The 72,089-nt window shown below is 37.8% G+C and overlaps 4 protein-coding genes across 8 annotated transcripts in view; 3 read left to right on the top strand and 1 right to left on the bottom strand.

The window, feature by feature from the left end:
- The window catches only part of LOC110686785 (16.9 kDa class I heat shock protein 1-like), a 976-nt gene extending 326 nt beyond the window's left edge, over positions 1-650 (top strand). The window contains exon 1 of the mRNA XM_021863381.1: positions 1-650. This exon is cut by the window's left edge and continues 326 nt beyond it. Within this exon, the coding sequence (XP_021719073.1) occupies positions 1-467 (467 nt within the window). The 3' untranslated portion in view covers positions 468-650.
- A 1,039-nt stretch (positions 651-1,689) lies between these two features.
- On the bottom strand, positions 1,690-14,227 carry LOC110686834. Of its 4 annotated transcripts, XM_021863423.1 has the most exons (11): positions 13,924-14,227; positions 13,656-13,798; positions 13,479-13,573; positions 9,724-9,865; positions 9,330-9,647; positions 9,084-9,231; positions 6,105-7,046; positions 5,756-5,997; positions 5,589-5,662; positions 3,262-3,397; positions 1,690-1,836 (listed from the first exon to the last, which is right to left on the bottom strand). In XM_021863423.1, exons 3-11 carry the CDS (start codon positions 13,532-13,534, stop codon positions 1,786-1,788), a joined length of 2,109 nt encoding a protein of 702 aa, XP_021719115.1. In that variant the 5' UTR covers positions 13,535-13,573; positions 13,656-13,798; positions 13,924-14,227; the 3' UTR covers positions 1,690-1,785. The 4 variants fall into 4 exon arrangements, with proteins under 4 accessions (XP_021719115.1, XP_021719114.1, XP_021719116.1 ...); XM_021863422.1 differs by having other exon boundaries at positions 13,656-14,227; XM_021863424.1 differs by having other exon boundaries at positions 1,690-2,035; positions 13,656-14,225.
- Positions 14,228-36,972: 22,745 nt separating this feature from the next.
- LOC110686832 lies at positions 36,973-61,164 on the top strand. Of its 2 annotated transcripts, XM_021863419.1 has the most exons (6): positions 36,973-37,356; positions 57,067-57,315; positions 57,404-57,527; positions 59,354-59,650; positions 59,832-59,948; positions 60,562-61,164. In XM_021863419.1, the coding sequence occupies exons 2-6, from the start codon at positions 57,077-57,079 to the stop codon at positions 60,826-60,828; spliced, it is 1,044 nt and encodes a 347-aa protein (XP_021719111.1). In that variant the 5' UTR covers positions 36,973-37,356; positions 57,067-57,076; the 3' UTR covers positions 60,829-61,164. The 2 variants fall into 2 exon arrangements, with proteins under 2 accessions (XP_021719111.1, XP_021719112.1); XM_021863420.1 differs by lacking the exons at positions 36,973-37,356; positions 57,067-57,315; positions 57,404-57,527 and adding an exon at positions 53,219-53,607 and having other exon boundaries at positions 59,399-59,650.
- LOC110686833 lies at positions 55,157-56,550 on the top strand. The gene is made up of 4 exons (XM_021863421.1): positions 55,157-55,461; positions 55,560-55,871; positions 55,941-56,040; positions 56,133-56,550. Exons 1-4 carry the CDS (start codon positions 55,157-55,159, stop codon positions 56,439-56,441), a joined length of 1,026 nt encoding a protein of 341 aa, XP_021719113.1. The 3' UTR covers positions 56,442-56,550.
- Positions 61,165-72,089: the final 10,925 nt, after the last annotated feature.

Raw genomic sequence — 72,089 nt, 5'->3', positions numbered from 1 at the left:
ATGAGCTCGACGATCCATTACGAGTTCTTGAGCAAACTCCGCTTCCACTACCTAAAACCAGAAATTTCGAATCCTTACGCCTTACCTTATTAGCTAAGGCGGATTGGAAAGAAACTAAAAATGCTCACATTATTAGCCTTGACATTCCGGGCATGAAAAAAGAGGATGTCAAGATTGAGGTGGAAGAAAGCAGGGTGCTTAAGGTAAGTGGGGAGAGGAAGGCAGAAGAGGAACACGAAGGCGATAAGTGGCACCGAGCTGAGCGTACAACTGGTAAGTTTTGGAGGCAGTTTCGGTTACCGGCTAACGCGGATTTGGATCATATTAAGGCTCATCTTGAAGATGGAGTGTTGAAAATTTCAGTGCCTAAGCTCGCTGAGGAGAAGAGGAGGCAGAGTAACGTTATTGACATTGGTGTTGATAAGTCTAATGGTGAACATCTTAAGGCTACCAAGGCTGATATGTAACATGATTTTCTAATTGAATGTCAAATGTTTTGATTGAGGAATTTTGTTTTGCTAATATTATGTAAGTAATTATGGTTTTATTACATACATTATAAGTTTGTTTGGTGCATGCCTTTTAAGGGTGTGATCTTCATCTGTTTTTCCCAAACGTATACAACTATATAATAAAAGTTTTCATTTTACTAATGTACTAATGTATGGTGTTGATCATTATTAATGAAAATATGTAATTTGTGAATGATTGAGCAGAATTCACCATTTATGTCCCACACCTATTCTTTATCTACTACCTAAAAGAATAAAAAGAATTTAGAGAAACAGGTGTGGCAAATTGGCAATCACTATTCTAAGCTTATGAACATTATAGCAATTTCAATGGTTGTAGGTAGGGATTTACTTGCAATATAATATAATCTCTAGTTACTAGCTTAACTATTAGAGCTAGAAAATACAATTAGTTTGACCAAGCAAATTACCTTGACAATAAAACAAATTTGAATAAATAAAATGAAATTTATCAACATAAATTAAAGTGTGGTCCATTTAAATAGTAAGCTATTAGTCAGACATTGGAACTAAAATAACAATTAACTTAAAGCTCGTCATTAGGGTTGCTCTAAATACTACAACCTTTGATCCATGAAGTTAGCGTTACCTTTCTAGGGTTATGTGTTGATTACATAATTTTCATGTAAGTATCCATATTTATCAAAAACTTTACGTACTCCTAATACAACTTTCTATTTACAAAAAATTCATCTACTCTCAATATAAATATTCTTATTTTCGAAGTTAATTTGATGCTTGATTTTCAGTATCTCATTTGTCATCATTAACCATGAAAAACCCACTAAACAAAACCTTCTTTTAATTGGGAACGGAGAGAGGACTCGTAAAGAGTTAAATGGAGATACAAAGAAGATAAAGAAATGTAAACGGGACAAAAAAAAAATAATAAAAAAAAAAACAATATTGCCGGCAAATAATAATTAGGTTTGGTCATGTGAACATAAATAATAGACTTGAAGCATTTTTTCAACATTTATTATAATATGAAACACAAATCCAACCTAAATAAACAGTTAATACTTAATTGAGATAATGTAATATAGAGTTTCCCATGAGAGAGTATTTCCTTTGCAATAAAAAAAGACCAAAATTTACAAAGTATAAGATACTATCAGACTACCAGCTCACTGATAAATATGATAATTCTAATTGGTGAACAGGCGAAAATGTTGCTCTATACATATAAACTTTCTATTTGCTGCTAAATACATTATTGCAGAAGCGGGTCACATATTTACATTTCAATAAATTACACATATCTACACCTAACTGGAAAATATTGGTCTATAATAGAGGAGACCTGGAAAAGAAAGAATGAAATAATTAAAAAAAAAATCAATTTTGAGTACCAATAGAGAAAAATTGATCAGATTGCACCAAGATATGTATGCTGATGAATATGTTCAACTCTTTAGTTTCTACTTGAGTAAACAATTGACAAATATCAGCCATCAGATATTTCACTCTATATGTCGAAGCTCTCCATTGGCATCCTCTGCCTGCATATGTAAAGATTTAAATTTAGACACGTCTCTAAAGCAAATATGCTTGTTTTGCCAGAGCAGATGTGAAGAAGTCTATTGGGGATATCATCAAACTTAGTAGCTAGATAGCCTGTATTGCATGAGTTAACTCATTAAAAAGCCTGAAGATTTTTTAAAAGAGAACAAGTATAGCCTCCTCCTTTATTCTTGTGTAGCCTTCTTCTTTATTCTTGTAGATATCACATCAATCTCGATATATACAAGTATATATTTCGTACATGGTAACACTAACAGAGAAGCAAGTAAAACCCAATGCCAATCTGACCAGCAGCAGTCCCTTAAAGAACATACCCCTATTCAATTGAAAGTGATATAGAGGTATAGTATACCCAAAGGGTCCCAAACACCAACATGGTAAATGTTAACGAGAAATGTAGTAGTGTGAATAGAGGAAGTAATACAAAGTGATATGAGGAATATTTTTACTAGAGGAAAAAAAAAAGAAAAAAAAAAACAGAACACTGTTTAAGAAGTCTAAAAAAGACAGATTTTAAAGAGAAAAACTAAACTAAAACAGATGTCGGATGTTCCTTTATTATTAATGATAGGGGTGGGCTCGTGAGAGTTGAGGGAGGGAGAAGCTGAATAGATAAAGTAAACATGAGGGCCAAAGAGAATCACAGGTGCAGTATGTAGGATGGTAATGATGGAACCTCCTACTTGCCAGTACCCACAACATATTTAAAATCCTATTAAGTAAAGATCTGGATGGGAGAAATTTACCATATAACATCTCTTCAGTTATTTTCTTCCAACAACAATTCTGTTAAATTCATCAAATCACATACCAAGAGAATATAAGTGATTTGCACTCAGTTCTCAAGAATCTCACCCATTTTATGGCCCCAAAACCCCCAACCAAACAGGCTTGCAAATACCATCAGTTCTTAGTTAATCATACTGCAGGATACTGACAATTGAGCAAGTAGGAGGGTGCCATGAAAAGAGGAGAAGAATAACAGTTAAATCTTATCACTTTTTACAAGAACATATTATCTGTAATCTACATAGCTGAATTGCTCAGGAACAATCTCATGATAGACCTAGCAAAATTTCAGTGCACAAGATGTTTATGCTAAAATGATAAACTGACTTGCATAGTTGCATATTATTCGTTCAACATTTATATAAAAATAAAAAAAAATAAAAAAATAAAAACACAAATGAAATTAGAGACTCACCGACTTTCGGGTTCTATGTAATTGGGCCTGCCGATGCAGATGTACATGCCTTTTTGTGTGATGAAGATTTATATGCTGTGATCGGCAACGTTGGCGAGATGGTTTCTGGATGAACTCCTTTAAGTGGTTATAAATACTACACATCACAGAAGCCTAGTTAAATTATGCCAACAAAATAAGAATGATAAGAGCCAAGTGTACAATTCTTCCAGGAAAACCTACTCAGCATTTTATTTCAGGCTTAACCTGAATAAGAGATTAATATGCCCATCTATAGAATAAATCCCAGAAAGTCAATAATAGCACTAAAACACAAAGACAAACCAGCAGTAACATTAGTTATAGCCTATAACATTGTATTGCAGTATCATGTCAGCTACCCAGGCAAACTTCTCCAGCAGCACAAAGTAAAAGAGACGCGAGCTTTGTTATACACTTTATATTTTATCATATAATAATTACAGATATCCAAAATGAAATACTTGAATAATTCACAAGATGGAGGAGAGTAAACCTAGGGGCACAAGTATCAAGGTGTCTACAATACATATTTTTTAAATCCCTCAGACTAGATTTTGTCGGTCAGTTGCTGAGTAGTGAAAGCAAAAATGAGATCCAATTGGATAGAGAGGTCCCACAGGCTGGTAAAAGAGTTGCAGTATATTAGCATAGAATTCTGCAACAATGATGATGTATTTTTACCCCAGAGGTACATTTATTGCTTATTTTGGGGGGAAATATTAAAGGCCTTAATAATTCGAAGGAGATATACCAGTAGAAGAATACGAGAACTTACTATATAGCATCAGAAAGGTAACAGTCAAAGAAAATGCAGCAGCATGATGGCAGATCTGATTATATTCCAGGATACAATATAAAGTCTACTGTTTCTGAGGCTTATCATCTTTAATATTAAAATAATCAAAACCATAAAGAGTTGATTTTGATCTGATAGACTTATACACAAAGGGCTTGTGTTTGGTACTGATTTGCAAATGGCTATGACTTGTTAAAGAGGAAGAGCAACTCAGACAATTACATAGGTTTACTGTTAAAAAGGAAAAGCAACTCGGACAACTACATAGGTTTACTGTTAAAAAGGAAAATGATATATTTAAGGAAAAATACACTTTATTAATCCCAATTTTGCCCAATTTACTTTGAATAATCCCAACTATCGACTATTCTACAATAATCCCAACTTTCACCTTCGTTTTCTTCTAACAGTCCCAAAAACCGGTTACCTGTTAAAAAGGTTTTTTTTTTCAGTAATTAAGATGCCACGTGTCAGACTTTGATTGGTCCAAAAAAATAAAAACAAAAAATAAAAATAGATAAAAAAAAAAACAAATAAAAAAACCAGTCATCTCTCTTTCCCAACTCCGGCCACTGGAAAATTATCACCACATCCCCTCCTCCTTAGCCCCACCGAGAACCACCCCCTTCCATCATCCACCACCATAACCGCCTCCAACAGCCACCTATCAGCCCCAACCTGCTGCCGCACATAACACAACACAACCCGCTGCCGCCGCACAGCACAACCCTCACCAAAATAGCTGCTGCACATCCACAATAGAACCCGCTGCCGCCGCACAGCTCAATCCCCACCGAAAATGACCCTCCCTCCCTAGCCCCACCACCGAAACAGGCCAAAACCCCAAATCGCTACCCTTAAAACCATCACCCCCCCCCCCCACAAAACCGCCATCACACCTACTTCGTTAACCAAAATTGAATAATGGGCAGTTTTGAGGGGTGGGGGTGGTTTCGAAGGCAAGGGTTTGGGTTTTGGCCGGTTTCGGGGGTGAGGCTGGGGAAGGGCGATCGTTTCCGGTAGGGTGGATATTGAAGGCCGAGAAGGTGGCTGACTTTTTTTTTCTTTTTTTTTTTTAAACTTTTTTTTGGTTTTTTTTTTTGGACCACTTATATGGTTACACGTGTCCAGCAACCTACAATAAAAGGTTCTTGACTTGTGTTGACCGGTTTGGGATTGTTAGAAGAAAACCGAGATGAAAGTTGGGATTATTGCAGAATAATCGATAGTTGGGATTATTAAAAGTAAATTGAACAAAGTTGGGATTAATAAAGTGTATTTTTCCTACATTTAAACCTTGTAGGGGTCACGCAAAAATAAACCAAAGTAATCCTTCACTCTGAGAATTATTAGGATAAGGGGAGCAGCATTTTAGTTATATTTAGACACTGAAATATTATTATACTCTCTAGAAGCTATAAAGATATAAATACTACATTTATACAATCACTCAAAATTTGACTGTGTATATATAGCTATGGTTTAATTGGAGAGGTTTTGCATTACATACCTAAGTCGATGCCTGTTGCAAGCTGTGAAGAAAGCAACAAAACCATTCAAAATGCTCCTAACAGCACGAAAAACCTACAAGATAAAATATATAGCTGTTATCAAACCAGGAAGAAGAGGATCAGAAAATTCAAGCTATGCTATGAAAAATTTTTGCCATGTCAAAACCTTTGAGAATAAGTCATTCCAAAGTGAGCGCCACATTGAGACCTCATATGTTGTTTTTACAGTTGTCTCGGTAGTTGATGCAATATTGATTATGCTACAAGCAGATGACCACAATTCTCCAAACATTTCATATACAATGGTACAGACATAGGCTATGAAACTGAACAGTGCAAGGACCAAGCGAACTGGTGCATTAAAAATTTCCCAGCAGGCCCAAAAAATCGGCAATATGATAGAGATTGCTGCAACAATTCCAAAACAGATCATCGTTACTTTTATCAAATCAATGCTCCACATAAACTATTACTATATTATCAACAACAGAAAAACCTTTTATAGGATAAATTACCAGTGGTGTAGACGAATGAAATGAGCAACCAGATTGGCAATAATACTATCTCGACTACACCGACAACAAAATAGTACGAAGTTCCGAGAACAATGCAGATGAATGAAAATAAGCTCTCTGACATTTCAATACACACACTCCATAAGGGATGAAAGAATTTGGAAAATTCTATAAGCGGCTCAACAATTGGCTGAGCAAAAACAGAAAAAAATGATCTCATAGTGCGTGTTATCATTAGAAGCCATTTAACAGCCTTCTCAAAATTATGCAAGAATAACATTGTCCCCAAATACTTGACCCTTGATGCCATCTCCCAAGTCTCTATCCAATCAAAGATAGGTCCAAGCAAACGAGATGCTGTTGCCTTAAGAAGTGGCACATTCTTGTATAAGTCGTAAAATCCGATCATAACAGTGGTAATTGAAATGATCACGTATAAAGCTCTGGCTAGAGGACACATCCACGGACGATAAAGATTGCAAAAGACAGGGTATGATTGAAGAAATATCACCCAAGATGGAAGCCCAGATTCTAAGAGAGTAAGCAAGCGCAGGTCACCCATAATTATGTCCTTTAATTTGAAAGGAAGATCTTTGTCATTGAATCTATAAATAAGCAAGATATCTTTGTATTCAGTCGCTTCAATGGTATTCTCAAAATTCTCAAATGGGTCAAAAGTCCTCTTTGGAGTCTTACGAGTTTCCTCAGAGTAGGTATCGGCTTCAATTCCAGAGCTGCTAGATCGAATGACTTTTCTTCTTTTATAAGGTACGTTAGAAGGTGGTGGTGTATGCAAGATACTAATGTCATTTTCAGATCCTGTGTGACATGCATCAAACCCAACTGAAATACCATAGGATGATTCATTCTCCACTACAGCATCATAAAAGCAAGGAGTCTCTTCATCAGAGAAATCCTCCTTGGCATCATGGAACACTTCATCTGTAAAAGATAAAAAAGGAATCAATGAAGATTAAACAAGAAAAAAATTGAAAGTTTCTAGAAATACAAAACTAGATCTTCTGCTTGTTAAACCAACCATAAGGAACAACTAGACACTAAAAGTGAATTCAAAATAAAGGTTGGCCATTGAGTATTTCAATTTTATAGGGAAATTTTATTTACTACCTGAACAGGAACCATTCATTAACAAAATATGCAGCAAAAAGCTCTTTGCAGGCACCAACAACCCAATAGAAATCTTGAAGAAGCAGAGTTTTATTTTTTTTATTTTTTTATGATAGGGAAGAAGCAGATGTTTAAAGGTCAAGATGTAAGAAACCTTAAACCTATATAGTCAATGATTGTAGAGAAGATATTTCACAAAAAAAAAAAAAAAAAAAAAAAAAGCCTTGCAATTTTATTTGAAATCAAAATCAAAATACGGAGCGGTTAAAATTTAATACTAATATGAGATATTTCTCTCCTTCATTCATGCCTTTTCTCTATCACATGCATATCTGTGTGTGAGTGCGCGCGCGCACGTGCGAAAGAGAGAGAGGTTATCAATGGAGATTGAATAAGGAGGAAGAGAGATGAGGAAAACAAATAATGCAAAGGGATAAATTTATAGAAGGGAAAGAGAGAGTAAAGTGGCAATTGAGATATATGGTGGATAGAAAGTTGAGTGAGATGCAAGTTTAAATATGCCAAACTAAAGGAGATAAAAATAGGTGGCGTTTCAAATGATCAATCAATCAATCAAAGCCTTAATCCCATAAGTGCAATCGGCTACATGAACCAAAAGTGATTATTCCATATAGTCATTCACAATAATCTTCTTCCTACATCACTTGCAATCAAATACATCATTCTTATGCAAATTCATATGTCTCATATCCTTCCTAACTCCTTCTTATCAAGTCATTTTCTATCTCCCTCTAACTCATTTAACCTCTCCATGATCTCACTCTTCCACTCTTTGTACCAGGGCACCCTAGGATCATTGTCTTACATGCCCGAACCAACGCAAACTTAATCATGTGGGCCACGTTTTGATCAACCTCACCATTTTTTTTATGATCGACCCAATATATTTAAAACACTCACTCATGGTCAATTCTTTTCTGTCCAAACTCACTACATCATTGCTCGTCCCCCTTTATGTACAAAATCGACATATCAAATATTCGATCTTATTCCAACTTAGCTTAAACCCTCTAGATTCCAACCTTTGCCTTCACTGCTCCAATTTGACATTATTTAACAATTAAAACAAAAAAGGTACTAACTCTCATATTGACAACAGACACACATTACAAACCAAATGAAGTGCACCAATAGCAACAACGACAATAAAGCCTTAGTCCCAAGATCAATATATGGGGCATGCCATTGATGCCAAGATCACATAAAAATAAAAACCCATAGCACTCTTCCACTTCAACCAACCTGCTTTGATTGTATGAGCAACATCTCCATCCAATTCTTCATCCTTTTATATGATGTATCCTAGATATCAGAATATTAACTTAATTAACAACCTTACAAACATTTTTCCATCTTAACAGCAAGGCAGAAGCTAAGGTTTCCCAGCAATAGGTTTAGGCAAATCACTAGATTTATAGATCAAATTTGGATTCTACAGTTCTACACAATCAATTTTCTAGCACTATTATCCTCTCTTTACCCCTCCATGTAGCATATCAGTAGTAAATTAGTAATTGTCAAAGATGTCAAAATAAATGAGGCACATAGCTAAAATCACAAACTTAGGAATCAGAAACATGTATCTTATGTCAGCACAGCACCCTGATTCATCATTAAAAGACAACAATCTCAATGAAGATTGAAAAAACTAAGCTACTATCTAGAGACTTAACATAGCATGTAGGCAACATGATTTCCTACTGTTCTGCTCACTAACTCCCTCCACCTCACCCAAAAAAAAAATAAAAAATAAAAAATAAAAAAATAAAAAAAATAAGTAAAAGAAAAGGAGAAGATATCGGGAAATGAAGTGTTGTTTGAAAAGGTTACCAGCAGTAGATAGAAGATAATCTTTCAAAAAGTTCTGCTCATGCTCTGTCCCTGAGAACCAAGAAGAAATGCAGCCTACAGCTTGCATTATACTGTTGAATTCCCATCTTCTCATAAATTTGGTTTCTATTGCCAAAGATGTGTCAGTCTGCAAGCAGATGTAATATATCAACGAATCAAATAAACGTAATTATATTACATAGATACGAATAGCTAATCTAACAAAAGGAAACAGAGAGGAAAAACCTGTAGTTCATTTAGATAATTGATACCACGAACATCATCCCAAGAGACTTCAAATATAATCAACCCAAACAAGGTCCTGTGGAGCTCCCGATTTAACTGCAAGGAGTATTTAAGCTTCTTTACAGGTAACAGAGCCCTCTTTTGTGATAACGAGGCAGCATCAATCAGCGAAAACCATCTCTCTGAAATCTTTGAATTAGTAGACTTGGTGCATTGGTTAGAATTAGTTGCTTTGTTGCTAGCCTTTTTCTCTAATTTCTCTTTACCAGGATTCCTCTTTTTACGAGCACTACTATTAGCAAATGGGGACAACCTGGACTGTGCCAAATCAAAGACAACTCAGTCAGGTCTAATTTGATTAGCACGAGAGAACAAGGCCATGCGTTTATACTACCTTAGTAACCATCAATTGCCACAAGTGTGCACGACGTGATCCAAGACCTTCAAGCCATGGTCTATTGTCCACTAAAATATAAGATGTGTTGCTCTCAGTAGCCAGGAAAATGTTGAGATGGGAAAGATAAGACTGCAAATCCCTGCAATATATAGCAAAGCAAACGTAGCAAAAAGAAAACGATGTCTTAGTTCTTATAATAAATAAATCAGTAAATTTCATATTGCTGGATGAATCTAATACGAGAAATTGGCATGGCTTAAAGGAAAGAAAAGAGTTGACTGACTGACTCAATTCTAATGAGCTCATAGAATAAATAAAAAACGAGAGAACAAGGCCATGAGCTTATAGTACCTTAGAGCATTCACAATGGTTGTACATAAGGACCTGCTAGCAATTTCTACATAATTGCTAGCTACATGCTAGCCATTATGGAGCTGCCATTATGGAGCTACAACCTTTTGTAGCTGAGCCAAACTACATAGAGCTATGTAGTTTCACTCCACCCAATGCTTTACATTTATTTGTTTAATAATTCTTCCGTTTTGTAATAGTTGCAACACACACTTTTTCACGGTATTTAAGAAAAGTGGGGTTCACATGTTATAATACAGTTTAAAATGGGTGAGAGGTTATTAGGAGTATACTTTAGTGGGCCATGTGTTTTAAATAAAGGAAAATAGTGAAACTTTTCCCAAAAATATCTTTCCAATTATAGTGTGTTGCAAATATTGTGACATTTCCATTTTACAGAAGTGTTGCAACTATTAAATAACGGAGGAAGTATATTTTATGTATTTGTTTGTTTATTTATCTATTATTTTATTTTTTATAGTTTATTTATTATAAAAGAATGTAGCTTACCATTGTAGAGGTTGTAGCTTATATCACATAGCTTAGAGATTTATTATGTGGCAACCAAAACTACATGTATATGTAGCTAGCCATTGTGGATGCTCTTCGTAGCCAATGTTAAAGTTATTTTAATTAATTTGCTCATATACACCCTCAAATCTCTCCTTAAAATGCATGTCAAAGCATGGAAAAAAAAAAACTCGGTTGTTCCGTTATGTAACGCCCGCTTTATAACGGGTTTTAGACTTGCCGATCCGAAAAAGGCAGTTATATAACGCCGAACTGAAATTCAGACCCAAATCGCCGAGTTGGCCGTTACGTAACGGTAGAACGCCATTCTAAAACCATTCAATTCGTGACTAATCGTTTTGGGCATGCTGAACTAGTGTCGCCATTGCTATGGAGAAGTAAGAAATTCGAGGGAGTGGGAGCCTGGGAGGTTAAAGAAAAAAGGAAGTACAAAAGAAATCTGAAAGTCAAAAGAGTAGTGCTTTCCAACTGTATTCCCCCTTACTGGTTTTTTTATTAAAAACCCTTTTACTGTTATGACAGCTGTGTCCCACCATTTTTTTACCCCTTCATTTATTTCTCCTTTGTGGCCATCTTTCATCTTTTTTACCCCTCCCATCCCTGAGTTACGTATTAAATAGTCATCTTTACCCTTCTTTTGTTTTTTAACCAAAAAATATATATTAATAAGAAACCAAATTAATACTACTTAAGTGTCATTGTCATAGTTTTAGCATAATATGGTACAAATGATAAGACAATGAGTCAATGAGTAAAGATGCTCAAATTCTACTTATGTGAATTATTTTTTGAAAAATCACACCGTGAAATCCGCAATCTGTTATATTTCACCGTTATAAGCGTTTTTGTGACAACGCGATCGTTATCGCAAACGCGACCGCGACCGAATTTTTTTTCCATGTGTCAAAGTTCTACATTGCAAGTTGAAACAGAGGAAGCATTTAACTTGTACTTCCTCCGATCCTATATGTTTTCTCATTAGGAATCTAGTCAATATAACTTAAGAGTATCTTCTAAATTTTTCCAATATACTACCTCCGTTGTTTTTTAGTTGACACTTTTCTATTATCACGTTTGCCAACGCATGTTTTTAACCCTTAATATCTCTAATTATCAATATTATAAAATTATAAAAAGTGGATATTAATAAAATATATATCGAGACGATTCAAACAAGATGTCACATGAATATATTTAATCGTATGTATAAATCACAAAATCGAGTCAAAGTGTTGTGTGTGAACAGTGTAAAAATCAAAAGATGTCAACTAAAAACGGAGGTAGTATAAAAAAAAAAAATTAGTCAAGTGGGGTCTTATTTGATCCGTCTTAATGAGTACTTGGGTACATTAATAGAAAATCAAATACTTATAGTTTTAACTATGCAATTAAAGCTATTCACAATTCAAATATGCATTGGCAAACATGTCAAAGGGAAATGAGAAGAACGTAAAGAATCAAAGGGGGTATTTCGTATGAGTGTGTTTTAAAAAGGTTTATAGCAAAAGTTTGAATTTGTACTAGCATTTATTTTATAATTTTACGTAAAAAAAAGGGCCAAAACCAAACAAAACAGCTCCAAAATCAGACTAGACAAGAATAATCAAATCTGCTCCCGTTTGGACCAGAATTCTGCCTAACCAATCCTAAATATAAGAAAATCTAGGAATCTAGTTCCAATCTGGTTATGGACTGGTGTACAGTCTTACTCTCATCCCAAGCTACTAAATTACCTTAATTTGTGTCTCCAAAGCTAACAGAAAAATTATCTAATCATGGCTAGAGGGAGTACCAAACAACGCATTACGGCAAAAGCTCTGACTAGCAACGCACAAACTCAATGATATGCTTACACATCCACAATAATAACAATAACCCCTTATATAATTAACAAAATTACACAAAAGAACCTAACTTTTCTTTCATGTCGAATTGTGACATTGTCATCTCTTGACTCTTGCAGATTGCAAATATAAATACAGTTCAGTATGATTTTTCTAACAGGGGTGCATATAAGAACAATTTGTACCCCAAGAATTGCTTTAAGTGAGCAGATTCAGTGTTTCAAAAAAATAAAGTGAGCAGATTCAGAAGAGACATACCCATCTACTGCATGCTACAAAAGTCATCTTTCCCTTTTTCATTGTATCTTATAACAAGCAAAGAGAGCTAGGAACCCCTCTCAAAAGTCCACACTCGAGGAGCCCACCATTGAGCTCCTACGAACCTATTCCACCAAAACTCCATATAAGTCACAAGTTTTCCTAATTAGCCTCTTGTTGAAAATAATTATATACACCCGGGTACCCAACAGTAATTTTTCCTCATTTGATAATTAAATGGGCAATAATCATTAAAATGAGCAAACAATATCCTTAGATGCACCATGCAGTACATAACAAACTCTCGCCTCTTCTTGGGGAGTAGCAGCGACACTCTTGGATCCCAATCTGGGTTACAGGCAATGCATACAACATCCAAACCATTGCAAGACAAGCTTGTTTGATCATGATATGCATACATTCACTTATACTTCATCTCATTGCATCGTTATAAAAAATAAAAATTTAAAAAAAAAAAAAAAAAAAAAAAAAACAACAACACACTTTATCTCAAGATTATTGCTTTATTATAGTTGAAGCTGTAGGGAAAAAAAATAATAATAAAATAAAAAATTCACTCTATATAATTAAACTCACAAATGTTTTTTAGCCAGATATTTCAAAATCAGGACGACATTACTTAATTAGTATCAACTACATGTGATAGTTCCCGCTATTTAAAGTTTGAAAACAAAAAATTAAAATCATAATTCAGTTGAAACTATAAATTTTGGGGGGGAGGGAATGAGATCAAAGTTGTAACATTACCCGATTTGCAAGCTTGTCAAGGGGAAAATATATTGTCCATTATCTAAATTCCCCATCAAAATCTTCCGAATTTTCAGCCAATTCACCAGCAATCACTGCCCAATTTCAACCAAAATCTTAACAGAAAGATTCCCAAATTTCAAGAATTAATACAAAAAAAACTAAAAAATCACTAACCAAAAAATTGTTGAATGCAATGACAAGGAACGTGACGAGAGGAGCGAGAAAAGGCATGACCGCCGAACTTCATACCATAATTTAATTGAATTGAAATGAATGCAATCATAAATTAAAGTGATAATTATACCGTGCACAAAAACCTAGAATCAGAAAAGGTGTTAAATTGAATTAAATGAAACTATAATTAATGAAATAATGAAGGGAGAGAATTATGGTTAGCTTGTAAGAAGTGGAAAAGTGAGAAGAGGTTAGATAGATGCCTCACGTCAAAAACACTCCATTAGAGAGAGCTTTAAAGAAAATATGATGTATTATCAATTTATGATTGATTGTGTAACAGCTGCAAAGATTTGTATTTTGTCTGCTGGTATTTGTATTTTTCAATTATTTTTTTTAACAATAATTGATTATTGGTTAAAGATAGATGAGATAGAAAGGGAGGTAAGTCGGTTGTTAATTATAGACATTATAAATTATCACTTTTCCACATAAAAAATCCCCCAATGCTCATCTCTCATGCATATAAGTTTTTTTTTTTTAAGGAAAAAATAACTACATTCCCACTACATTATTTTTATTCTTTTTTTTATCATTTTTTTTTTAAAAAAAATCAATAACTACCCATTCATTATTTCTTTTTTGTTTTTGTTTTTGTTTTTTTATGGGACTACTACTAACATTTCACTTTATGTGTGTGTTTGTTTTTTTTTTTTTTTAGTACGTAGTATAACATATGACATGATTTAGTACGATTATACCGTTCTTTTATTAACAATTCACTATATCACTCAAAATCCCCAACGTTTCACTTTTGTTTACACTACTGTAGACACCTAAAAATGTCTCCCCAAAACCAAACCCGATGATGAACACCTTTCACCGCCATTATTGTTCGGGTTGAGTATTTAATCTTTGGAGTGCTTAAATCCATGTTCTATTCAATACATTTCATAAACCAATCCATTTCCTAGGTCATTTCCCTAAACCATAACTTGTTATCCACTTTTCGTGTCCACATCGCAAAACCGAGAGAAAATAATTTTATGGCTATATAATTTTGATCCAATTATTATTTGGTTGGATAGGCCTTGAAATAAGCTTTCCAACCATACATCATAAGCCCAATTCCGAGGTATAACGAAAAAGATATGAGCAAAACACTAAACTCGGCCCAAAACCAACACCCTTCTACTAAAACGGCCATATCTTAAAATATAAAAATCATTTTGACCTAATTCTAATTGGGTTGGAAATTAGACTTGATAAGATTTCCAATGATATATTATATGCCTTATTCTGAGTTACGGATCAAAAGTTATGATGATTTTAAAAAGGGGTAAAAAACTGGAATCACCGCGCACCGTGTCACGGGAGTGTGCCGCGTCTGACGGTGACTTCTTATTCCCCCGTCTGACGGTGCCCGGTGTCGTGACACAGTACTGTACGTCATGTCACAGTGAAATTTTTGAAGCTTTTTCGCGTCAAATTCCACCGTGGCATGGTACCTGTTGCCGTGACACGGTACCTGCTGCCGTGACACGGTATTTCCCACCGTGTCACGGTGCTTTTTCCGTGTAATTTCCGCGTTTTCCCATACTGTGACACGATGTACTGTACCGTGTCACGGTGGACACTGTCGTGTCACGGAATTTTCTCGTGTCTTTTCCGCGTAAACCCTTCACGCGTTTTCACTTCCCATAGGTCAAATATTTCCTGCGTTACTCCATTTGTCCACCGCGTCACGGGATTTTCCCCCGTTTGACGGTGCCTGGCACCGTGTCACGGTGTTCTCTGCCGTGTCGCGGTGTTATTTTTTAGGGTTCTTTTTTTTTAGGGTTCCGTGTGTTTCCTCTGCTCATTTTCCCTATAAATAGGATCCCCCTTTTTGCAGTTCAGGGCGTCAAATCCTTCTCTCTTTCTCTCTTTTACACCGAAAATCATTTTCTTCTCTTTCTCTCATATTCTAAGCCTCAAACCTATATTCCTAATTGTAGGGAATTATAGGTACTACGCAGCGGAAAAACATGAATCATATTCATACAGTACCTAATCCCAAGATCTAATGCATAACACATAAAGAACATATAATCGTACCTTTGAAGCGTGATTCCACGTGCGATCGAGCAAGAACAATGGGAGATAAAGAACCCCACGTGTGATTCCTCTACTTAGTCCACGGGCACAAATTAAACCTCCACTAATTCTAGTTAGTTGTGACTGAACACTTTAATCAACCTTCAACGGAGATTTGAGCCACGAACACACCACAACACCACCTACGCGCCACCACACGTGCCACCCAAGGAGGAGGGTCGTACAGACAGGGAGGAAAGAGAGAAGGTCGAGTAGAGAGAGAGAGAGTTAGGGGTTTTGGGAAACTTGGTTGCTTATGTGACAATTCAATGTATGTCAATTGTTGTGTCATGCAACCCTAGGCATGGTTTATATTTATAGATCATATCTAGAAATAAAACCATGTCAAGTCCAAAAACCATTAGACTCTTCTAACTATCCAAGCCCAATTATCAACATGGTATGTCATGAACTCATGAGGCCCAATAATGGGCCTCTAACTTGTTTAACCCAATACTCTTATGTGTGACCTTGTAGGATCCATTCTATAAGGCTTTGGGCCATTAAGCTAGCCCAAAGATCAATTGTCATATCTAGCACCAAACATTGACGACCTTATAGAATGAACTAATTATCTCCATAATCGTGATCCTTGATATGTCTAGTAATTCCACTTATCGAAGACATAACTCCTTCAATCTCCCACTTGTCTGAGACAAGTGCGCAATATTCAAATTCCTTAAGTCAATATGTGTCGATTTGATAATATGATTGCATCTCATGTTGTGATCATATTAGTCTACAAATCTTTTCTTGAAAAAATGAGTGAGATTCACAGAACAAATGATTACTATGTAATGCATTTGAGCACGGCCATGCATTTTCTGAATTCTCCCTCTTCAAGAGGCCAAGACACATTCCTATTTAATAGGTAGACTCAATCCAATCTTGTGGCAACCAAAGCTCCCATTCAACTCATGAAGCAACCGGGAAACACCCTTTATAATCCCCAGTTACGGCTAGACGTTTGAGTGTACCACAGCTAAATCAATCATTGAATGGAATCAGTGTTCCACTCATGTCAAAGGAATCCACTAATATATCCGGAAGTTCTATACTTGAACTTCAAAGTAGGTCTATAGTTCAATCATGCATCATTCATGCATCATTCATGCATAGTTCAATCCACGTGATTGACCGAGCATCATCACTATGCTCCTATAGCCCATGAAACTGCACTATCCAATCAATCTTACATGCTAGTCCAATTTATGAAATCATTTATGTCCAATTTAATGATTCCGAACTAGGAACTTAAATAATGTATGAATTTAGTTCACCTGTGGGGTTTCATTCAACAGGTCATCAACCTGATGAGCCCATCAATTCATAATTATTTTGGACATTTTATTTAATCTTGAAACCACGATTAAATAAGATTGAAACTTTGTTTCAATTGATAAACATAATTCTGCAAATGAATGTATTACATATGTAACTTGTTTTTCTCCAAAAACAAATACAACTTCTAATTACATCATTTGCCTCAATCCAATCTCATTAGCATGTTTCTCATGCTTTGGAAATGGAAGGGGTTTAGAAAGTAGAGTTCATGAGACATTCTCATAAACATGAATTTTGCAATTTCTAAATTTTATAATCATATTCATCTCTATACATTAAGAATTTTCCTTCGCCCTTTTGCAAGGAACTTAGTAATTTCTAATTTGTATTCCAAACTCATATTGGATTTTGACTGAAATCTATCATCACTTGTTCTTAAAACGCGTGAATCAAATAGACGAGTATAGTCCATGACATGCATGATGCATCCTTTGCATATTGCATGAGGATCATCACTCAAAACCTTAATTTCATCAACCTTTCTCAAAGCATTGAATCATTAAGCAATGTGTTACATGGGATTGAAACTCCTTTCAATATAACGTTGAACCTTATAAGAATCTTATCAATATAAGCTTCTTAACCAAACTCAAACATCCTTCAAAAACTATGTCTATAGATCTTGAATCCCAAATGTACTCATCATCTTCTTCAAGGTTTTCATACAAAATGCATTACCCACCACTTGGCTATTCAAGCAATGAATAATTGCTCTTTGTACTGGACTAAGAAGACTTTATAGCTCCCACTAAACATCTTGTATACACAAGACCTTTTCTTCATTTTATGAGAACATCAAACGATTTGATTAACTCACAAAATTAAGAGCAACAACTCCATGATGCTTACTTCCATCCATTAATGAATCTTTTATGCATCCTAAGGATTATTGGATTTTCTGATTGTATCATATACAAATCTTCTTTCATGAACAATTTCAAGAAAGTGTTTTGAAATCCATCTACCAAATCTCATAAAGTAGTAATCACTAATAGATCTTTGCAAAATGACTAATGTAAAGGTTTCGTCGTAGTCAAAGTCATACTATGAATTAGTTGAATCCTTTAACAAGTCTTTGCTTACTTAGAAAACATTTTTCTTTCTTGTCTATTTTGCTTATAATGGGTCTCACCCAATTAGGCAAATTATTCAAGTGTCATACACTTGCTTACAGACTTAGAATCTATTACAGATTTCCTGGTTTTAAACCACTTGGAGTCATAACTTGTCAAATCATCTTTATTACTTGCATAATCATCATGTTCCAAAATTAATATTTTAGAACTCTTAGTCAATATGAAATCATATTTCCTTGAAAAAGTTTTACATATGCTAGTCATCATTGTGGGTTTGGTGCAACAATTGAAACTCATACAACAACTTTGTTTAGTTTTCAATGAGAAACGACAATTTGAGGATTTGCACTTGGAATTTACTACCTTCAACACATGGTTATTATTCCCATTACACTTAATGAGACCACGCGTTGTCATTTGTAACATGAGGTGAATCATGCTCATATTGTTGCTTTGATTCGATTACTTCTAAAATTTCTTCAAGATTTTCGAATTAGATTTTCTTGAACTCTTTCAAGGCTCTCGAACTTTTCGAGAACCTTATACTCCCACTTGCCTTTTTAAGGAGGAATATTTAGCATAGGGTGAACCAACCATGGTTTGATCCATGTTTGTTTGTCTTTTTTTTTAAAAAAAAAAAAAAACCCTTTCGAGATTTATACTATTCCCACTTGACCTTTTGGAACAATTTCCATAAGGGCACCTACTTGAGCAACAAAAATTTTGTGCTAAGTATGATTTGTGTAGTAGTACCCCGTGCTCTGTATAGGAATTGATCGTGCAGTAAATGATTTAATACAACTTTTATCCTGCTTTGTAGAAAGACTTAATAAGAATTTTTCTTATCCATATCACATATGAAACCTTTGCTAAATTTTGATTTGACCTATGTATCTTTGTTTAGTTTTGTAGCTTATCTTAAAAGTATATCCCTTGAACAATGGTTGGAAGATAGGTAATTTTCATCCATTATCAAAATATATCCCATATAGATTGATAGCTCCTTTTTATGAACATTTCATAAGGTTTTCTTTCGGAGTTTGTTGTAAAACGATTTCACAACTCTTGGATGTTTATCAAGGTCTTGGCTTAAATTTTCATTATTACGATCACATCGCAATATTTTGAATGTGTTTCCAAGTACATGTCTTGACTTAAATTTTCATAATTACAATCATATTGTAATATAATCATTATCTTGTCTAGTTGATATTGAACTTCATACTGAACTTTTGAACTTTTCAAAATTTTCATACTTATGCTTCAACTAAGAACATGTGATCATATCACAAATTAAATGAAGTTTCATTGTCCGTCTCTAGCCTTTGAACCTTTGGTTTTCTTACATCGATGTGTATTCGACCTTGAGTTCACATCATCATTTCTGTAAATGGTGACTTTTTAAAATTTCAAATCAGAATGATAATTACATATATCAATGGAATTTTAAACTTATTTAGCAATTCAAAACACATTATGACTCAATGAAGCATAAAATAACATTTATTCCACGTTTTTTAATCTTCGATGCTTAGTCATTACTAACATTGAATGATGTTTTGATAATGGCAAGAATGAATGACATTTACTTAATTCTAGCCAATAACAAGGTAAGGTGAAATATAGGTTCTACTTGTAAAGTTGCAACTTTTGCTTCCAGACTTGTAGATTCTACTAGTGAAGTAGCAACATTTGCTCTAAACTTGTAGATTTATTTCTCCCTTAGCCATAACTTCTTCCTTTAGTTAAACCTCATTCTCAGTGAGAGAGAACTAAACAAAACATCATATGTCCAAGAAGTTGCAATGTGCTAAATCAATTTCTATAATATACTTCTTAAATTGGAACATTTCCATTCTTTTACCTTCCAACTATATGAGGTAGTTTCTAACCAATTGGAATTGGTCCATTTAATTTTGAAACATTTGTTGTTCATAACAACTTTTAGCATGTAAGTAGTTGTAGGTTTGAGAAGTAGCAACTTGTTTGCATTTCTTGGCCTATAACTTCTTAATGCAATCCTCATATATTCCTAAACCTTTTCCATTTGAGCCACTTAGAACACTTCTCTTAGGTTCAAAATGATGCTTTGCTTAACTACTTTAAGCACTTTTCATGATTTTGCTAAGTCTATTAAATCATTATTTATAATAGAGTTTAATCAACTATTTAACTCTTATATAAAGTGGATGGAGAATAGCGTCATTTGATCAACTTTTGATCATAGAGTTTTCCAATCACTTTCTTATATTCAATCATATTGAAGATAAGAGATTTTATTGGACTTTTATACTTGTCTTTTAGAGGTTTTGTACCTCCCATCTCATTATATCCCTTGAAACACTTTTCAAAATGAAGATGTGTTGGCATTTTACTCAAATATTTTGAATAAAACCAACCTTAGACATGTGACATGAATTTCTAAAACTTGCCTTTTAGAACCATCTTAGCAAAATTGGAATATAGGTTTATGGATTATCTTTTAACCTTTTGTGAACGTTTCTCAACTTTATTTTCAATCGAGGAGATTATATATATAAAATAAAATTAGAACGACATGTTACTTATAGGTAAACGCAAAATTCAATTATGTTTAATAAAATTTAAAGTTCCATAAGCGAATTAAATATTGGTAACTTTAAAACATTTATTCAATTTTAATTGATCCCTATTGAATAAAATGATTCCAAGATCGATCCTTTATTTGTGCAATAATTGACCGGGCTGAGGCCCTACCATCAAGTATTACATTTTCAAGGTGAGTAAACTCTTTACTGATTACAACTCTTTGTAACTCTTGGTTGAATAATTAATCATCACATGTTTAATTATTACCCTCAGCTTCAAGGTTCTAAACGCTTTAGGTAACCTTGTTGAGTATAACCAATTAAAATTGTAAAACGTGATTTACCCCCACTCCCCTAAGATATAATATGACACCCAGCTGAGGCATGACCTATCATAAATATCGAAGGTTACATCGGGTTTTTAATTGGAAAAGAAACCTCAATATTACTGGAACCTAGATTTATTAAGTTGTGATTATTTAGTGAACTCTAGTGCATCATCACAAAACATCAATAAAATCTAACATGCATAATAAACTGAATGCATAAACAAGACATAGCATGGCCCCTAATCCTAAGAAAACTAATAAAGTAAATGCTCCCACTTGAATCATCATGGATCTCATCCACCTTGCTCCTTTGGGCCTTCACTTCATGGGGCTTCTTGGATTAACTGCAACCTGTAATTTACTCTATTCTATCTACTACTTAAACAAAATGAAATAAAATTACAAAAATACTTTATCGGTACGTAGACCGTACTAAGATTACAAAAATAAATCACGATGCGCAGATCGTATTTAGTAATCTACTGGGCCATACTAGTCATTATATAGCAATAAACAACATCATATATTATAAAATTGCCACATAATAAATCACTCATCATGCTTTCCTAAACTACAACATCGAATGTTCACAATTAAGGAAACATGTCATCTAAATATCTCATATTTTAATTAATGCAATTAGATAATATCATATATTATTCATGATTATCAATAAAATATCGTATATTTTAAATTAATCATGAGATATAATCAAATCTTATTTTAATCTTAAAAGATAAATCATATTTATCCTCAAAGATTATCCTAACAAAGTTAGGAAATTCTATCCTAATTACTATCCAATCACAAAATTTTAAATCAATTATATCCAAAAATTAATTATGGCATAATCACATTATTTAAATCAATCATTATCCTTTTGGAATATGCTTAGAATATCTTAATCAATCTTATCCAAAATTAACCACTTTAATTATGGATAATTACCAATTTAACAACTTTAAATATGGATAATATCAAATATAACAACTTTTGAACATTTGATTTTATCCTAAAATAAAAGATTTTATCCAAATAAAACCGATTTTATCTTTCAAAATAAAAGATCATATTTTCAAAATATTTTACCTCATCCAAAATAAATCATATTTATCTTGAAATATTTTTAAAATAAAATAATAATAACAATTTTTTTTTTTTGAAAACCATGCACCAACCACCGTGGTGTGTCCAGCAGAAGCTGGCCACGGTGGCCGTACACCGTGAGGTGTACGGCCTCTGCAGCAGTGCACAATAGCAGTAGTAGTGCCGTGCAACTATTGCACGGTGCTGCTGTTGCTGCACCCCTGACCCGACCTGCTGCCCAGCCCCGCCCCTCCCTCCGGACCACCTGCAGTGGCAGCCGCCGTGGCTACGCCACCCAGCCACGGTTGCCGCTGCTAAAAACCTTTTGTTTTTTGTTTTTTTTTTATTTTTAATTGAAATAAAACAAAACATATTTTGTAAAATTAAATTAATGTTAATGTGGTCCAATTAATTTTAAAATTAAATCACATTCAATCTTGAAATTAGGGGTTCTTCATGAAATTAATCCCCAATATAATTAACACTTAAATTAAATAATTTGATCATGAAAATTCATAATTTAGCATGAAATCAAATAGATTAAATTCTTTAACCACATAACTATCGAATTAAATCAAAACCAAAACACAAATTTTCCAAATTAGGGTTTAGGGTTTCGAAATTTTCGAAAAATAGGGTGGGGTTTCGAAATTTTCGAGTGATCTAGGGCAAATTTCGGATCTCTTCATGGCTAATTTGAGCATTATTAAATCACATTTAATCACTTCCAAGAGTTAAATCATATTTAATATAATAATTGACCTATAATTAAATTATTCTCCCTTCTAATTGAATTAAAATTATGGACTATCAAAGAATTATAGTCAATATGCGTAAATGCAATAGGCTAACTGATACCACTGTAGGAAATTATAAGTATTACGCAGCGGAAAAACATGAATCATATTCATACAATACCTAATCCCAAGATCTAATGCATAACACATAAAGAACATATAATCGTACCTTTGAAGCGTGATTCCACGTGCGATCGAGCAAGAACAATGGGAGATAAAGAACCCCACGTGTGATTCCTCTACTTAGTCCACGAGAACGGATTAAACCTCCACTAATTCTAGTTAGTTGTGACTAAACACTTCAATCAACCTTCAACGGTGATTTGAGCCACGAACACACCACAACACCACCCACGCGCCACCTAAGGAGGAGGGCCGAGTAGAGAGAGAGAGTTAGGGTTTTTGGGAAACTTGGTTGCTTGTGTGACAATTCACTGTATGTCAATTGTTGTGTCATGCAACCCTAGGTATGGTTTATATTTATAGATCATATCTAGAAATAAAACCATGTCAAGTCTAAAAACAATTAAACTCTTCTAACTATCCAAGCCCAATTATCAACATGGTATGTCATGAACTCATGAGGCCCAATAATGGGCCTCTAACTTGTTTAACCCAATACTCTTATGTGTGACCTTGTAGGATCCATTCTATAAGGTTTTGGGCCATTAAGCTAGCCCAAAGATCAATTGTCATATCTAGCACCAAACATTGACGACCTTATAGAATGAACTAATTATCTCCATAATCGTGATCCTTGATATATCTAGTAATTGCACTTATCGAAGACATAATTCCTTCACTAATTACATCATTCTTCCCCTAAACACTCCAAGGAGTACATACTTGACCCGAGGTTTCATCCTTAAACCAAGGCGTGAATGGTACAAATAACTGAGGGTTTGGACCAAATCAACTCTACTTTTTATTTAATTTAATTTAATTTAATTTTCATTTGATTTATATTTTTTATTGAAGTTACTAACAGTTTATTCATGATGTAGCAACTTAAAGGAACACGTAGAATGTGAGTAATTAATTTATTTAATTACTCTTATTTTATGTTTATATTGCTAGTATCATGATTAGGTTATTTTATTATTCGATTTAACTAACACTATCAATGTTAAATTGCTTCCAATATTAATGTTTATTATATTTTTATTTTATTGATCATCCATATTGCATGTGTAAAGGGAATATGTAATTGAAATGCACGCCTAATAAGATAATTTGGACAACCGGTTTAGTTTCCTTTTTAATCTTGTTATTAATCAAAGTGATCACAATATTTTAGAATTATATGTTGCATTAATATTCAACCAATTTAGCTTAATAATAGTTTAGAGAAAATTGAATCTTTGTTTGTATGCCTTTGAGATCGCATGAATCATTTTTCACTATAAGAATCGAGTAGAGACCAATACGGGCGAATGTGACTCCATGAATCACTTCGTACCATCATCCTCGATCCTCCTTTCGTGGTTTCGAACCATATGGAGTTAGTAATCTCATGGATTATAAATGGGGTGTAACCTTCACGGGTCAATCGTTATTGCCTATCGTTGTCCCTTAATCGTGGTTGCCTTTTGTGATCCGTGAACGGTTTACAAGTTCCTTACAAACTTGTTGGCGGCCCCCTACTTTATTTGTCCCTAATCGTATTATGTCAATTCCCACTTCCTAAGAGTGCCAAGCATATTCACACTATGCTTTAATGTAGGCACACTTCGAACGACGCCTACAATTTGGCGACTCCACTGGGGAGGATTCTTGATTATTTATCGATTTGAGTGATCGGTATTTAATTAAGATGAGTGGATGAGACTTGAAAGATTCTTGAAAATTATTCCTGTGATTAATTTGGCCTTTTTTTCATAAGCATAGACGTTTTAACGTTGCGTTTAGGTCTGCCTGTAGGAAAAATTGAATAACGTGATTGCGTACGTTGGAAAACAGAGCACAAGTCAGATTTTCTAACTGCCGTGTCATGGTGCAATACATCGTCTGATGGTGTGCAGCACCGTGGCACGGTGCTCTCTACCGTGTCACGACAGTCCTAAAATCAGTCCGGTGGCTTGTTTTCTCTTCTCACAGTCAACTTCCTTCGAATTTTCTGAAAAAACATGTGTGTTCTACATGCGTGTTAGCCCCAGGGGATTTAAGCTCTATCAACCCAAAAATGCTCATGGCAATAAGGGTTATCCGAGTTATTAAATCCACCCAAACCATGGAGTCGAGTTCGATTTCATCACGAACTCACGGAGCCGCCCGTTGGCATACACCCTCAAGGGAGGCTGCCTTGCTAACACGTCCAAACTCTTAACCATGGTACCCTTTTTGACACCAAATAAACCTGACCATAGTCGAACATAGAACTTGACCTTAGGTTGCGAACTATTCTTTGCATCATTGTGCATATGTGTTTTATGTGTGTATATTTGGTCGTTTTGATCCTAACCTTAACGAATTTTCTTTGTCTATGGTGGATTATTTTATAACTAACGATTGCCAATGGACCGTACTCACTTAGTAATTAGCGTCAACAAAAAAAAAAATTCTCGTGCCACGTCAGCATCCACCGTGCCACGGGAAAGTTTACCGTGTCACGGCAGTTTCCACCGTGGCTTGGTGGATTTCCAGCAAAAAAAATAAAAAAAAAATTCCCATGCCACATCAGCATCCACCGTGCCTTGGGAAAGTTCACCGTGTCACGCCAGTTTCCACCGTGGCACGGTGGATTTCCAAAAAAAATGGAAATAGTCACCGCGTCACGGCAGCTCGTGCCGTGACACAGTACAGTTTTCCGTGTCACGGCGCCTAGAAATAAGTCCAGTCAGTTTTTTTTAGTCTTTCGTGTTAATTTGGTCCTCGTGTCAGTCATTTTGGTTACTGTTCACATGTCTAGCCATACGATCATATCACAAGTCTTATAATATCACTTAGTCGCTCACGAGTCAAGTATAGTCCACACACTTTTTTTATGTTCCGACTTGAGTCGTGCACCATGACGTTTATGATCGTATACTAGGTTCATGCACCTTTTTTTTCGTCATAATAAAAAAAATGAGTGGAGTTTATTCACACCTGTTTTCAAATGACTTTTTTCCCCTTCCTTTCCTATCTTGAGCAATGTGTCAAATAATTAAGTGAAGTTGTTTTATTTCACAGTACTTGGTCAAGGAGTAGGGGTAGATTAATACAGTTTGAGTCATTACCGCAACAATCTCTTAAATCCAAGAGGCGTTCAAAGAGAACTTTGCCATCTCCACATTAATTATCACCTTTCAATGGCCACTAAGGAAGATATTGAGAACATCAACAAATCCATCGAGGCACTATCTGCCGTGATGGAAACCCTTACCATTAGGGTCACTACCATGGAACAAAACAAGGTCACTATTTCCACCCTTGACAAATTGAAGGAACATATGAGTAAGATTTCTGAGGATTTCACTTATGTGGAACAGCCTCCCACTCCTTTGGATGTGAAAGACAAGCTCCCTGAAAAGTTCTCCAATGCTAATATTCCAAAGTTCAAGCCTACTGACAATCCAATGTTCCATTTGAAGGCATTCTCTGCAACCATGGCTCTTAAGGGATTGGACAGAACACTCTTCCCTACGGTATTCCCTCTTTCCTTAGAACATGCTTGCCAACAATGGTTTTATTCCCTAGATGCCAAGCGTACTGCGACTTGGAAAGATGTCACCGACATTTTCATGAATCGTTACAAGTGTAACATTAAAACTAAAACTTCTGAACATGAACTCTCCATTCTCAAACAGAAAGAGAATGAAGGTTTCACCGCTTATCTGAAAAGGTGGAGGGAAACGGCTTCACTCTTGGTAGATCCTCCCAAAGAAAGAGAGATGGTTCGCCTCTTTATTCAAAATCTGACTTACAAGTATAGGGAACATCTCAAATTTCTTCCATTGAACACTTTCGAAGCTGTATATGACATCGGCATCAATATCGAGGATGAGCTAATAAAGACTGCTGGTAATAACAATAATAACACTTGGAAAAACAAGAAGAACGACCATCCTTCTTCTTCGTCTTCTAAGCACGAAAATATTACCAACAATATAAGCCAACTTGATCTCAATGAAGTGTTAGCTCTTGATGCTCCATTGCCCAAGAAAAAAAGAACTTACACTCCTTTAGGATTGACTTATGATGCAGCCTTTGATTGCTTTTATGGTCAAGGCTTGATCACACCTATTGGGCCATTTCCAGAGCCAAAACCTGAAAAAAAGAGAGAGCCAAATGGAATCCCAATTCCCATTGCAAGTACCATCAAGGAAGGGGCCACACTATGGAGCAATGTTGGAATTTGAAGGACGTCATTCAAGACTTGGTGGATGAAAACAAACTTCTTGTCCCTCAAGGCAGCAAGAAGTAATGAACACAAGGCGCACAACAGATCCTTTGTGCAAGATTTCATGATTTTTTTTTCTTTATCATTCATCTCCATTCCCCCATTCATGTCTAGCATAGGTTTCCCATTATGAATTTTTATATGTGTTTCGTTCACCTTTTCCATTAATAAAAAAGCAAATTTCCTTTAAATCTCGATCATAGCATTTTTCATTCACTCATTCTGAAAAAAAAATTCAATTACCAAACTAAACCCAAGGTACACCAATGACTTGAGGCACCTTTGCAACCCTGTCATTCCCTGTTAACCGTTCAATCACATTCCATTTCTTCATCAACCATTTTGAGCCTCGTCTAACGTTTGACCTTCATTTCTTCAACCCACATTCACTTAACCCTGGGATTGGAAGATATGTAACTTTATAACATTTAAAAAGCAAATAAAAAAGCAGCAATAAAGCAATGTCTAAAGGGAAGTGTTCCAATGTCTTTGATATGAACACGTCTCAAATTGCGTCTCCTATCGAGTGCTTGGTACCGTGCCTGAGAAACATGAATGATAAGTGAGTGATGGACCACATGATCTGAGATTGCCTACATTGATTCAAAAGAATTAAAAAAAAGAAAAAAAAAAGAAATTAAAAAAAAAATGAAAATAAACTTGCAAAATTCAAAATTTTCAAATTCACAATTACTCATCTTGGGGATTCTCTCGGGTCTTCAGCCTTGTACCCTTTTCTTCTTTAAACCATTAGCTTAACCACATTACAACCCTTGGAAGACCTCTTTGAGGTGTACATACACTTGTGCAAAGTTCGGTTAGAGCTACGTTTGGCCTGATTACTAACGGATACGTAGGCAACCTCACATCGAGGTGCGGCCACATTCATATGCATGATCGAGTCAAAGAATATCCAATCTTATCCATATGACCCTATCCATCTAGAGCTGGACTTGGGGGCTTGAACCTACATAATTTAGCCTACCTAGCCTAAAGAGTCACCATCTCGATTCTTCTCAAAGCTATTTCCCTCACCTTAGTGTCACTTTCACACACTTCTTTCACACATATATAGCCATATCATCTTTCCCTTAGGAACCCTTTATCATGAAATCTTGTTTCCCTACCGCGCATGTTTTATCATCTTTCAAGATAACATTCATTAAAAGAAACATTGTATACTTGCTTAGCTTCCTGACCTGAGCAATGTTCATTGTTTCACGCATCGCATAATGTGCTGAGCAACATTTACATATCAATGATTTTTAATCATACAAATCATATCGATCTTAGCTCCTTGACCTAAGCAACATTCATAATCACTTCATCTATATACGTGCTTAGCTTCCAGACCTAAGTGACGTTCAAGATCGTTTCTTTACACCATATATGATGCTTAGCTCCATGACCTTAGTTCATTCATCTATCGTGTCACATGATGTAATTGTCCTTAGCCTCCTAGCCTAAGAACATGCATCATGCATACAATCCATGCGATTCATTTCATCTTCCTCAAGGAGGAAGTTCAAAACTTCTTCCCTTTTTCATCTTTTTCTTTTGGGGAAGCTCAAAAACTTTTTCAAAATTTTTTCTCATCGAGGGAAGTTCGAAAATAAAAGTTCATTTTTCACGTCTTTCTTTTTCGGGAGAAAGTCGGTACCCTCCACTCGCCTCACGACAAAAATGACGGAAATTTTTTGCTTTTTGCATTGTTGATTGCTTGTGTTTGCTCATACGTTCAAATCATACTTATACACAGACAATCACAAGTCATACACATGTCATGTCGTGTCTAGTCAAAGCTTGGTTAAGTCAGTTGGTCAAGTCAATCATAGTCTATACGAGTCCCTTGGCAACTTTTATTTTGCAGGTCTCAATTACAGCCCACGTCCGGGGACAAGCGGACCATCTACAACCCACGTCCGGGGACAAGCGGACCATCTACAACCCACGTCCGGGGACAAACGGACCATCTATAGCCCACGTCCGGGGATAAGCGGACCATCTACGACCCATGTCCGGGGACAAGCGGACCATCTACGGCCCACGTCCGAGGACAAGCGGACCATCTATAACCCACGTCCAGGGACAAGCGGACCATCTACGGCCCACGTCCGGGGACAAGCGGACCATCTACAGCCCACATCTAAAGACAAGCAGACCATCTGCAGCCCATGTCCCGGGACAAGCTGACCATCTACAACCCATGTTTGGGGACAAGCGAACCAACTACAACCCACGTTCTGGAACAATCGAACCTGCCAAAATTAGACAAGTCTTTCCTCAAGCATGGAAAGTGTCATCTGGTGGATTTATTCACGAATAGAAACCCGCCAAATTCATATGTCGACTTTCCTCAAGAATGGAAAGTATTATCCGGTGGATTTCTTTAAGCATAGAGAGCCACCAAATTCATATGTCGACTTTCTTCAAGCATGGAAAGTATCATCCGGTAGGTTTCTTCAGGCTTAGAAAGCTACCAAACTCATCAGTCGAATTTCCTCAGGCATGGAAAGTATTTCAACAAAACGTCATTCGGTGGATTCCTTCAAGCATAGGAAGCTACCAAACTAATTTGTCACCGATACACTGGTGTCAGATAAGCATTCTATTCCTTTACTCTCTTATCTGTGGAACTAACATTTTTCTCGGCGTATACAAAGTGATTTAGGATCGCAAAATATCTTAAATCATTCTCCGTCCCACCACTACTTTGACTATCGTTTTCGAAATTGACATTTCTACAAACTCAGTCAAAGTTGGGGCTTCTGTAGACATCTAAAAATATCTCCCCAAAACCAAACCCAATGATGAACACCTTTCACCGCCATTATTGTTCGGGTTGAGTATTTAATATTTGGAGTGATTAAATCCATGTTCTATCCAATACATTTTATAAACCAATCCATTTCCTAGGTCATTTCCCTAAACCATAACTTGTTATCCACTTTTCGTGTCCACATCGCAAAACCGAGAGAAACTGATTTTATAGCTATATAATTTAAATCCAATTATTATTTTGTTGGATAGGCCTTGAAATAATCTTTCCAACCATATATCATAAGCCCAATTCCGAGCTATAACGAAAAAGATATGAGCAAAACACTAAACTCAGCCCAAAATCGACACCCTTCTACTAAAACGGCCATATCTTAAAATATACAAATCATTTTGACCTAATTCTAATTTAATTGGAAAGTAGACATAATAAGATTTACAATGATATATTATATGCCTTATTCTGAGTTACGGATCAAAAGTTCTGATGATTTTAAAAATAGGTAAAAAACTGGAATCACCGCGCACATTGCAAAAGCACCGTGTCACGGGAGTGTGCCCCATCTGATGGTGCCTGGTATTATGATACGATACTATACATCGTGTCACGGTGCCATTTTTGAAGCTTTTTTGCATTAAATTCCACCGTGGCATGGTGCCTGTTGTCGTGACACGGTACCGGCTGCCGTGATACGGTATTTCCCACCGTGTCACGGTGCTTTTTTCGTGTAATTTCCGCGTTTTCCCATATTGTGACATGGTGTACTGTATCGTGCCACGGTGGAAACTGCCGTGTCACGTTACGTGTGCCGTGTCACGAAATTTTCTCGTGTCTTTTCCGTGTAAACCCTTCATGCGTTTTCACTTCCCGTAGGTCAAATATTTCCCGTGTCACTCCAGTTGTCCACCGCGTCATGGGATTTTCCCCCGTCTGACGGTGCCTGGAACCGTGTCACGGTGTTATATTTTAGGTTTTTTTTTATCTTTTTAAGGTTCCGTGCGTTTCCTCTGCTCATTTTCCCTATAAATAGGACCCCTTTTTGTGCAGTTTGGGGCATCAAATCCTTCTCTCTTTCTCTCTTTTACACCAAAAATCATTCTCTTCTCTTTCTCTCATATTCTAAGTCTCAAACCTATATTCCTAATTACATCATTCTTCCCCTAAACCTATATTCCTATATTCCTAAAAATTTTGCTTTTTTGCATTTTCGAGTCCCACGATCACAATACAATGCACACACGGGTCATGAGTCACACGTGTCATTTCACTTCGAGTCGAGTCAACCTCGATTCAGTCAATCATAGTGAGTCAAGTTTATACCTTGAGTTGTGTCAAGTCAATGAGTCAAACGACATTAAACCTTAGGTCAACCCTAAAATAAAGAAAGAAATTGGCAAAGTCCTATAGTCAAAGATATAAATGCAGGTGCATCCCAGCAAGCGAGGACATTCCCGGATTTTTTTCAAAAAAAAAAAAACCACGAATATGACCACAGGAGAATCCTCCAAGATAAGAGGAGTTATATTGATCAATAAATTAGAGATGAAGAGCTTTAATTTACAAAAGACTTGAGCGGATTTGGTTGAAAGGAAACGACCAAGCTCAAAGTTTGGAGCAAAACCGAGCAACAACGGCAGAAAAAAACATAATAGGGAAGACCCTACTCCAGCACCAGACGACAACATCTAGCGTCTGGCAACAGATTTCAGCGCCTGGCGCTAGATCCCAGCGTCTGGCAACAGAGCCAAATCGCGGCGCCACTCAACCACTCATAGCAGTTATTTCAACCTCTTTTAGCAATTTCGAGTTCCTTGGTACGCTAGTTAGCCCCTATAAGCAATTTGACATGATTAAGTAGTCGGCTTGATTACAATCTCAATAAGTGATCGACCTGACAAAAGATCGTCTCACTTAGCTTAAAGCTCCTAAGCATTGGCCCATCGCAGAGACACCAACGTACTGGTTCATAAACAGTAGAGACACCGACGTACTGGTTCATAAACAGCAGAGGCACCGACATAATGGTTCATAAGCAGCAAAAGCGCCGATGTACTGGCATAGCGGAAGCAAAGTTCAAGCGAGCTTTAATGATCGACAAGCGTTGGTCTTCGGAAGTTTTCTTCAGAATATTATCGCAACAAACATTCAAGTATCATCAAAGCTCTTTAGTTCAGAGATGCGTGGACATATCATGAAGCTCTTTTGTTCAGAGACGCATGGACATTTCTTTCAAGCTCTTTTGTTCAGAGACGCGTGTAGATATCATTAAAGCTCTTTGTTCAGAGACGTGTGGACATATCATTCAAAAGCTCTTTGTTTAGAGACGCGTGGACATATCATTCAAAAGCTCTTTGTTCAGAGACGCATGGACATATCATCAAATCTCTTTGTTCAGAGACGCGTGGACACATCATTCAAAAGCTCTTTGTTCAGAGACGCGTGGACATGTCATTCAAAATCTCTTTGTTCAGAGACGCGTGGACATATTAAAAAGAAGCTCTTTTTTCTGAGGCGCGTGGACATATAAAAAAAGCTCCATTGTTCAGAGACGAGTGAACATCAAAACAGCAAGATGGCATTCCATAGATTATGGAAGGTTGTCACAACAGCGATAGCAGCAACAAATCGGTTACCCTTCAGAGACGTGTGCTCCACGGTGCAAGATACGCGTTTCTTAACTCTCTTATCTGTTTAACTAACGCTAGTTTGCAGGTATCGGCGTTACAAGAATGATTTAGGATCGTAAAACGTTCTGGATCATTCTCCGTCCCTATCGATACTTTGACTTTTGTTTTCGAAACTTGCGTTTCTCCAAACTCAGTCAAAGTGGGGGCTTCTGTAGACACCCATTTGTGTCTCCCCAAAACCAAACCCAGTGATGAGTACCTTTTACATCAAATCATAATCGAATGAAGTGAAAGTGTGGAAAGTTTAGTGTTGCGGATAGTTTTAATTTCTCTTCTTCTCTCTGTTTTTGAAAAACTATTTTAAGATAACAGCCAATCCAGTTTGTTTGGTCCATGATATGGGTCCAATAGTAGTGTAGTTGGATAGGGCTTGAAAAGAGCTTTCCAAAGATATATTATAAGCCTAATTCCGATGAATATTGAGGAAGTTATGGCCAAATTACTGAACTGGGCCTGGTTTGAGCCTTATATGCGGCCCAATGATCTAGAGGAGGGCCTAGTATGGATTTATCATTCCTAATGCAATTAGGAATGGTTTTAGTCTTCTAGATTCTTCTAGAAGGTTCTTTTCATTCCTAATTCAATTAGCATTGATAAATTGACTTTTGTTGACTTTTTAGAGTTTTAATCAGAATAAAAGAATGTTTTTGAGGAAAATACGATTTTATCCTCCTATACGGTCGATTTCTATTTGATTTTAGAAAACGTGTCAATAATTAAGTTAGCGCCAAACGCCAGCATTAGCGCCTGGCGCTAATGTCAGTGTTTAGCGCTAACCTCGTTTTGCGCGTCAGAACTCTGTTTCGATATTTTATCTTTTTGGTTGATTTTCTCTATAAATAGCCTTCTAAAAACTCCGTTTTGATTCACGAATTCTCTCTATTTTCACCAACTCTCATCAAGAAATTCTTGATTACTCTCTCTCTTTTTTCTAAACCAGTCTTTTCTCAAAATACAAAATTCCGCATTCACAAGACCTAGATACACCTAGCCATATTCAAAGTTGCCTTTGCCCTAGACGTGAAAGGTTTTAATTTCTGAGGGTTTGGTCCCAAATCTCTCTTTCAACTATTTAATTTAATTGTTTGATTATATTTTCCTTGAAGTTACTAACGTGTGTATTTTGTTATTAGAAAGAGGTACGAGGCATCCAAGTAAGTACTTTAATGGTTTATATTGATGTTATTATGTAGAAATCATGCTTAGGTTGTTATTATGATTCCTAATGTTATGTTAGGGCGTTTTGATCTTCCTAGTATCATGTCTAGGGTAACTTTAATATCAAGTATGATTAAAAGTATGATGCCTTTTATGTTCTTCCTAATATTTATGATTGTTAGTATCATGTTAGGGCTAAATATTTGATTTTTATTATTTAGCGACATGCTAGGGTTTGTTATTAATCTTGTTAGTATCATACCTAGGATCTTGCTATTATTATGCTTTAACATGAACATGTTTATTATTATAATTATTATTATTATGATGATTGTTATGATTTTTATAATTGTTAATTTTATTATTATGTTGCTTGATATTATTTATTGTTATTGCTTGATCACACCTTTTATGCATGTTTAAAGGGAATTTGTACTTGTAATCCCGCTTATATAAGATGATTAATAATCTTGTTTAGGGTTAATTTGATTATAATTCAAGTGATCGCCAATAATAGTTTATTTTACATTAAATTCAACTAACATAGATAAACAGGTTTAAGGTTAATGCTATTGATTGCATGTTAGTCAGAAAGCGCACATGAATACGATCGGAATAAAGTAGAGGCCTATTATTAGGGCAGGTTCAATCTCTTTTAGGTTGGATTTGTACCTTCACCCACGAACTACCAATCATGGTTCAAGACCTATTGGAGTTGACGATCTCTTGGATCGTTAAAGGGTGTAACCTTCACCTCGTGAACGGTTTACAAATTCCTAAAACTTGTTGGCGATTCTTTTGCTCTATCTTCTTTCCCTTTGGACGCCACCATACTTTAGTGTATGATCACAGTGGGGTTCAAGCTAGGGGTAATGATTGAAATATTCCCTACAGGCGGCTCCCTACTTTATTTGTCCCTAATCGTTGTTGATATGCTCATTTTATATAGTATTTTACCCCCGTCCATTGGTCATAATTAGTAGTGTTTTTGGCTCTTTACATCCACTTTTATTACTAATTGGTGTTTTCTAGTGTTTTCGTAAATTTGGTTGACTTTCGTAGGGATTTGCATTTTCGGAGCATTTTCCCGAGATTTTATGGAGCAACTACGAACATTGGAGATGCACGACCATCCTTCATAGCCTAGGGCCAGTTAGAGCCATCAAACCGGTGATTAAGATCTCGGTACATGTGATACCGGGGAATTTGGACCGAGTATTCAAGACCCGAAGAGGAAATCCGGATTGGTCCGAAGAATTGGAGCCCAATCGAAGTCAATAAAGTGGCCCAAGAGTGTCGCCCGACCATTAGAGGTCTCGCCCGAAGGCGCACCCGACTGGGCGGGGAAGTGAAGCTGGCGCCCGAACTCGCACCTGGCCGGGCGCGAGAAACATGCACTTGAAGAAAAAGGCGCGCCCGATCGGGCGGTGCCTTGCCCGATCGGGCGCGTGTCATTATTATGAGTTTTAATCGTCATTTAAGTTTGTTTTAGTTTAGGAATCTTGCTTAATACAAATACTTTTCCGTTAAGAAAGTTTAATATCTTTTTTTACTCTTTCTTAATTCCTCTCTTAGATTTTCTCTCTACTTAGTTTTTAGATTATTTTCTCTCTCCAATACTTTGTTCTTAACTCTACTCTTAATTCTAGATTACTTTGGTAACGATTTCTTCTACTTTAATCTCAGTTATTTATTTTAATTCTTTCATCATGTCTTATTTTATTGCCTTGATTAGTTTAGATTTAATTATGTGTGAGTAGTTTCCTTTCTAGGGTTTGTGGGGATCCATAAATAATATGAAGGGGTAATTTATTGTTGTTAATTATCAATGCTAGATTAATTTCCTATTGATTAATTTAATGCTCTGTGACTAGATTAGGCCCGATCTTTTATGCATGAGTTTGACAATATTGATTCGAGATTCTAGAGATGAGAATTGATGTTTAGGTCTAGTTTCAATAGGCAGGTTAATTTATAAATGGTTAAGTCGAGATTCGAGAGATGAGATTTAATTCCGGTAGATTAATTATGTGATTGTAATACGCAGCGAAAGCCCTTTATGATTAGATTAATGTATGCAATTATGATTGATTATTATGTTTTACCCTGGATTGTTATTTATTGGTGAATCTATGCCCTGGGCCTTTATTCATTGTTTTCTCTTTACTCTTAATCTCCGTAGTTTAGTTTTATATCCATATTATCAAATTGTTACTTTATAATTTAGATTGCTTTAATTAATTAGGAATAGAAAGACCAGTTTCCCTATGGATTCGACCTTACTTCCCTATTTGCATTAGTTAGAGGATTTAGGAATTACTTTTGATTAGGTGATACGACTATAGCCTGTCAAAATTTGGCGCTGTTGCCGGGGAAACGATTTTATTTTTAATTCTGATTATTTTTGTAGTCTAGGTTATTTCTTTTTGTCTCAGAGAACGTTAGTTCTTTGAGGCAAGTCTCATATTTGCTTTTATTTCTTTGTTTATGCCTAGGCGTTCCAGATCAGATTACATCCCATTCGATCTCAAGATCGAACGATCCTTCCATAGACAAAAGAATTTTTACAAACAAATTCTGGCAGGTTCTGGTGATAATAATAATCACCGAGACCCTCCAACTGATTTTAGCGATTCAGAGGTATCTTCATATCCAGAATCAGAGATGGCGGTATCCACTACAAGAAAAAGTTGAATTAGCGACTGATTTTTGCGACTACCATAATAATCAGTTGCAAAAATTATTTTTGTGACTGAAAAAGACGAGCAGTCGCAAATTTTGCAACTGATTTTGCAGTAGTTGCTATGCGGTCGCTAATTAGCAACTAATATTTGCGACTACCATAATAATTAGTTGCAAAAATTATTTTTGCGACTGCAAAAAATGAGTTGTCGCAAATTTGCAACGTATTTTATAATAGTTGCTATTCGGTCACTAATCTGCGACATTCTTACAACTTTTTGCGACTAAATTGCAGTTGCTAAGGCTAACAAATTTGAAACAATTTTTTTAAAAAATTTGCGACTAATATTGCAACTAACATGGTAGTTGCTACTATTGTTTTTAAAATTTATTAAAAAGGAATTAAAACCCTTAATATATAATAAGTTTTTTTTTTTGGTACGGAAATATAAAAACCCTTAGTAAAAGTAGTACAATAAGTTGTTGCCGCCAAAAAACACAATAAACAATTATATCAATCCTTCCTTAAAAAAAAATTCATCACTCCTTATTTACAAACATTGCTGCTCGAGTGCTCGATACTCTTCATCCTCACAAAAAAAAAACAAAGGACAAAAAACGAAGGCCAGTGCAATTCAGAACTTCAGATCAAACCCACGTCGTCTTCATCTCCTCTCCGGTTAGTCGCATGCTTCCTCTTCCTAGTGTCCATTCAATATTTCTCATATTTCAATTTGCTAATTGCGATTTAGTATAATTGAGTATTTTGTCCAATTTTTTTTATTTTAGTCTAGTTTCGTTTGAAAATTGCGAATTGATTTTAAATTTCGAATTGATTGAATTGCGAACCAAATGAGTTGTGAATTGATTGAATTGAATTTAATCTGGTTTATTGCGAAGATTGAATTGATTTTGTTTGACAGGCAATTGCGAGTTTTTGGGTTATTTTTGAAGTCAATTATTAAAAAACCATTAAAACATGATTTATCATTCAAAAAGCCCTAATTATTTTTAATTTCTTAATGACTGATTTTATTTGCACTGCTGAAATTTACAAGGTCTGGATCTGTTCGAATTCTCTGTATAATTTTCAGAAATTGAAATAATAATTAAGTGAAGTGTATATGAATTTTTACATTGTAATTAAGGATAGAAATGACAATGATGAAGAGGATAAATAATAACCAATATTAGGTTTCCTAAAGAATTTTAATTTAGTTAGCTGTGGTTGATCTTGTGGTGTTGCACTGCTGCCGAAATTAGGTTTCGTTACCTGGTTTTGAATTTAGGATAAATAATAACCATTGCATTACCTGGTTTTGAATTTATTATATTGCAGTAATTTTGTGTCTTAGGTGCCAGAATTGTGGTAGAATTGTATACTGTAGAATGAATAATATCTGACAATGTAAATACTCTCTGCAATATGTTTATATAGATGTTGTAATTGATAGTTTATATGACAAAAACTTATAAACAGGAGTTTATATAAATGAATTAGTCAGACTGACTTAAATCCCTATATAATATTTTTAGATTATTTTTCTTATATTTTTCCTTAAAACTAGATATCCTATTCTCATATATATGATGCTTCATATTTTGATGTATGTAGTTTCCGCTGTTCTTAAATTTTGTTCCCTGATTTGGTAAAATAAATTGATTTGTACCTATCATTGTTTTATTCTGCTTGTTTCACTATAAGCATATGCGAATCATGGATACTGACGAGGTTTAAATCGGTCGCTACAATCTAACTCTCAATCAAACAATACTTATACGAACACCCTATAACCAAGTACAATGGCAAATAAAGGTTCGGTCCACGAGGAACGAGAGTAATTGCAAATCAATCTTAAACCTAAGCTAGTTCGAAATCAATGGAAAATGGTGTTCTAAAATACTACTAATAAGATGGAATAAATCAATAAACTAAGACACTAGGGAGAACGGGAATCCGCCTAACCATTGGTAACTAAGCAACAAGGAATCACAGAGACAAACGGGATATGCAAAGACTATAAGTCTGATCAATATCATGTGATAGGAAGACAACGGGAAATACTAAGCTTGGATTTCTCATGCACTTAACATTACTCGATACATAATCAAACCACATTCAATAATGAAATACTCAATTCACAATCTCTTGTTCAAATCAAGAATATCATGCAATCAAATTCAAGATTCTAGGTTAGCTACTCCTATTATAAGAATTAACATGCAATCGCATATAATCAATTTAATCACAGTCCGTTTATCAAAATCAATCCTCAATTACATAGATTACCTAGGCCGGGTTTCATCCCGAAACCCTAGCTAGGAGACTACTCACACATATTCATAATCAAAGCAATAATGAATTCCAAAAGCATAATAGATATAAACATGAATTCTGATTAAGGAATAATAAAGCTTGATTAATAAACAAGAATGAATAATACCAATTGTATTGATGCGAATCAATGGAAAAGTTCAGAACTTTGATATCCGTCGTCAATGAATAATACAAAGAATCTTCGCAAATCTTGCTTCAAATCAATCCAAGAAAACTAAAATCTCTAGAAATATCTCTAAGAAAACTAATGAATCTCTAATACTAAGAACGTTCTCCAATAACTCTCTACAAAGGCTCTCAAAACTATCTCTAAAACTGTCTCTTAACCCTTACAATCGGGCTATATATATATGTTTTAAATCGGAAAGTAAATCGCAGGCTGCCCTTCGTGAATCGGCACGGCCGTGCTGGAAGTGGCACGGCCGTGCAAGCATGGCAGTAGCTGATCCGCAATATCCCCACAGACGGCGCCAAATGTTTCGGGGTTTTATGATGTCTTGCGGGAGAGTTACAATTCCGAGACTGGAACCGGACGCCTGTACCTGCAAAACAACGGAGACTCCTGGTGGTGGGAGCTCCGCCTCCAACGGTCAAGTTAGTACTTGATTAAGGAGTAATTAATGCGGAAATTAAAGTGATTGGGTCTCTCTAGGTGAGAGTGTTAAATGTAGGTAATCTGCTTTTTTTAGCGTGATCAGCCTGTTATTCATGTAATCTCCCTTAATGAGGATTAAGGGAGGTATTTATAACCTTGGGAAACGTGCTAATCCTAGGTTTAGGTTAACCTAGGGCTGATTGGGCTTCCCTCGGAAGTTGGGCCTGGGTGGCCGGTTTCTCCATTAGGCATGGAGTATGCCACGTGTCATGACATAATAGGTCCAAGGTGGACAAATAAGCGGGTGCCACGTGGCAAGCCCTGACAGTTCCGACTGGGGGACACTTGGCAGGACCTGATTGGCCCACGTGGCGCATTCCGATTGGTGGGAGCAAAATCCCCTAATCATTTGCCCCTCACAGGTGGCACGTGACTGATCACGTGTTACCTGTGACAGGTGTCGCACTGTAACAGGCGACGGCCTGCTACAGGTGTCACTCGGCGAAAGGCCGAGAGATTCTCCCACCCAAATTATGAATTCTGGAAGTGACCCTTCGCCTTCTCACTTCGCCTATATATAAGGAAGTGTTGACTTCAGTCATTTTCACACTTGAGAACTTTGTGAGAGAACATTCGGACCCCTGAACTTGCTCTGACATTTTGGACTCTCTCTGCCTACCGCCTGCTCTGACAAGCCGACTGCAAAGGATTTTCAGAACTTCATCAACCGTCACTCGTTCAGGTAACCGTCGGTTCTCTTACTCTTAATTTTCTCTTTATTCTTTTTTGAAATGGCACCACGGAAGCACACGACACGACCTAGGTTAGTGATCAGCCGGTCGGGGACGGCCGAATCTAGGACTAGGAGTGCCGCCTGCCCTTTTCTGGACCCATCTTTGCCCTTTATACAAAGTCCGACTGTATCTGTGTCTATGCAGAGCATGATGGCCAGAACAAAAAAGACTGCCAGGATCTCAAATTCAGACGGCTCCTCCCAAAGGGTGGCGATTAGTGAAACATCTGACCAGGCGCCAGATGCGGAAGTGAAACAAAGCGGCTTGAAAGCCGGCAGTTCTGAGGGAGGAGTCAAAGTGACCCCTTCCCTTTTTACAGTTGACAATTCTTCATTCTCTCCTGCTCCTTTTAAAGGAGAGGAGGCGGGCCCCTCCGGGAGAGGGGAGGAGTCGTCCTCTTCGGACTCGTCATAGGACGATTCCGAGTCTAGCTCTTCTGGCCATGCTTCTTTGGACACAGAAGAGAAAAACAGTCGCCTGCAAGAGGCGAGGCTTTCTCACGCAGTTGAGAAGGGGGACGATTGGGCGGAGCCATCCGCCTATTATCGAGAGCAAAATACCCCCTACTACTGCACGGTACCTCGGGGCCGGATCACGGCCATGCAAGAGAAAGTAGAGAGCTTTATCGCAAACCACACAATGGGCCCCGGCTTTTTAGTGTTTGTGCCGGATCCAGAAGAAACAGTCGTCTGACCGGCTGGTACCAGTTATGATAGCGCCTGCTTTGGCTGCTACGAGGCGGCCATCAAGGCTGGGCTGCGCTTCCCACTACATCCGGCTGTTCAGCGAATCTTGGATGGGTATGAGTTGGGGTTATGGCAGTTAGCCCCGAACTCCTGGGTCAATGTACTCGGCTATGTGGCCGGGTGCGAACTGCACGGGGTGGAGCCGAGCTTCGAGGCTTTCGCCCACATGAACTACCTCAGCCGGACCCTTAAGGCAGGCGGTACCGGCTGGTATCAATTGATGAGCCACAGGGGCTACCTCATGACGAGAGGTAAAGCAAACAAATGGAAGGACTGGCAGAGCACCTTCCTCATCATTGAGAGTTCAGACACAGAGCTGAACAAGCGCTTCAACAGGTGGAACAGGAATCCGCTACTGCCATGCTTGCACGGCCGTGCCACTCAAACAAGCAACGAGACACACAATCCAAGATATCGTTGATCAAATGCGAACAAGACCTAAACCAAGAATAGAGAACAAAGAAATCATGCTTCCCTCTAAACCCGACCAAACCGGCCACGTCCTCCCCTTTTGCTTCAAATCACCACCCTAATTGGCCCCTCGTGATTCCTCGAAGGAACCGGAAGAAGTGATGTTTTGAGGAAATAACAAAGGTATCCCGACATCTCGATTACGCATAATCTTTCCATAGGGTTGAAAGGTATCTCCCTCCACCGTTTGAGAACCGAACACCTCTAAAGTCTAAGGGTCTTAAAGGGTTGTAATGTATTGGCAATGGGTAAGGTAGGTGAAAACAATTTAAAAAAAAGTGGGGTTAATTCCTAAATGAAGCGCAAGAATCACAATTCTCAAAAACAATAGTTCAAAAGATGTAATTCACTTTCCACAATCTCATTGATTCACATTCTTACACATCCCAAATTATCCATATAATACACACTCAAATGACCTCTTTCAAACTTCAAAACTTTATTTATGTGTCCTTGCCTTTTTCACAATTCGGACGGCTTTTCTCTTCTTTTTTTCTTTTTAAATTCTTTTTTTTTTCTTCCTTTTTTTTTCTTTTTTTTTATTGATGGCAAAATGACTTTCACATTACATATTTACAATTAGGCTCACTTTCACACCTGCTCAAACCAACTATCAAACTTTATTTCTTGATTAGTAAACAATAAGCTCAACAAACCTATCTAGGTAAACGCTTCACAACTAAGGGTTGGTAAAACATTGGCCATCGGGTTTGTAACACGGTTAACCAAGAATGGAATTAAAGCTCAACATGGTTACCAAGTAAGATGATGTAAAAAGAAAATCAATTTGTAACAAAACAAAAGGAACAAAATAAGAAAAATGAAAAAGGTGCCCTCTTCCTCCGTTAAAAGTGTCAAGTCGGTCTCGGGAGCTACTAGTCAACACAAAGATCAAAAAATGCGTAATCAAGGATCCAAATATGCCACTCAACAAGAATGATGAAGGCTAGAACAAATAAACCTCACGGGATCTAACAAATAAAGCAACTACCAATCAAGGGGGTCAAATCCACAATTGGGAAGCGACTCCATCTTACCACAGCCCAAAGGCATAGAGTTTTACATGACAAAGGTGTTCTATTTCTACCCTTCGCCTAGACTCGTCCACTTTGATCAACAATAGACTCGAACTGTGTATTCATCACTGGCTTAAGTGGAAATAGACATTCCATACACATTCATTCACATTTCGAATCCAACATGAACAATATTCCAAAATTTTGCAATTAGACAAGTTTATTATGATCCAAAAACATAGGAAAAGACTACGAGGCATATCATATAAGCTAAACCACACATCCTCATAGCAGAAGCTTTTCCTATCTAACACAAACATATGTACAACTAAGCCAACTGAATAAATTGTAAGGCACATAACGAGGCATAAAAATCACATAAAATCCCAATCGACAAACAAGTGATCGAATGATATCAACATCAACGATCCCAGGTTCCTTAGAACCGATCAAACATCCTCGAACCATTCAACTTCTTCCTAAACTAAACTATCCTAAGCACACAAAAAAAAAGGAAAAGATCTCACTAAATTTGCTTCCCGGGAGCTCCAATTAACGGCCATAGCATCGTTCTTCAAACTCATGCCGCGTCTCGAATGTTCCCAATCTGCAAAAAGGAAAGACATACTAGCAAACAAGTTAAGGTTAGTCTAGGAAAGCAGTAAATCTTCCCAATCTCTGAAGGCGGAGGTCATATCCTCGTTCGACCGGCGCAAATCCGCTACCTCGAGCTTCAAATCTTCCATTCCTTGGGGAGCCAGGCGAAGTCTTGCGCCGGGATCTGCTGGGCCGCATCCGGGCCACCCTCCTCGTCATCATCATCATCATCAGCATCGTCACCTCCTTGGCCCCCGTGGGCCTACTCATCCCCCTGGTGAGGCTGGGGACTGCGGTCTACATACTCCGTGCCTCCGTCCTCATGCCAGGCGAAGTCGGGGTCGAAGATCCAGTTGTCTTTGTTGTAAACCACCGTCCTCTCCGGATTGGGCAAGTAGGCGTATGGCTTGCCTGCTACGAGCCACAAATAGCAATCCGGCTGGGATGTCCCTTCAAGCCACTGCATGGCTCTCAAGGTGCGCATATCAAGCCTCGTAGTGCCTGGGATAGCCTGCAATTCAGAAAAATCAATCCCATTATATTGCGCAAGAATGGTGATCATGCCACCGATAGTAATATCACCCCTACCCTGGGCTACACCGTCGAGGTGGTCTAGTAACCACGCTCCCATGTCTAGACGCCCGTCCCCACGGGTGAGGTGCCAAATAAACTGTAACTCCCTAATGGAGACTACACCCGAACTATCTCCTCTAGCAAAGATAGTAGAGGAGAAGGTCCTGTGGGACAATCGAAAGGCGGGATTGACGATGGAAGTCGCCTTATTCCTACGGGGATCTCTATCCATTTTTCCCGTGATTTTCCGCCAAAACAACCCGGAGTTGTAGTGTTTTGAGTGGCCATCCTTAGGACCATATTTCAGGTCGGATGTCCACCCAAAGGCGACATTAACTTGGGCCACCGACATTTGAATGGTGCCCGAGTTCATTAGTTGAAAGGACAAGTACCAGGGTGAGTTATTCTCATCCCGATGCACGTACAAAGAAGACAAAAATTCGAGGGTAAGCCTCTTGTAAGTGAGAGCATGCATGGTAAGGAAAGAATCAAAGTTGGTAAATGAAAATAGTTGAACCATGTCGCTTTCGATCCCTAGAGCCCTAGCGGCTAAAGGGTCGTAGAGCTTGGTAGGCCGGATCGGTCGGTGGGATAATCCTACAAATTTGTCCAAAAAGGACGGGTTATTAAAAACAATACCCATGGTGTCCACCGTGGGTGGAACCATGGATGAGGATGCATCGTCCCGACCCGGTCTCCTAGTCGATGTCTTTGTTCTAGGCATGTTTGATTCAAGAAATTAAGCATAATATACCAATTAACAAGCAAGAAACTATCCTAGCATGCAATGTACTACCCTAACACTACTAGTTCACCCAAACTTGCAACAATAAAGCACAATTCAACAACAAATATTCAATAAAACTAATGAAATTGGACAAAAATTGCGAAAATCAATGAGTTTAAGAACGAATTCACCGAGGACTCCACGAAGGGGAGTTGTGGCGAGCTCAAAGAGGGCCGAATTTTGCGTCCAATCACTTGAAAAATGCTCCAATGCAAGGAGGGTGCCGAGATCTTGAAAGAAGAATATGGGGAATTAGGGTTTGATTTGAGGAATTGAGGGAGGAGGTTGGGGGTTTGGGTTAGTTTAGAGAGAAAAAGGGTAGGAAAGAGTGTTAGAGAGTTGGGGAATAATGAGAGAGTTTGAGTGAAATCGTGTTTAAAAAACACGAAAAACTATCCGGAACCCGCGCTTCACGGCCGTGCTATAACTGGCACGGCCGTGCTGAGGTTTGGCACGGCCGTGCCGAATTTGGCACGGCCGTGTTGGCTTGGCAGGCTTTTTGCAAAATTGAATTTCAGATGGCACCGCCGTGCTAAAATTAGCACGGCCGTGCTTTTACTTGACACGGCCGTGCTGAAAATGGCACGACCGTGCTAGAATGTCAGTGGGCTTTTGAGGTTTGGCACGGCCGTGCAGATTTTGGCACGGCCGTGCTGGATTCTGGCACGACCGTGCTGTCTGATGGCACGGCCGTGCTGTCTGCTGCAGTCTGCAGGTTTTCTTTTCCTTCAAGGCACGCATCACTCTCTTCATTCCGACTTCTAACCAATCTTCTACCTGCACAAAAACACACAAGAGCACACAAAACTCACACAAATTAGGAGCTAAATCAACTACAAAACAAAAGAAACTGCTCTAGTAAAAGCAAGAAAATCGGGTTGCCTCCCGGAAGCGCTAAGTTTAACGTCGATAGCTTGACGTGGTCACATTCAACTCTTGTGACCGCATTCGAACACATCTATCACACCAACATGGGCTCCCTCATAGTATGTCTTCAACCTTTGCCCATTAACCACGAAGGATTGCAACCCACTAGAATCATAAAGCTCAACCGCACCGGAAGGGAAAACATCTTTGACAGTGAATGGACCCCTCCATCTTGACATCAACTTACCGGGGAAGAGCTTCATCCTAGAGTTATATAAGAGGACTTTGTCACCAACATTGAACACCTTCCACTCTATCTTCCGGTCATGGAACTCCTTAGATCGGGACTTGTATAGGTTCGCACTGTCATATGCGTCCATCCGAAGCTCCTCCAATTCATGAAGGTCCAACATCCGTTGCTCTCCCGCGCTTGCTAGATCAAAATTTATCTTCTTGATAGCCCATTGAGCGCGGTGCTCTAGTTCGACCGGGAGGTGACATGCTTTCCCGTAGACCAAGCGGTATGGGGTGGTGCCTATTGGGGTCTTGAAAGCAGTCCGGTATGCCCAAAGTGCATCATCAAGCTTATCGGACCAATCTTTCCTACTCTTCGCCACTGTCTTCTCAAGGATGGACTTTATCTGTCGATTGGAGACTTCCGCTTGCCCACTAGATTGAGGGTGATAGGTTGTCCCGAACCTTTGATGTACTCCATTCTTTCGAAGCATCCTTTGAAAGGCCCCATGCACAAAGTGTGACCCGTTGTCACTTATAACCGCCCTAGGAACCCCGAACCTTGGAAATATAATCTTTTTGAAGAGTTTCACCACCACCTTGTGGTCATTTGTAGGGGAGGCAATTGCTTCCACCCACTTAGACATGTAATCCACAGCCACAAGTATGTATTGGTTCCCACGGGAGGAATGGAAGGGTCCCATGAAGTCAATGCCCCACACATCAAAGATCTCAAGTTCAAGTATGGGTTTTTGAGGCATTTCATTCTTCTTGGAAATGTTTCCACTCCGTTGGCAAGCATCGCAAGTCTTCACAAATGCCCACGCGTCCCTAAAGATATGGGGCCACCATAGCCCACATTGCAAAACCTTTTGGGCTGTCTTATTAGCCCCCATGTGACCTCCGCAAGGGTCGGAGTGGCACATTTTCAGCACACTATGAACTTCTTCCTCCGGAACGCACCTTCTTAGGAGACCATCTACACCTCTCTTGAACAAAATTGGATCATCCCATATGTAATGCCTTGCATCTCTCCTAATCTTCTTCCGTTGGTTCTTGGAGTAATCGGGGGGAAACTCCTCACAAGCCAAGTAGTTTACCAAATCCGCAAACCATGGTAGAATCTTCTCCTTGAGGAGGTATAAAACATCATCCTTCAACTCATCACAAATGGTCAGCCCATCATCTTCTTGTTGCTCCCTCTCCATGCGCGAAAGGTGATCCGCAACCACATTCTCGGCTCCCTTCTTGTCCCGGATCTCCACATGAAATTGTTGTAAAGAGAGGACCCATCGGAGGAGGCGTGGTTTGGATTCCTTCTTCGAAATTAGGTACTTGATGGCAGCATGGTCGGTATAAACAATCGTTTTGGAACCAATGAGGTAGTCCCAAAATTTCTCAAATGCATGAACAATGGCTAGGAACTCTTTCTCTGTAGTGGTGTAGTTCCTTTGTGCTTCATTTAAGGTCTTGGACATGTAATAGATCACGTGAACCCTCTTCTCAACTCGTTGCCCAAGAACACCTCCAATAGCCGTATCACTAGCATCACACATCAACTCAAAAGGTAGATCCCACCGTGGTCCTTGCACAATCGGTGCCGAAATCAAAGCTTTCTTAAGTGTGTTAAAAGCTTGTAGGCACTCTATGTCGAACTTGAAGTCGACTTCCTTTTGCAATAAGGCAGTCAAAGGCTTGGCTATAAGAGAGAAATCTTTTATGAATCGCCGGTAGAACCCCGCATGCCCTAGGAATTGTCTTACCCCTTTTGCATTGACCGGTGGTGGTAGCTTTGCTATAACTTCAACCTTTGCTTTGTCCACCTCTATGCCTGCATTTGAGATCTTGTGACCGAGGACAATACCTTCTTCAACCATGAAGTGACACTTCTCCCAGTTCAGGACTAAATTCACTCTCTCACACCGTTGTAGGCACTTCCCCAAGTTCACTAGGCAATCATCAAAGGAGGCTCCTCCAACAGAAAAATCGTCCATGAAAACCTCCATCTCGGCCTCCAACATGTCCCCAAAAATGCTCATCATACACCGTTGAAAGGTGCTCGGTGCATTGCAAAGTCGAAAAGGCATTCTCCTATAGGCAAAAGTACCATATGGACAAGTAAAAGTCGTCTTCTCTTGGTCATCCGGGTTTATAGGTATTTGGAAAAACCCCGAATAACCGTCAAGAAAGCAATAATACTTGTGCCTAGTTAGTCTTTCGAGCATTTGATCAATAAAAGGGAGGGGAAAATGGTCCTTTTTGGTAGATGCGTTTAGACGTCTATAGTCTATGCACATCCGCCAACCGGTCACCGTTCTAGTTGAGATGAGCTCACCATTCTCATTCTCAACTACAGTCATTCCCCCCTTCTTAGGGACAACATGCACAGGGGAAACCCATCTAGAACTTGAAATGGGGAAGATGATACCTGCATCAAGAAGTTTGGTGATCTCTTTCTTCACCACCTCCCCCATTTGAGGATTGAGTTTCCTCTGCTTCTCAATAGAAGGCCTCGCACCATCCTCGAGAGTTATGTGATGCATACATATAGCGGGGCTAATACCCTTGAGGTTATCAATGGTATAGCCTATGACACTTTGATGCTCTCTCAATACATCATACAACTTCCGAGTTTGATCCGCATCTAAAGAAGAATTCACAATGACAGGATAAGTTGAATCAGGGCCAAGAAATTCGTACCTTAAATGTGATGGTAGAGGTTTCAATTCTACCTTAGGGGCCTCGTTTACCTCTTTTGTGGTGGCCTTAGCAAGTGCATACATGGGTGTAATTTCCTTGAAACCGTTATCACCATCATCTACCTCTAGCATTTGCTCCTCTATGTACCTGCTCTCATCGGTATCACTTGGCTCAAGATCATGGTTAGTAGAAAGCAATAGTGTATGCATACTAGAGACAATCGAATCAATAGTGTCAATCATCATGCAGTTTTCGGAAGTAGACAAAGGATATTGCATGCTTTTGTTCAGATCAAATTCAAGGACCTCCTCTCCTACCTTTAAAGAAATCTTGGCACTCTTCACATCAATGAGAGCACCAGAGGTAGCTAGGAAAGGTCGCCAAGAATAATAGGTATATGATTATCTTCATCCATTTCCAAAACTACAAAATCCACAGGTATCACAAATTTCCCAACTCGTAGGGGAACATCTTCTACCTTACCCTTAGGAAATTTGATCGAACGATCAGCTAACTGTAGGGTAATGTTGGTAGGAAGAAGTTCTCCTACCCCTAATCTTTGATATACAGAATATGGCATAAGACTAACACTAGCCCCAAGATCACATAATGCATTATCAATTTTCATTTTATTAATAGCACAAGGGATTGAGAAATTACCTGGGTCTCCCAATTTGGGAGGCATCTTGTTCATGATGATTGCACTACAATTCGCGGTGAGGTTAACAGTTTCCACCCCATCACAATTCCTCCTGCCACTCAAAATATCTTTCAAAAACCTAGCATAGTTAGGCATTTGTTTTATAGCGTCGGTGAATGGTATGGAAAGGTGAATTTGCTTCAAAGTATCTAAAAACTTACCGAATTGAACATCCAACTTATGTCTCACAAACTTATGGGGGTAAGGAAGTTTTTGCAATAGATTGGGTTCTTTGACTTGTGTTACTTCCTTTTCATTAAGGACCTCTACAGTTTTATCATTCTCTCCGGTCCTCTCCTCCTCACTCACTATAACAGTATCAGTGGTAGGTGTAGTCACAGATTGACTCCTAGGGGGTACTACTTCATCGCTCCCCCTCAATGTCCTTCCACTCCTAGTGGTGATAGCATTTACAGAGTTTTTAGGGTCAATACCTTGAGGTGGGAGTTTTGACACTCCAACCCCATCCTTTATAGCACTAGCCAACTGAGAAATCTGGGTTTCAAGCATTTTATTATGTGTCATCACTTCATTAAACTTTTTGTCACTGGTGGCCATGAAAGTGTTGAACATTTTGGTCTGTGCTTCCATCATCTCCTCCAAACTAGTCCTTTGCGATGGTCCTTGAGCATTGTAGTTGTCATTAGAGGCTCGGGAGCCACGCGCATTAGACTGTTGGGGATTTTGATTTTGGAAGTTGTTCCTGTTACCATTGTTATTCCAATTTCCCCTGTTATTGGCATTCATGTTCTGATTGTATTTCCCTTGATTACATGCATTTTGTTGGTAATTATTCTGATTACCAAAATTACCATGTTGATTATAAGACCCTTGGGGATTTTGGTCCCTTTGGTTCCTGTTTCCCCACTGGTTTTGCTGTTGGTAGTCAGAATTATTACCCTGTTGATTATAATTGTTCCCTCTTTGATTAGGTGGTAAATATCTGTTATTGTCATTCCTAGGTCTATTATCATAAGACAAGGCATTGACTTGTTCATTATCACACTCATTACCATCATTATAGTTGGATTGAAATTGGGAATCTACGTTACAGGCAGAGGTATCATGGTCATAAGACCCACAGTTTTCACAGAATATACATCCAGCAGGCATATTATTAGAGTTAGAGTGCATACCTGCTCCCTTAGAATAGGATGGAAGATTTTGATGCGGTGGAGCGTTGAGCTTCTCTTTGATAATTGACATTTCCTTACCCAGATTAACAATTTGCGATGTCAAATTCCCGATTGCATTAAGATGGTCTACCGAATAGACCGCTCCTCCACTCTTGCTCGTGGCCTCTCTCTCTCCATCTTGCCAATCCATGTGGTGTCGTACCACATCTTCTATGATATCAATGACTTCTTCTTCGGTTTTGTTCATAATGGGGCCACCTGCTCCCGCATCCAAACTGGTCTTCCCTTGAGGACTCAATCCTCCATAGAAAATCTGTAAAACTTGATATGTTGGGATTCCGTGGTGTGGGAACTCTCTTTGATACTCCTTGTACCTTTCCCATGCTTCGTAGATTGACTCCCCACTCCTTTGCCGAAATCCCTGGATCAAAGCTCTAGCATCGGCTGTCTTCTTTTGGGAATAAAATCTTCCCAAGAATGCTGTCGTGACATCATCTCAAGTGTGTAGAGAGTTCAGCTTCACCTCCTTCTCTAACCATTCGAGAGCTCTCCCAATAAGTGAAAAGGGGAAAAGCTTCAATCTCACGAACGCTTGATTCACCCCATTAACCTTGATGGTATTGCAGTACTTCTCAAATTCGTTCAAATGAGCCAAAGGGCTCTCATGCTTGGCACCACTAAACTGCCTTCTCTCGATGAGGGTGATCATAGCCGGCCGGATCTCGAAATCATTGGCCTCAGTAGTGGGTGGAGCAATCCCACTTGAAGCTCTATACGCCCCAGGAGTTCCCAACTCCTTAAGGGGTTGTGGTGCTGGCCGATTGGGTTGGCGCGGTATGTCTTCCATTGGAACCTGTTGTGTGTTGTGTTCCTTTCCTTGAGAGTTTGATGACGTCAATCGAGATTTACGATTGCTCTTCAAAGTTCTTTCGATTTCTGGATCGAAGGGTATTAATTCTCTCTGTTTAGACCTGCGCATACACACTAACCAAACCAATTAAATAGCAGGGCTAAAAGTGTAGCCAAAAGGGAAAAATCTTTTTGTGCTTTTTTATGATGAACTAGACTCAAGAAATCAAAAAGAAATTAACAAACACCGTTCCCCGGCAACGGCGCCATTTTGACGAGGGTTAAATCGGTCGCTACAATCTAACTCTCAATCAAACAATACTTATACGAACACCCTATAACCAAGTACAATGGCAAATAAAGGTTCGGTCCACGAGGAACGAGAGTAATTATAAATCAATCTTAAACCTAAGCTAGTTCGAAATCAATGGAAAATGGTGTTCTAAAATACTACTAATAAGATGGAATAAATCAATAAACTAAGACACTAGGGAGAACGGGAATCCGCCTTACCATTGGTAACTAAGCAACAAGGAATCACAGAGACAAACGGGATATGCAAAGACTATAAGTCTGATCAATATCATGTGATAGGAAGACAACGGGCAATACTAAGCTTGGATTTCTCATGCACTTAACATTACTCGATACATAATCAAACCACATTCAATAATGAAATACTCAATTCACAATCTCTTGTTCAAATCAAGAATATCATGCAATCAAATTCAAGATTCTAGGTTAGCTACTCCTATTATAATGAATTAACATGCAATCGCATATAATCAATTTAATCACAATCCGTTTATCAAAATCAATCCTCAATTACATAGATTACCTAGGCCGGGTTTCATCCCGAAACCCTAGCTAGGAGACTACTCACACATATTCATAATCAAAGCAATAATGAATTCCAAAAGCATAATAGATATAAACATGAATTCTGATTAAGGAATAAAGCTTGATTAATAAACAAGAATGAATAATACCAATTGTATTGATGCGAATCATGGAAAAGTTCAGAACTTTGATATCCGTCGTCAATGAATAATACAAAGAATCTTCGCAAATCTTGCTTCAAATCAATCCAAGAAAACTAAAATCTCTAGAAATATCTCTAAGAAAACTAATGAATCTCTAATACTAAGAACGTTCTCCAATAACTCTCTACAAAGGCTCTCAAAACTATCTCTAAAAAAACAGTCTGAGGAATCCTCTTAAAGTTGGGCCTTATATACGTCTTCTAATGCGGAGAAGTCAAGCGCGCAGTTAACCCTGGATCAGCACGGCCGTGCTGTATTTGGCACGGCCGTGCTAGCTTGTCAGTAAGTAAACCAGATTTCTTCTTCAAATTGGCACGGCCGTGCTATATATGGCACGGCCGTGCAGCTTCCTGGCACGGCCGTGCTAAAAAATGACACGGCCGTGCTGAATATGCTCTAGCACGGGGCTCATACTGAAGCTGACACGGGCACGGGGAACATCTGGCACGACCGTGCTAATTGCCTGCACGGCCGTGCGGGTGCGTGGATACTGACACGGCCGTGCTATTGGCTTGCACGACCGTGCTGCCTGTGCTATGTAATCAATGCACGACACTTGAACTTCCTTAACTCCTCGGACTCCGGTCAAGGCTAGCTCGGTTACGCATCAAGGGCTCAGGATCCGATTAAACTCGGTTGATATTACCTGAAAACACATCAAAAACAAACCGAAAACCCGTGAAGCACGTTATATGGGGAACGTAAGCATAACAAGGTAATAATCGGCCAAAGCGGCCCCAAATACATCCAAAATCATCCTAAAATATGCTCTAAAGCGCGCCCTAAAGTGCGCTTGTCAGATACAACACTGATGTATTATGTTTTTTTTTTATATTTTTTTGTTCCTATTAAGTTTCTTTTTTTGGTTTCTCTGTATTTATGTTGTCCCACCAAATGAATATTGAACACTTTTGTTTCCATTGTTTCAAAAATAAAGAAAAAGGATTGTGTATACACTATATGACTTAACTGCTGCACCTTTTCTTGCTTATCTTTCTTTTGTCTTCTAAGTAATTGCCTAAATAACTAAGTAACATATATAATAAGAATAAATTACATATATAAGAAGACTATATTACATATATGTGTATGATTATTAATGTCGTTTAGCAGTTAGGATCATGGAGAAATTGAATCGAAAATGGATGTATGAGAGATTAGAAGGTCGACTACTAAAAAAAGAGTTCACAATTGGCGTGAAAGAGTTTATTGAGTTTGCTAAACAACACCGTGATTTTCAAGAATCTTCAAAGATCAGATGTCCTTGTTCAAAGTGTAAAAATGTTCCTTTTTTAGATGTTGAAAGTGTAAGAGAGCATTTGTATAAAAAAGGATTTCTTAATGACTACTATGAATGGGTTTGTCATGGAGAGGATTTTGATTCTTTAAAAGCATCAGATGAGCCGTCGGATCCGTATGTTGACATGATTATTGATGCATTTGGTCAAGTTGATGGTGATCCAATGCATGAAGATATTCGGAATGTGTAAGAAGAACCTAATCCTCAAGTTAAGAAGTTTTTTGAGATGTTAGCAGCCGCACAAAAACCATTGTATGAAGGAACTCGATTATCTGTTTTAGAGATGGCTTCAAGGATTACGAGCTTGAAGTGTGAATACAACTTGCCCCATAGATGTGTCTATAGTATTTCATCGCTCATTAGTGAAGTAATTCCTGATGAGAATTCAATGTCCATGACGTACTATGACACTAAAAAGGTGGTAAAGGGCCTTGAACTTCCTCATGAGAAGATACATGCATGCCCTAAAGGATGCATGTTATTTTGGAAGGATAAAGCTCACCTTGAAAAGTGTTCGAAATGCGTGGGAGAGCGTTATAAGAACACTTCTCGTGGAAAATGTGTGCCGGCCAAAGTGTTATTCTACTTCCCGATCGCGCCAAGGTTGCAATGCGACCAAAGACCTTGCACATGAAATGCAGTGGCATTCAAAAAATCCTAGGGTAAGTGGAACACTCGCCCATCCAAGTGATAGTGAAGCATGGAAACATCTTGATAACACATACAAGGATTTTGCAAGTGAGCCCCGTAATGTTAGATTGGGTCCATGCACAGATGGTTTCTCAGCACATGGAAAATTTGGAAGGCAATATTCTTGTTGGCCAGTAATTGTTACCCCATATAACTTGCCTCCATGGTTATGTATGAAGAAGCCGTTTATGTTTTTATCCTTGCTCATTCCGGGTCCTAAAAACCCAAAAGGGAACTTGGATGTGTACATGCAACCCTTGATTGACAAATTGAAATCTTTATGGGAAGTAGGTACAATGACATATGATGTATCCACAAAGCAAAATTTCAAGTTACGAGCTGCCCTTTTATGGACGGTTAGTGATTTTCCTGCGTTTGGGATGTTATCTGGTTGGACTACATCGGGAAAGATGGCTTGTCCATACTGCATGGACAAGCATAGATCTTTTTGGCTAGACAACGGCTCTAAAGTATCATGGTTTGATAGTCACCGTCAATTTCTCCCACCTACACATCCTTATAGAAAAAACCGTACTGCTTTTTCCAAAAAAAGAGCAGAAACTCGATTGCCTCCTCCAATATTGACGGGCCATCAACTATGGGAGCAGGTTAAGGAGATTCCAAAGTCCATTGATCCAAAAATTCGTTCGACAAAATCAAAAAAGGTCAAGACAGGGTGGCATAAGCAAAGCATCTTTTGGGAGCTTCCTTATTGGAAAGATTTGTTGATTCAACATAATTTAGATGTTATGCACATTAAAAAGAATTTTTTTGATCAACTCATCCACACAATAATGAATGTGAAATATACCGCAGTTGATACAGATAAGGCTCGCCTAGATGTTCAGCGATATTGTAAGCGGAGTAGCTTAAAGCCTATTGAATCTAATGATGGGAGCTTGATCTTCCCAAAAGCACCATACACTCTTGATAAAGCATAACGTAGAGTGTTGTGTGAATGGATAAAAGATCTTAAGTTTCCAGATGGATATGCTTCTGATTTTGGTAGATGTGTGGATTTGCAAGCCTGTAAGATACATGGAATGAAAAGCCATTGTCATGTGTTCATGGAAAGGTTGTTGCCCGTTGCAATGAGAGAACTTCTTCCTGATAATGTTTGGAAAGCAGTCACTGAAATCAGCCAATTTTTTCGCGATCTATGTTCTTACACTATTAAAGTTGATGATGTGACTCGTTTAGAAAAAAACATTCCAGAAATCTTATGCAAGTTGGAGAAAATATTCCCACCTGCATTTTTCAATTCAATGGAGCATTTACCCGTTCATTTGCCACATGAAGTAAAAGTGGGTGGTCCTGTGCAATATAGATGGATGTATCCATTTGAGAGGTAATATACATTTTCCCAAGCCACTCCATTGTTTTCAAGTTTCTTCTATATGATTTATAATTTTACATGTGAATGAGTCAATTTAACATATTTTGTAGATTTCTTAATCATCTGAAGAAGAAAATTGGTAGTAAGGCACGAGTGGAAGGCTCAATTTGCAAGGCTTATCTTGCAGAAGAGATTTCTAACTTTTGTTCTTATTACTTTCAACCTCATGTTGATACGAAATCTAGAGATCTAGGACGCAATGTTGTTGATGATGATGATCTAGATTCAACTATACCAAAATTATTCCAATTTAGCAAAGGTCGTGGCAAAGGTGTCCAAACAAGGTTTTTAGGTTCGAAAGAATTCAAGCATGCACACCACTATGTTCTTTCCAATTGTGGGGTATTAGGAGAATATGAAAGGTACAAATTTCTATAATTGGTAGTTATTTTATGCAATTTGCTAGATTATTAACGTTTTAAGGTTTATAGGAAGTTTGAAGAGTCGATGATGCAAAAATATCCTGGTATTGACCTACATGATATTTGGAGCAAGTTTTCACATGAATTTTCCAAATGGTTTCAGGATTTTGTAAGTTTTTACAATCAAGTTTCGACATATCATTCGCTAAATATGAATAAGGTTATATATTTTATTAATTAATGGCTTGAATTTGAAATTAGGTTATCAAATCTAATGAGACTGATGAAGTGATTCGAGCACTTGCCATGGGTCCGTCTAGACAAGTCAAAACATGGAGGCAATTTGACATCAATGGCTTTAAGTTTCACACTTTTGATTATGGAAAGCACAAGGCAACTATGAATTATGGTGTGGGTGTAATAAGTGAGGAGGAAATTGATTACTTCGGCATTTTAGAAGAAGTCATTGAGCTGGTCTACTTGGGGACTGTAAATGTCTTCAAAACCTTCATGTTTAAATGTAATTGGATGGATTCAGTGAATGGCATGAATATTCATGAGCAGTATTGATGTGAACCACTCTAAGAAATACCCTGCATATGATCCTTTTGTTCTAGCACATCAGGTTTATCAAGTGTATTTTACCTCTTATCCAAGCTTAAAGAAAGATAAGAGTCAATGGTGGGTTGTTTTTAAGACTAAAGCTAGGTCAAGTGTGGATGCCCCAATCGATGAGTCAATTTTCCAAGTAGACATTGCTGAGACCCCAACCCTTTGTTCGTCGGATGATGATGATGGTGTTATGTACGAGGATATGGATGAAATGGAGGAGGACGGCTCAGGTGGTGAAGAGAAAGAACAACATGAAGAAGATGAATGGGATGATACTGAATCTGAATCTGAAGAAGAGGTTGATGGAGAGTTAGGATACACTGCCAGCGATGACGAGGACGATGACGAGGATGATGATGATGTGGATGAAGAAGAAGAATAATTTCTAAGCTGTAGTTTTCAATGTGTTTGCTTTGTTATGGGCTTATTTGTTTAATAGACAATGTGTTTATCTTATTTGTTTGGTATATGATAAATGTTTTAAAATTTCTTGATCATATTTGTGAGCTTACTTTTTTTTAAATTTTTTTTTTATTATGGGTTATTATGTATAAAATAATTATTGTGCTTCTGATCTTTCTAGTTCTTTGGAAATGAAATCCTTCATGAAAAATTCAAAATTTGGTCGGGGAGGTAATCAAGGTGGTGTCCGAGCCAATAATCAATCGGTTGATCAAGACAATCCTGTGGTCACACGACCGACACCACCACCTTCTAATGGTCCTGTGCAAGTAAATTCTAATGCTGATGTTGCTGTTGAGAATGATGTGGCACCACAAAATTTGAATGGAGTAGAACAAGGAAAGATTGAGCTCTCACAAGATGGGCTATGGTCAGTTATATTAATCTATGTATTATATTTGTTGTCTTAGTAGCTTATTATCATTATTTATGCTTGTGCTTAATCTTTCTTGCATCAGGTTTGATGACCATACCGTTAGTGGAAATGTCACAAAATCTTGGAAGGCACACTACAACCACCCATACATGAATTTTACTAAGGTGCCACTTATGGTTAGGGATCGTTGGTTCACTGACTTTAAGGTATGTTTAGAATTTGAGACATTCTCTTGTATTCATTGTTCTTAAATCATATTAGCCTTAATACTGTGTTTTGTGTTTTGTATGCTGTTCCTTTTGCTCTATCTGTCAAGGACCGATAATTATCAATGTAATTATGCTCAAATTAACTAAGAATTTAGAGGAAAGCTTGATTAATTACTAATTTCTGTTTGGTGAATTGACTTAATGAACTTCGTAATTCTATTAGTCCTAGAAGACTTAGGTTTGATCCTTCTGTAACAGAACATGCCATTCAATTACATTGCTATTCTACTTACTCAGCTTCCCCTCTCACAAAGACTCTCACACTTAATTGCATTTGTCTTCTACTGCTGCCAAAACAGAACAGCTATCACAACCCACCACAACACCCATACCACTCTCCATAGTGGATGTTTTGTGTCCTGTTCTCTCAATTTTTTTTGGGGTTTGTTCCAGTTTGTAGAAGATGGACCCAGGCTAACTACCAAGAAGTCATCATCTAACTCTTGTCATGAAAAGGATGGGTGGTAAGTGAGTATACTGGTGTGTTCATAACACACTCCGACCTCTCCCATCTCCTGTTGTACCAATTCAGTTTATTTGAAAAAAAGAAGAAAAAAAAGGTTTGGGGTTCTGCTATTCAGTTTGTGAATCTGTCCAAAGGTGGCTATTGGTCAGTTTTTCTTCTATAGATAGTTGAAACTATTGAGAAAAATGCCTGTTATACAAAGCTTTTATAGCTTTGATACCATTCGTTTCTTTTTCAACCTCCCAGCGGAGGGAAGTTGAATTTGTTTACTGCTCTAAGAAGAAGTGTTTGTATGTGCATTTTTCTTAATTTATCCATTCTTTCCCTAGTATCTCTCATTTTACTACATATAACTTGTTTTTCTTGCTCCAAAATAGCTGTCCATCTTACTATTGGTATTACAGGATTTCATAAATAGTGTGCCTCTTCTTTATAAGTATTTCCTCCAGACTCAACCACCTGAGAGTGAAGTGAATTATCGTAAATCACTGTGGTGGGTGTTTTTTGGTCAATTTCTGCATATGTTTCTCACTGATTGTGTAGTTGTGCCCTGCATACCCGGAGCTTTGATTTTTCTCTTATTCATTGGATATTGATTATTGAGATACTTCTTGCCTTTTCTCCTTTATGTTGCACTTTTCTCATTGACCTATATGCAGTATAACACTAATTTCTGGAGAAAAAAATATGTATGTTTAGGTTACTTCATGATTATTGTTGTTATGGTTAATGCAGAAAATCACATACGATAGATATGAATCTTGTGGAGAATCAATGAATCATGCACGTGTTGATCAGTTAAAGCCTCTGTCATAGCCACACGGACCTGAGCACTCACACTATGAACCATCACAGCCATAATGCTGCCATTAGAGTCCCTAATCACAGCCCCTAAGCTCACACCCCACCCTTCCAACACCGCTGCATCAGTGTTGATGCGCACAGTGCCAGCAGCACGACACCTCCAACAGCCACGACCCACAGCAGCAGCACTTCTAATCCCACCAGAGACTACTCTTGTCCTCTTCCTCTTTTAGCATAGTGCAAACAAATGACACTAGATTATTGATTCACGAGTTGCCCATGGTTTTCGTCATGCCAATATTTTAGTGTAACTTAATGAGATAGATCGTTAAATTTTGGTAGTTAATTGAGCTTTGGCTTACTATAATGTGCTATTGTGTAATATCCTGCACTCCTGCAGCCATATCAGGTTGTAAATTAGAAATAAAATGATTTATGTATAATATGCTATTTTGAGTTAAATTATAAACTTTACATGTTAATTCTAATGCAGCGTACATATACTTGGAGACCTGAGTTCGACGCTAAGGCTAGGAAAGAATTTGACAAAAAAGCTGGGGACCGACTTAGGGGCACATTGAACCAAGTTTACAAAATGGCTCTCCATAAGCAAGTTAGTTTCATGACTGACACTGTTCGAGCTGAATTCATAAATAAGCGTAAGCATCCCGATTTTGTAAAACGTTCTAACCAAGCAAGAGATAATCGGTTATCTGGCCAAACATTAGAGAAGTTTGACCCTGGCCATCGCCAAGGTAGCGTATCTACTCCTCAAGTGGTTAAAAAAATGGTAAGTGTATGATTTTAGCAACAAACTTATGATTTTTAATATAAGATAGAAGCAAGTAGAAACTTTTTAGCCACTAATATAGATGACTAAACTGGTTTTTATTACAATTGCTCTATAGTCTATGTCTTCCTATTTTTTTGGTTGTTTTTCTGTAAGTGCTAACAACTTCTTCTAATACAAGGCAAAGAAAAAGGATGGAATTTTACCAACTGCTGCTGATGTCTATGAGAGCACTCATTCTGTTTGTGTGGGCAATGATGAAGTTGAATTGATGGGTGACAAGTCTAAAAAATTCATGGTATGAGTATACTTATATATTTTTCTAAGATTACAAAAAAATTTATGGTAGTTAATGTTTGGAGATATTATGGATTGTTTATTTGTTTGTGTGATTGAGTTGGAGGATGAGAATGATTTGTCGGCATTAATCATATGATTAATGTGGTATGGCATAATGTGAATTGAAACAGGTTTATTTTGAAGCCATACCCTATAGGAGGGAATTCTTCAATTTACAAAGGAGACTCTGTCGAAATTTTTACTAATAACTGCTTACATAAATTATTTTGCTATAAGTGTTGCATCTTTTATTTTAAAAAAAAAACAACGATAATAAAAATACCCTTGGTCCTCTGTTCCCCGATAGTTGTACCTTTGTAATCTGGAACATCTATTAAGAGGTAAAATGACACTTTTACCCCTAATCCTCACATTCAGGAATTTCCAAACCATCACCACCCACCCTCAAATTAAATTAAATTGTGTTTTAGAAGTCCAAACTAGTTTTAGGCTCGGACGATATCCCAAGTCATTGCTTGTATTTTTATTATAGTTGTTTTTATTTAAATGTATTTAGTTTATTTAAGTTTTAACATTTGAGATCATAGTTACTAATACATATCTTAATGCAGAGAGAATATATGGAAAAACTTGAGGAATATAAGAACAAAGGAATTGAGATAAACCCCGACAAAGTCTACTTGGAGGTTGTAGGTGGGCAAAAGAAAGGAAAAGTCTACGGTTTAGGGAGTGCTTCACAAATGTATTACAAGAGCGATCCTACTTCTCAATCTACTGCATCATCTTCCACTCCTTCCATGATTTCTCAATTAAGTTCTCAAGTTGAAGAACTAAAGAAGATGGCGGAAGAAAACCATAACAAGGTGGAAGAAAGCTAAAAAATAGCGGCAGAGAGCTTAAAATGTGCTCAGGAATTCGTCGAAAATCATGAGATCGAAAAAGCTACATGGAAGAAGGAAAAATTAGCTATGCAAAAAACATTGCAGAAAATAGCATCACTTGTAAAACAATTTTACCGTCCTTATAAGCCTCCTACGCCTGCAGTCACCTGCTCTCGTGATACAACTAAGTGATTTTTATTTTATTGGTGGTAATTTTATGAACAACTGGTCTTTTACATTGTCATTAGTTCTTATTTGAAGCAGCTTTTTTTATATGGGAGGTGACTTTTGGAACAATTAGTCATATGAGTTAAATATTGTTTTTTAATACATTGATACAAAATTGATTATATTTTGGATACTTGAATAAAATTAACATTTTGGTTATTTGAATTTATGCGTGGGTACCTTTTTTTTGTGATTGATATGTCGCTAAATTATGGTCTCAAATATTGATCGTCAGTCGCAAATATTTAGCGACTGCAAATTTGGTTTAGAGACTGATTCGTTAGTTGCAAAATCATTAGTCTCAGTAGTCGCTAATTTGTTACAAATAATTAGTTTTGTAGTCGCAAAAATTTGTTTCGTAAGTAGTTGCTAATCCGTCGCAAAAAACATTAGTCTCAGTAGTCGCAAATCCATCGCAATTAAACTAGTCTCCGTAGTCGCAAAAGTTTAGTCTCGTAGTCGCAAAAGTTTTGTCTTGTAGTCGCTAATCCGTCGAAAAAGTAGTCCTAAAACATTGGTCTAAGTAGTTGCTAATCCGTCGCAAATATTTTACGACGGACAATAATTTAGTTGCTAAAATTTGAAAGTTAGTTGCTAAATGGTAGTTGCAAAGGCGTTGCAAATCCGTCGCTAAATTTGCGACTGTCCAAAAATTAGTCGCAAAAATGGATTTGCGACGAGGTCTTTGGCAACGAACCAAAGTAGTCGCTAATCCATTTTTGCGACGGTTGCGACGGATTTGCGACTACTTTGGCCGTTGCTAATTACCCTTTTTCTTGTAGTGATCTAACAAGCTCAGTGATTATTCACAGCCAATGCTTACAGATTTTCCGCACCTTACTCCCACTCCAACTCTTGATGGGGTACAGTTTGAGATTAAACGCCAATTTATAAAGATGATAGAAAGGAAGCAATTTAGTGGAGCTAAGGTGAAGACCCAAATCTTCATATTGCAGACTACTGTCAGTACTGTAATACCATCAGGCAAGCTGGGGTCACACAAGACCAAATCAGGGAGATTACCTTTCCTTTCTCTTTAAGTGGAAAAGCCAAATTATGGTTTAATGGATTAAATAGAACTGCACTTGGTATAACTGACGGGGAAACTCTTGTTTTGAATTTTTATAACAAATATTATCCTGCAGAGAGAACAGATGTACTACGGAGTGCTATTCAGAACTTTGCCCAAGAGGCCGATGAGACTTTATATGTGGCTTGGGAGAGGTTCAAGGATCTACAAAGAGAATGCCCCCACCATAATTTGGCACAACGACAGTTGATCCAAGCCTTTTATAATGGGATTGGAAATTCATCCAGAATAATATTGGATTCTACATCTAGTGGGAGGTTTATGAACCTTAATGTTGATGATGCAGATCAAGTTATTGAAGATATGGCAATACATAATTCCCAATATGGGAATCCCAGAGGCTTTGCTAATAAAGGGAAACATAGTGTCGACTTTGTATCCTTTTTACAAGCTAATGTTTGCCAGAAACTAGATAATCTTAGTACTGCAAATGTAGCTAATGTTTATGCAATTAATAATACTGCTAATGAGGCTTTCTGTGAAAATTGTGGAATTTTAGGTCATTGGGAGCAAGATTGCAGGAGTTCCGTGGAGCAAGTTAATGCCTTTCAAGCTTATAGGCAAAATAACCCATACTCCAACACCTACAATCCTGGGTACCGGAATCATCCGTACCTTTCCTACCAGAGCACCAATGTTCAAAATCCACCACCTCCATAAGAATCACAAGCGCCACAACAAAATCATTAGAAATATTACCACCCCAATGTTGGCCAGAAGAACTAACCACAACAACCCTCCTCATCTTTCGGCCCTGCTCTCGTAGAAATTAGAGCGATGCTGGCTAATATGCAGAAGCACATGGAGAGTAGAGACGCTCAAATTGATTCGATCCTAGCATATAATAAAATTGTAGATAATCAAATTGCGCAAATTTCTGTTACTCTGCAAGCCCGTCAACAGGGAGCCCTGCCAGCACAGCCGACCAGGCCTATGGATCAAGCCTATGCAATTACTCTAAGGAGTGGTTCACACTATGAAGGGCCCCCTATGCCCATAGATGATGAACCTGTTTTACTAAATAATGCTAATCTTGATTCCATTAAACCTTACAATGTAGCTAATAGCCGCGCAGGGCTAAAGAATAATACTAATATATCTGATTTTACATTGCAGGGTACGACTCCAGGGAAGGTAGCAGCTCCAGATAAGAGCAGTAATATTCCAAAGCTAGTTATCAAACTTCCATTCCCAAATCGTCACTTGAAAACAAATTTGGATAAGAAGTTTGGTAAGTTTCTAGAGATGGTTAAGGATTTGCAGGTAACAGTCCTCTTCACTGAATTAATAACGCAAATTCCTGCTTATGCAAAAATCATGAAGAAAATATTGACAAGAAAAAGGTCTATTAGTGAGGTAAAGATAGTAGCTTTCACTGCAGAATGTAGTGCCGTACTTTAAAATAAATCTCCACCTAAACTGAAAGATCCGGGTAGTTTTTCTATCCCTTGTCATATTGGCAATCTAATGATTGATAATGCATTATGTGATTTGGGCGCTAGCGTTAGTGTTTTGCCATTGTATGTGGGTTCCAAGTTAAATATGGGTAAATTAAAAGCTACTAATATTACACTACTAATGGCCGATCGTTCTTTTAAATACCCCTTAGGTGTTTTAGAGGATGTTCCTGTTAGAGTAGGTAAATTTTATATACCTGTTGATTTTGTTGTTCTTGATATGGCTGAGGATACACAAACCCCAATTATTTTGGGTAGACCATTCCTTAACACTGCAGGAGCAATTATAGATGTGAGATGTGGCAAATTAACACTATCAGTAGGGGATGATAAAATTATTTTTAATCTTAATAATACCCCTAAAAGCCCCATAACAAAGGAGAAGTATTTTAGTGTTGATGTGGTTCAAAATTATTCTAACAAGCCCCAAGCTCTAGTAAAAGATCCCTTGGAGGCGGTATCCTGTGTTGCATCCTTTGCAGATGAAATAGACAAATGGAAAAAGGAAGTTGATGCAATAGAAAGAGCCCTCTACACTGTCGGTCTTGGCTTTGAGGATGAGAAGGTGGAATTAAACAAGCAAGCTATGGAAATTGAGCCTACAATAAGTGTTCCCCCAGATCGAGTTGCAAGTGCTAAATGTAGTGACAATTTGAAGCAACCATGGATCGAAGAGGGATCTTTAGTGCGTATCATTGAAGAACCCCCAATACAAGTCAAGGAGGATCCACTAGATAAGGTGAATTAGCGTCCCACAGGGTATGTCAAGAAGCAGCGTCGTGGCTTAAACATCGCTCGATCGGGTGAGAAACCACCCGACCAAGCGTTAGGTCAAGGGTCCTAGTTCTTATACTTGGTAAGAAGGTCATGCGGGACCTAGATAAACCAGCGCTTTACGGGAGGCAACCCGTACTTTAATGCTTTTTAGACAAGTTTTTCTTTCTTTTTCTTGTGAGAGGAGAGAGGAGGGAATTTAATGATTTTTATGAGTTTTTGTACATGTTTGAAGGAAAAGAGTTAGCCAAAAAATCGAAGAAAAGAAGAAAGACAAAAAATCGTCCAAGTTAGCCTCGGGCCCGATGGGGCGAAGCTCGCCCGACCGGGCGCGAGAGCAAGGGTTCAAAATTTGTAATTTTCGCCCGACCAGGCGCGAAAGTTGACGTATACGGACAATTTTTCCGCCCGACCGGGCGCGAGAGAGTGAGCAATTTCGGGGTAACCAATCGCCCGATGAGGCGAAGCTCGCCCGACCGGGCGAGAGAACGACTCATCGTTTAAAAGCCCAGATCACCCGACCGGGCGAAGGTTCGCCTGACCAGGTGCGACCCCTACTCCGCGTCTTTCTTCTTCTTCTTCTTTCTTTCTTTCTTTCTTTCTTCATTCTTTCTCTTTACTCTATACTTTCTCTCACTAAAACTCTATTTTTCTCTACCTTCTCTCTACGTTTTCTTCTCCATCTCTTACCCAAATTCAAAATTTTTTACATATTCCTTCTCCTCTCTTCATCCTCTACAATCTTACATAAAAATCTTCAAGTTCCACTCAAATAATTTTTATACCCATTCTCAAAAATGGCGGCAAAGAGGGCAAGAAAAATTCTAGGGGGAAGCTCAAGCCAACAATACGACCCAGTGTTGCAACTACCACAATGGCCGACGATCAACATAGCAACCCCGGAACAAAAGGAAAAGCTTGAGCAGCTCCACGGGCGAGAGTTAATTCCTTCACGGTGGTTACACCGCCCTACTCTAGAAGCATTGGGATTATATGACTATGTTAAGAGATTTTTGAACGATATTGGTATGAGGAAATTTGTTGATATGCATTATGCCACTTATCCTGAATTAACCAGTGAATTTCTTTCTTCTTTGCACGTTTATAACCATAAAATTGGGCCAAAATTGATATTTAGGTTAAATAATAGAAATATTACTTTAACTTTTGTTGATTTTTGTAAATTATTTGATTTGGAGCCTGATTTGCCTCACCAATGGCATGCTGAATATAAAATGGATGATATTTATAATGCTTTGACTGGTTTGCCGGCACCTAATGCCCAACATGCTAGTGCTAAACCAATCCATCACCTCGTTCCCAAAATATGGCAAAGATTTGCGGGTGTTTGCTTTTTAGGTAGGAACGAGCCCTAAAACTGTCAGACCAATGAACTTGCTGTTATTGGCCATTATGTGTATGGGTTCGGGAAGCTTAACATAGATAGGTATAGCATCCATCACTTAGCTAGGCATGCCACAACTAGCAACATCTCTAGTACCCCATCCGTCTAGGTGGCTTTATCACTAGGATAGCTATTAAGAAGGCCGGTGTTGTAGAGAGTAGACCCAACCAGATGACTAATTGTGGAGCTTCAAAAAAAAAAAAAAAAAAAAGAAAAAGAAAAAAAATGAGCAAAAGGAAAAAAATTGTTCAATGTTCAAATGTTCTAGTTGGAGGTTAATCAAAAGAAAGAAAAAATTCTTTGAGTTTCAATGAAAAAATTCAATTTTGGAAAGTAAAGTTTGTTTATTCACTAAAGTACTTCATTGTTATATTTTTGTGAGTGAAATTTGTAAGTGTGGGATTGTTGTTTATGTTTGGTGTATATTTGGTGGATTTTTGTTGGAGTTGGTTATGTAGGAGATGTTGATCACTGTTTATTTTGATAATTGGTTTTGTTAGGATTTGCTCCCTTTAAGTATAGCTTTTCTCTCACTTATTCCCAAATTTTTCCTACCCTTTACCCTAGCCTTACATTACAAGCTTTAAAGACCTTCTGACCTTTGTGCATAGAGTTTATGAATGTGAAAGTGTTGTTTATCAATGCAAGTTATGATTTAACATATTTCGAGTCGACTAGTAGGTTGAGTGTACATTTGTTTAAACACACGAGAGTGTGAGTTGGGAGGGCGTTGTTTACATAAAGGGGTTGGTTGGAGAGCGATCGAGTACATCTTTTACTCGCCACATAAATGAGAGTTGAGTGTGTGAGCACTAGTCTTGAATTCTATATGCTCTTGTGGTTTGCTCTATTTGACAATTGTTAGGGAGGAAGAGTAATTGGATGGATGAGATTGGTTGATGTTGAAGCATGTTTCTTAGATTTACCTTGAATTGTTTGTGCTTTATTTTTACTTTTTGGGGTGAAGCATATATTTATTTATTCATTGACGAGATCTTTGCTTAGGGACAAGCAAAGGTTTGGCTTTAGGGGAGTTTGTTATGTTCATTTTATATAGTATTTTACCCCCATCCCTTGGTCATAATTAGTAGTTGTAGACACCTAAAAATGTCTCCCCAAAACCAAACCCGATGATGAACAACCTTTCACCGCCACTATTGGTCGGGTTCAGTATTTAATCCCGAGAGTGCTTAAAAATTTGTATTTGATTAAATTCATATTTTTGAACAGCCCATGGATTAGTCTTGATGTTTGGTAAAAGCATAGTTTTAATTTCAACCCAAACTTATTATTTAATCTTAGCCCAAACCTTTTTTATTTTATTGTTTTATTATTTGTTTTTGCCCCAAACCTTTTATTTATTTTTATTTACTTATTTTCTTATTTTAGCCCAAATAATAATAAGTCAGAAAAGGCCCGAAAATATCAATCAGCACTTAAAATGCCGAATGAAATTAGGGTTAAAAAATGTATTTAGACGGAAAATAGACTGGAAATTCCCGCGCCACGGCAGACTGCCACCGTGTCACGGGAATCCTTGCCGTCTGACGGTGGGATTTCCCGTGACACGGGAGGTCTGCCATGACACGGGACATTCCGTGTCTTTTCCGCGTAAACCCTTAACGCGTTTTCTTTCCCGTTTTCTAATAATTTCTCGCGTCACGCCAAAAATGTACCGTGTCACGGGAAATTGTGCTGTCTGACGGTGGGACTTCCCGTGTCACGGTACAGTTTGCCGTGTCACGGGATATTTTTTTTAGGGTTTTTATCATTTTAGGGTTCCGTGTGCTCCCTCAGCACATTTTCCCTATAAATACCCCCTCATTTCTGATGTATGGGGCACCGAGTAATTCTCTAATTTATTTTTCTCTCTTCTATGCTTTAGCCTAAACATAGCCTACCCTTTTCAACTTCAAAATTCCTTCTTCAAGTACTCAAAGGAGTCCATACTTTACTCGTGGTTCTATCCTTAAGCCAAGGCGTGAAAGGTAGAACTGTTTGAGGGTTTGGCCCCAAATCAACTCTACTTAATTTAATTTAATTATTGTTTTATTATTTCCATGAAGTTACTAACTCGTTTATTTTTTTGTAGTTGCAAACAAACAGAATCAAAGTAAGGATCATGCTCCTTTTATTTCTATTATTTTTCTAACGATTTTATGTTGTTGGAATTGTGATTAAATTGTTTCCAATATTAATGCTTATTTATTATGATCACCATATTGCATGTTTAAAGGGAATATGTAATTGGAAATCACGACTAATAAGATAATTTGGACAATCGGCTTAGGTTCCTTTTTAATCTTGTTGTTTAATCAAGTGATCACAATATTATAAAATTATGTGTTTGTGGGGAATAGTTTCAAGATTTTAAAATCCCACTAGCTTGAACCCCAGTGTGATCATACACTAAAGTACGGTGGCGTCCAAAAGGGAAGAAGATAGAGCAAAAGAGTCGCCAACAAGTTAACAAGGAACTTGTAAACCGTTCACGAGGTGAAGGTTACACCCACTAACGATCCAAGAGATCGTCAACTCCATAAGGTCATGAACCAAATAAGGGTTCGGGGATGATGGTTCAAATCCAACCTAAAAGAGATTGAACCTGCCCTAATAATAGGCCTCTACTTTATTCTGCTCGTATTCATGTGCGCTTTCTGATTAGCATACAATCAATAGGATTAACCCTAAACCTGTTTAATCTATGTTGGTTGAATTTAATGCACAAACAAATCTATTATTGGCGATCACTTGAAATTATAATCACAATTAACCTAACAAGATTATTAATATCTTATTAAGCGTGATTGCAAATACCAATTCCCTTTAACCTGTAATAAAAGGTGATCAAGCAATAACAATATATAATATATATCAAGCAACATAATAAATAAACATAATAAATCATAATCATAAATATTAGAAATATTAGAAAGAACATAGGAAGCATCATACTTGATCATACTCAATATTAAAGATACCCTAGACATGATACTAGGAATCACAAAAACAATCTAAGCATGATATCTACATCATAAATCAATTAAACCATTAAAGTACTTACTTGGATGCCTCGTACCTCTTTCTAATTACAAAATACACACGTTAGTAACTTCAAGGAAAATAATAATCAAAAACAATTAAATTAAATAATTAAAAGAGAGATTTGGGACCAAACCCTCAGAAATTAAAACCTTTCACGTGTAGGGCGAAGGCAACTTCGTATATGGCTAAGTGTATCAAGATCTTGTGAATGCGGAATTTTGTATTTGAGAAAGCAAGATAGAAAATAATACTAAAGAATCAATGTTATTGAAAATTGATGAACGAAAGATGATGAATGAATAAAGAGAATTGGTGAAAAGCCTTGATGAATGAAGAGAATTGATGAGAATTGATTAATAGATGTAGATGACGAAGATAGTTGGTGTCTAAAAACGGAGTTTTGATACGATATTTATAGAGAAAAACAGCCAAAAAAGATAATTTATCAAAACAATGTCTGAAGACCACAGAACCACCTTGGCGCTAGCCCTGGCTCATTGGCGCCAGGACCAGTGGCTAGCGCTAGGCGCCAATGGCTGGCGTCTGGCGCCAGTCCTGATTCCAGGCGCCAAGGCCTGTGGTTGGACGCCAAACCGGCTTTTAACGCGTTTTCGAAATTCTGATAAAATTCACGTACTGGAAGATAAAATAATATTATTTCAGTCGAAAATGCTATTTGATCTAATTAAAACTCTGAAGAATCCTAATTGAATTAAGAATGATAAAACCTTCTAGAATCTTCTAGAAGACCAAAACCATTCCTAATTACATTAGGAATGATAAATCATATTAGGCCCTCCCCTTGATCAATGGGCCGTACTTAAAGCTCAAACCGGGCCCAGTTTAGTAAATTGGCCATAAATTCCTCAATATTCATCGGAATAGGGCTTATAATATATCGTTGGAAAGGTCTTTGCAAGCCCCATCCAACTACACCACTATTGGACCCATATCATGGACCAACCAAACTGGATTGTCTGTTTTCTTAAAACAGAGAGAAAAGAAAAGAAAAGAAAAGAAATAAAACTTTCCACAACACTAGACCTTTCCACACTTTCGTTTCATTCGATTATGATTCGACGTGAAAGGCACTCATCACTGGGTTTGGTTTTGGGGAGACACAAATGGGTGTCTACAGAAGCCCCCACTTTGACTGAGTTTGGAGAAACGCAAGTTTCGAAAAACGAAAGTCAAAGTATCGATAGGGACGGAGAATGATTCAGAACGTTCTGCGATCCTAAATCAATCTTATAACGCCGATACCTACAAAACTAGCATTAATTAAACAGATAAAAGAGTTAAGAAACGCATATCTTGCACCGTCGAACACACGTCTCTGAAAGTAACCGATTTGTTTTGATGACCTCCTGCAAGCTAGAGAATACCATCCCACTTGAAAACTGCTACGCCTATAACTGCTTCCAAATTAGAAGATTGCTTCGCCTGAAACTATCCTCTCCGCTTTGATAATATCCCACGTCCAAGGGAATATCATCGAAAATTATTTCTCTTGAAATAATTCTCATCCGCATTATGATCATCTTCCATGCCTCAGGAACTATGATCGAAGACAATTTCGCCCGAAATTAACTTCAGTTGTTTATGACAACTTTCCGCAAGCCAGGGAATGATGTCGAAGACATCTTCTCTTGAAGTCATCCTCATTTGATGCGATAATCTCCCAAAGGAAAATACCGAAGATCCACGACCGTCGATCTTTAAAAGTTTGCCTGAACTTTGCTTTTTGCTATGCCTGTATGTCGGCGCTCTTTGCTCTTGAACCTGTATGTCGGTGCCTTTTGCTAATGAACCAATGCTTAGGCGCTTTAAGCTTAGTGAGACGATCTTTTCATCAGGCCGATCACTTTATGTAATCAAGCTGATTACCTAATAATGTCAAATTGCTTAGAGGGGCTAACTGGCGTACCAAGGAACCCAAAATATATCGCAGGAGGCTAGCACAACCTTAAAAGGTGGCCGGCTGCTTTGGCGTCGCTGAAAATCAATCAGCGCCAGACTTATGGTATTAGCGCCATGCGCTAAAATTGGCGTCTGGCGCCAAGCACAGAATGTGACGCCAATGCCTAGGGACTGGCGCCAGCACGAGAATCACTTTAAATTCCCGTTTTCAGTTCATTTCGTGCTTTGGTTTGCTGCGAACGCTGCTCGAAAGAAGTCGAAACTTCAATTGATCGTTGCTCATTCGTTTCTCAACCGAATTCGCTCTAATTTGTTGCAAATCAAAGCTCTTTTCATCCATATTCTCGATCTATGTAAGTTTTCCTCCAACTCACACCGGTTTTTATGAATTATTGGCATGTTCATTCACGAATTTTATGTAAATTCGAAACTTATAATGCTCAATTTGCTTTGTTTATCAAGTTTTATGCCATGAAATTGCTTGTTTATGTTTGTATATTGCCTTAGGAGTAATTTGAGACTTTTTTGACTCAATTTGGTGAAGAAATGAGCAATCCACCATTGTTGGACCTCCTAAGGTCGTGAAGAACAATGTGGCCCGTTCTGGATATTTTTGCTAGCAATTCTTGTTCAATTTGTCACAATAGTCACTATGGTGTTGCAAGAAATTGTTTGATTGCTTGAAAAAATGCTGTCATGCTCAATTCGAATTTGTGCTCTGTTTTAGTATTACGTACTCTGTTTTTGCGAACATAATATCATGCGGCCAGACAAACCTTTAGATATTATAGAACCTTAATTTATGATGATTCTGCACAATGTAGCATGGCTAGACAACGAGGCTCAGGTTCACGGTCCTGAAACACTAGACGGGAGCATGAGCCCGTGGAAGACGACACTACACCGTCCACTTCGCTTGGTCAGTTCCCAGAGTGGGATGAGCAGACCTTGTTCTTTGCCCCTGTCCACCACATTTCTGAGAGGGTGAGACGGGGAACCGAGCCTGGGAGGACACGACATCACGGCTCTAGCTGCGATGGCCTAGGCGATTTGTATAGGATTCATATCGCTAGAGATCGAGAGACGAGACTCCTATGGGAGTCTTGCGGACTGGTTGCCCTGTTTGAGACCTCCGAGGCTATGGTTGCCTCCAGCGGGGGTCACCACGTAGTACGCGCTCTGGTGGAGTTCTTTTGGGACACCACCAACACCTTTCATTTTCCATGGGGGTGAGATGATGGTCACTCCTACAGACTTCAGTCTCATCACAGGACTGAAGTTCTCTTCTGTGCCGCTACCATTCGACGGCGCTATCGACGTCTTTTCTCCAGAGGTCGAG

The sequence above is a fragment of the Chenopodium quinoa genome, unplaced genomic scaffold (assembly GCF_001683475.1).
Source record: "Chenopodium quinoa cultivar QQ74 unplaced genomic scaffold, ASM168347v1, whole genome shotgun sequence".
Lineage (NCBI taxonomy): Eukaryota > Viridiplantae > Streptophyta > Magnoliopsida > Caryophyllales > Amaranthaceae > Chenopodium > Chenopodium quinoa.
This window is presented reverse-complemented; position numbering and strand designations above follow the sequence as displayed.

Excerpts from the sequence above, each read along its gene's own strand:
- LOC110686834 (XM_021863422.1), bottom strand. The coding sequence starts at position 13,534 with ATGGGGAATTTAGATAATGGACAATATATTTTCCCCTTGACAAGCTTG. Across the intron at positions 9,866-13,478 it reads TTGACAAGCTTGCAAATCGG|GGATTTGCAGTCTTATCTTT; the intron begins GTAATGTTACAA and ends TATATATTGCAG. Across the intron at positions 9,648-9,723 it reads GGCAATTGATGGTTACTAAG|TCCAGGTTGTCCCCATTTGC; the intron begins GTAGTATAAACG and ends GATTTGGCACAG.
- LOC110686833 (XM_021863421.1), top strand. The coding sequence starts at position 55,157 with ATGAAAAGCCATTGTCATGTGTTCATGGAAAGGTTGTTGCCCGTTGCA. Across the intron at positions 55,872-55,940 it reads GTATTAGGAGAATATGAAAG|GAAGTTTGAAGAGTCGATGA; the intron begins GTACAAATTTCT and ends TAAGGTTTATAG. Across the intron at positions 56,041-56,132 it reads CCAAATGGTTTCAGGATTTT|GTTATCAAATCTAATGAGAC; the intron begins GTAAGTTTTTAC and ends ATTTGAAATTAG.
- LOC110686832 (XM_021863419.1), top strand. The coding sequence starts at position 57,077 with ATGAAATCCTTCATGAAAAATTCAAAATTTGGTCGGGGAGGTAATCAA. Across the intron at positions 57,316-57,403 it reads CTCTCACAAGATGGGCTATG|GTTTGATGACCATACCGTTA; the intron begins GTCAGTTATATT and ends TTCTTGCATCAG. Across the intron at positions 59,949-60,561 it reads ACAAGTCTAAAAAATTCATG|AGAGAATATATGGAAAAACT; the intron begins GTATGAGTATAC and ends ATCTTAATGCAG.